This window comes from Neltuma alba, unplaced genomic scaffold (assembly GCF_004799145.2).
Source record: "Neltuma alba isolate B1F8T4 unplaced genomic scaffold, ASM479914v2 tig00013031_pilon, whole genome shotgun sequence".
In the NCBI taxonomy this organism is placed as follows: domain Eukaryota; kingdom Viridiplantae; phylum Streptophyta; class Magnoliopsida; order Fabales; family Fabaceae; genus Neltuma; species Neltuma alba.
In genome coordinates this window covers 370,104-427,289 of record NW_021637378.1, presented here as the reverse complement: position 1 = coordinate 427,289, position 57,186 = coordinate 370,104, and the positions used below count along the sequence as shown (strand labels likewise).

The 57,186-nt window shown below is 34.7% G+C and overlaps 5 protein-coding genes and 1 pseudogene across 5 annotated transcripts; 3 read left to right on the top strand and 3 right to left on the bottom strand.

The window, feature by feature from the left end:
- Positions 1-2,295: 2,295 nt before the first annotated feature.
- LOC114733780 (BURP domain-containing protein BNM2C-like) lies at positions 2,296-3,379 on the top strand. The gene has a single exon (XM_028921276.1). It carries the CDS (start codon positions 2,359-2,361, stop codon positions 3,193-3,195), a length of 837 nt encoding a protein of 278 aa, XP_028777109.1. The 5' UTR covers positions 2,296-2,358; the 3' UTR covers positions 3,196-3,379.
- A 440-nt stretch (positions 3,380-3,819) lies between these two features.
- LOC114733775 (mediator of RNA polymerase II transcription subunit 32-like) lies at positions 3,820-5,733 on the bottom strand. Its single transcript, XM_028921269.1, has 2 exons — positions 5,650-5,733; positions 3,820-4,679 (listed from the first exon to the last, which is right to left on the bottom strand). Exon 2 carries the CDS (start codon positions 4,640-4,642, stop codon positions 4,202-4,204), a length of 441 nt encoding a protein of 146 aa, XP_028777102.1. The 5' UTR covers positions 4,643-4,679; positions 5,650-5,733; the 3' UTR covers positions 3,820-4,201.
- A 5,671-nt stretch (positions 5,734-11,404) lies between these two features.
- LOC114733769 (uncharacterized) lies at positions 11,405-12,304 on the top strand. The gene has a single exon (XM_028921265.1). The coding sequence runs from the start codon at positions 11,405-11,407 to the stop codon at positions 12,302-12,304; it is 900 nt and encodes a 299-aa protein (XP_028777098.1).
- Positions 12,305-15,071: 2,767 nt separating this feature from the next.
- LOC114733733 (phosphatidylinositol 4-kinase alpha 1) lies at positions 15,072-34,530 on the top strand. Its single transcript, XM_028921226.1, has 26 exons — positions 15,072-16,352; positions 16,484-16,825; positions 16,929-17,090; positions 17,520-17,690; positions 17,816-17,974; positions 18,068-18,195; positions 18,366-18,675; positions 19,502-19,658; positions 20,638-20,855; positions 21,759-21,917; positions 22,032-22,214; positions 22,840-23,373; positions 23,465-23,824; positions 25,786-26,000; positions 27,245-27,425; positions 27,602-27,738; positions 27,843-27,993; positions 28,658-28,924; positions 29,469-29,546; positions 29,719-29,763; positions 30,535-30,707; positions 30,837-31,032; positions 32,466-32,606; positions 33,393-33,601; positions 33,763-33,924; positions 34,032-34,530. The coding sequence occupies exons 1-26, from the start codon at positions 15,366-15,368 to the stop codon at positions 34,288-34,290; spliced, it is 6,084 nt and encodes a 2,027-aa protein (XP_028777059.1). The 5' UTR covers positions 15,072-15,365; the 3' UTR covers positions 34,291-34,530.
- A 2,389-nt stretch (positions 34,531-36,919) lies between these two features.
- On the bottom strand, positions 36,920-39,911 carry LOC114733768 (polyol transporter 5-like; annotated as a pseudogene).
- Positions 39,912-52,160: 12,249 nt separating this feature from the next.
- On the bottom strand, positions 52,161-54,939 carry LOC114733734 (polyol transporter 5-like). Its single transcript, XM_028921227.1, has 3 exons — positions 54,751-54,939; positions 54,229-54,575; positions 52,161-53,496 (listed from the first exon to the last, which is right to left on the bottom strand). Exons 1-3 carry the CDS (start codon positions 54,875-54,877, stop codon positions 52,426-52,428), a joined length of 1,545 nt encoding a protein of 514 aa, XP_028777060.1. The 5' UTR covers positions 54,878-54,939; the 3' UTR covers positions 52,161-52,425.
- Positions 54,940-57,186: the final 2,247 nt, after the last annotated feature.

The window sequence follows — 57,186 nt, the reverse complement described above, 5'->3', positions numbered from 1 at the left end:
AATAACTTGTGAGTTCACATTTTTGGGCTCCCCCCCGGAATTTGTAAACAATCATCACTTTCAATTTATTTTAGTTTTGCTGATCCTGAGGTAAGTAGCTCTTGCAATGAAACCTTATCTTCTCATTACAAATCATTGACTTGTTAATTCATATGTATTTATTACCAAAAATATGCTCAAATAGGGCAAAGTCGGATTTTTATTATAATGTAATTGATAACGACAGCAATTTAAATAACTGATATCTTGTTAGTCCAATTTTTTAACGCACTCCTACCATAATTCTCAACCATTCACATCAAATTTTAATGGTACAGATTAATTTATACTATTAAAAAAAATTAAGTCTATATCATCAAATATAATTGAAAAATCAATCAAATAAGCTATTCGCAATTCTTCCTCAACCAGGGTAGGCACCAAAAAATAAAAAGAAGAAGCAGAAGAGTAAGAGGTGTTTGGTTTTGGATTCAAAATTGATTTTGGCGTGTACAAGAGTATTTGGATTTTTTTTTTTTAAGAAAACTTAATTTTAGCTCTCACAACCAAACCAGCCCTTAGTACATATTATCTCCGATCCTAAATATAAGAACTAGTTGACGAATTTGAATAAATTAAAAAAAGAAGTTAAGTTAGTTATTTGTAATAAATACGAGTTATTTTTCCTAAAATATCCTCGCTAATCAAGTGTATTAGCTAGAACTACCATTATTAGAAGGACTATTTGGGAAAAAAAAAGCATAAACATGATAGACAAAATGGATTGGGGTCTTTTATTTAGGACTAAACTAAAAGTCAAACAAGATCTTATATTAAGGACGGAGGTAGTACCAAAAATATAAAATAATAAGTAAAAAAAGAAAAAGAAAAGGCTTAGGAGGTTGTCTAGCGCTTATAAAAGGCCGGGTTTCTTCAAACTTGACACACACCTCCCATAGAGCTTTTCCTTGGCCACAGGAAGATGGCTCCTTCTCTGAATACCAAAACACTTTCACTTTGCTCCTTCTTTTCTCTCCTTCTCTTTTTGGTATGTAATATGTGCGCGCGCGCGCGTGCCCCACACCCGGCCACCCCATGCCTTTTAAGCATATTCTTTCTTTGCTAGTTTTTTTTTCTGCAGCATATATCCACTTTGTTCATTGCAGAAAGATTAAGCTTGTGGGAGCACGTCATATAAATATTGTCACATATCACTAAAATTTGCTTATAAGAAGTTACGCACTATTCATTAGACTAATATGAATAGTGCGAACCGTATCATCTTTTAGTACATAATAGTTAAACATTAAATAGTTTGTTATATATGTGAGCACCCAGTGATCTATTATGTTGTGTTATGTGTTGTGTATATGGTAAATTTTCTGTTTTTTAATTGAACTGCCTTTTGCAGCATGTGTGTGCAAGAGAGATGAAGGTAGAGGAAGAGCTTACAAAACAAACTGAAGCCTCAGCTGAAGCAGGTAACCCTTATATTACTGGATATATCAAACACAAAAAGGTGAATCAGCCTTATCTTGCTGGTTATATTCACTCTCAAAATGATAAAAAAGAAAAAAGCAAACCCTATATAACTGCCTATGGTGGGATTAAGGGGGACAACCAGCCTTACATAACTCAATATATTAATGGCAACAAGATAAATCAGCCTTACCCCACTGGTTACCGTCACTCCAGCAATGATAGGAGAGAAGAAAATGAACCTTATATAACTACTTACGGTGAGAGCAGAGCAAAAGGAAAATCGGCCTTATATAACTGGATATATCAAAGGCAAAAAAGTCGATCAGTCTTACCTTACTGGCTACCTTCACTCCGAAAAAGATCAAAAAGAAATGGGTGGATCTTATATAACTGGTTATGGTGAGAGTGAAAGAGAAAATAAGCCTTACATAACTGGATATATCAAAGGCAAAAAAAGCAGATCAGTCTTACCTTACTGGCTACCTTCACTCCGAAAAAGATCAAAAAGAAAAGGGTGGGATCTTATATAACTGGTTATGGTGAGAGTGAAAGAGAAAATAAGCCTTACATAACTGGATATATCAAAGGCAAAAAAGCAGATCAGTCTTACCTTACTGGCTACCTTCACTCCGAAAAAGATCAAAAAGAAAGGGGTGGATCTTATATAACTGGTTATGGTGAGAGTGAAAGAGAAAATAAGCCTTATATAACTGGATATATCAAAGGTAGAAAAGGAGATCAGTCTTACCTTACCGGCTACCGTCAATCTCAAAAAGATCAAAAAGAAAAAGGCAAACCTATAATAACTTCTTATGGTGGGAGCAAAAGAGAAAATCAAGCTTACATAACTGGCTACATCAAAGAGAAAAAAGGTGAATCAGCCTTACATAACTGCATATGGTGGTAGCAAGAAAGATTCACAAGGAGAGAATCCTACAGAGTCTTATGCAGCCACCTATGCAAGAGACTTCAAAGATTCTTATGCAGCTACATATAGAAAGGAAGAATCAGGGAGTAATGATGCAGCCATCAAACAAAGGAGATCATACGGAGGCATTCAAGACAGGCTTTTTCGCTATGGATGATCTTTACGTAGGCAGTAGGATGACCCTCCAATTCCCTATTGAAGAGTTTCCTCACTTCCTCACAAGGAAAGAAGCTGACTCCATTCCTTTCTCAACATCACAACTTCCAAGTGTCCTTCAACTTTTCTCAGTCCCTCAAGATTCACCAGAGGCTCAAGCAATGGGAGGCACACTCGAACAATGCGAGCTTCAACCCCTAACAGCAGAAACCAAGGTCTGTGTTTCTTCCTCAGAGTCCATGATTGACTTCGTTCGCTCCATCATCGGTTCTGATTCTCAACTAGACATCCTCACAACCACATTGCCTGCAACATCAAGTGTCCCTTTACAGAACTTCACTGTTCTGGAAATCTCTCCAGATATCTATGCTCCTAAATGGGTGGCTTGCCATCCATTGCCTTACCCTTATGCTGTTTTCTACTGTCACTTCATAAGCTCAGGGACCAAGGTCTTCAAGGTTAAATTGGGTTCTGAGAATGGAGAACAAATGGAGGCTTTAGGAGTTTGTCACTTGGACACATCTGAGTGGAGTCCTGATCATATTTTATTTGAGCAACTCGGATTCAGGCCAGGGGAAGCTCCCGTGTGTCATTTCTTCCCAATGAAGCATCTCATGTGGGTTCCTCTTCCCTCAAAAGCCACCATGTGAAAGTGAAGTTAATGTTGTGTCCTTGTTATGTGTGTGTCCAACAATAAATGAACAAGGCCGGCTAGCTGGACTCAGTGTTGTACAATACGCAGTAGATCTCAGTTGCCCTGCTTCTGTTGTTCATTATCCCCCGGTGATTTTTTGTGTTGTTTCTAAGTTATGATCCTGAAGCTTCTCTTGTTGACTCATCTGTTTTCACTTTTCGTTCGTGACATTAGCCTAGTTCAAATCAATAACTCACTTTATTTTTACCTTGCTCTGAACGATTGATTGAACATATAAACATTTAAGTGCATATAAAAAATTACATGCACACCAGGTAATAAACTGATTTAAAATTTTACTAGAATTAAAATATCAATTTAATCCTCAAATAATAATTTTCTAATATAACATTTGTTTTGGCTTCTCATCTAACTTAAAAACAAAAAGTTTACGTGATAAAGTGATTATCGATGAGAAGGGTAGCAACTAACAACGGAGCCTCTATGGCCTTTCTCAAGCTACAAACAGGATGTTCAGCGTTGCACTCGTCTATTTAGCTAGGAACACATGCAGTGATTATCCCCATAAACACCGAAGGACTATAAATTTATGAATTTATAAAGAAGGACCCGAGTTTCTAAAGGGAAAAAAATACGAGCAAGGGGATAATAAAAAATGGCTAATCCTATGAAGTATATGCTTTCTTCATTTAAAGCCTAATCCTATGAAGTAACTGCAGAAACCAGGGACATGCCAACATGTAAAGCCTAATCCTTTTGTTTGTTGTTCCTTCTAGGTTCCTCTCACTCCCCTCGTAACTTCGATGCTCAAATACATTCCACTTTGATTTGCAATTTAAAAGATCACAGTTCCTTTTGATTTGGGCGGAACTGAAATTCTAATTAAGGATTTTAACTTGGCTGATGCAAAGAGCTATACATACAAGTCACATCCGTCAATATATAACTCGTACGCAAATGGGAAAACAAAACGCTCAGAATAATTGGCAGTTGTATTTCAGTCACTGTGCGGGATCTTCAGTAAACCTAGCATCAAAAGGAGCCGAGGGATGAGAATGAGCTGAATTAGCAGCAGCAGATCCAGAACCATGCTGCAATTCAATCACAAGCCAGCGAACTGCTTTACTCATCTGTTCCAACCGAACTGCACTGATGGGTGGAAGTCCAGTTGTGGTAGATTGTCCAGACTTTCCTGCCACGGACCCTGTTGCCTCATCCACCAAACACTCTGATCCTATTCTCTGCTTCACAGACTCCACAAACTCTTCGGCTTGATCACATGCCACTCGAAACAATTCCCATTTCTGCTTAAAGTTTTCTAGAGCAGTGTCGGTTGCCATTGCTTTCTGGGCACCGGCATTTTCCTTAACTTCTAGCACATTTGCTGCTGCAGCAACAAAATCTTGATAGGCACTATTGAGCGAATCCACAAGGTTGTCCATTGAAATGCACTGGATAAAGATCTTGTGATTGCACAAACTGAGGCAAATTAGGATTCCAAAGTTAGGGCTCGAGAAAATCATATGCATTCAAGGCTCACCAACTAATTACCAAAGTTCCCAGACAATGACAAAGTAGAACATCTAAATAGTTTACATAAGCAGCCTTCAAATCAAGATAGAACAAACAAGCTTTAGAAACCATTTTTTTCTTCTTAATTCCCCCCCCCCCCCGGGGTTTTAGTTACTTCACCATTTCAGGCCCTACTAAATTCGCTCTTTCAACATAGAAACCTAGCAATCAAGATCAAACACAATCAAACAGAAATAATCTTGCTCCAAAGGTTCCTTCGCATAAGGAGAGGAATATTACGGCGCACTGTGGAATAATGAAAAACCAAAATTGCCAGGAATGTCCGGGATTAATAATGATGATAGGCCAAAATAAGAGGCGCCATGGGCCGGAAATACATAATATTTATCTCTGTCCGCCCTTGAATGTCAGAAGCTTTCGCTCAACATTATCTCTTGCCAATGCAACAATTATCCCAGTTAAGCGAAGAAAACTCCCTTCCCAACCACGAGAACGGAAGCGCATTTTTGGTAACGTAAGGAATTGCAGTTAATGAAAATTTATAGAAAATACGCAATTACACCAGCCGACCAATTATGCGCAAAATTTCTTTCTTCAAATAAGATACAAAAACGAGTCAATCTGCAAAAGTAATTGATGCTTGCTGCTATCGACATGGTGGGTGCTAATTCAAAACCAAGGAGAAAACTATTCAACCAACAGAATAGGAGGAACAAGGAGCCAAGCATGCGAAGTAGAAAGAGAGTAAGTAATGGACAAAAGCGAGATGCAGATGAAAAAAAAAACGCAAAAAAAAATGTGTGCATCAATATCCAAAAGCCAAGGAAGGGGAGAGAAGAGCTTTAAAGGCGAAAAGAAAAGGAAAGAAGGAAGGAAGCAACAAATTCGTCAAAATCCAAGATCCACAGAGCCTTACCGTATTCTGCAACAATCAAAACGGAACTCGAACTCGTGGATCTCCTCCTCGCCGCTGTTCTTGGTCCACTTCACGAAGTCACGTGTGTCGCTGTCGTCTCGTCGAGGGGCTTCGGAAGCACCTCCGTCGCGGATGGAAGGGAAGGAAAAGTGAATGAAAGCGGCGTACAAACATGGACTAAGGCCCATAATGTTGAAAGCGATCGGTTGCGTTGAATGGCCCAAGAGTGTGAGTTGTATATGGGACCGGCTTCAGGCCCAAGCGAGAGACCCGATTGTGGTGCTTTTTTTTTTGTTAACTTAATTGTGTTGCTTTTGATTTTTGGTAACTTAATTGTGTTGCTTTAATTTTTCGGGAAATTGCTTGTAAATGCCTATTTAAAAAATAAAAAAATAATTTCCCAATGCTACATGATATGTTTATACAAAGAAATTATCGGTACATACTCTAAATGATTTCATACACAAAAAGTACTCACGCAGTACCGAACAATTTAATTCCCCAAGCAATTATTTATAGGCAATTTTTCTTTGATTTTTCTAATTATTTTGTAAGAAATTGATTGATGATTGGTAATAATTAATTGAAAATAATTTCTTATAATAAAATGTAATAAGTCCACCTCTTAACATAAATTCTTTCAAAAAGATCGAATGCCAATTTTTGTGGCTATGTTTTTCATTTTGTAGGTTTACTTGTGTCGTTTTCACTATATTGGGTGTTATAATTGTTTTTTTTTAATCTTTACGTGATGTATGTCTAATGGAAGAGATGAAAAAGACTATTTTGGCGGAAAAAAAATTGATTCCCCATTGTCAAAGATGGATAAATAAGAGGGTATTATTGCCCCATTACCAAATTGTGCTTGGATGAAATTCTATGTTCAAACATGACGTTGATATGTTTTGTGTGTGTATGTTTAAATTTTATAAAATGAAAAAAAGAAAGAAAAGAAGAAAGGTATCAGATATGGATTTCCTATCACCTCTTTACATATCTCCTCAGAAATGTTATCAAAATTAATGAGTCAAAATAAGTACTATGATTCACTTCATCTATCATACCTACTCCTCCGATCCTTAGGGTGTGTTGGATGAAACAAACCATGGTTTGGAGAATAACTTCTGGAGAATAGATTCTGAAAAAAATAGATTTTGGGAAGAATAGATTTTGTGAAAAAGTGATTTTGAGAAGTGTGAGTGTTTGGATAGTTGTTATTAGAAGTATTTTATATATACAAATTGGCATAAATTAATATGATAATATAGAAAAAATATATTTTATGATATATTTTAATTTGAAGGAATAAAAATTGTTAAGATATATTTTTTATAAACATTATATTATAATATAAGATAATATAATTAATAAATAATTAATATGTATATTATATATATATTATAAGATATAAGATTAAATATATTTATAAAAAATATGTTTATAAAAAAAACAACAAGATACATATCCTATAGGCTCTCACATTCTCTCATTTTTCCTCCAAAGGTAAAAAATTCTGCTTTTCTCAAAACCATGGTTTTGGAGTCAAAACCATGGTTTTGAACCAAACCATGGTTTTGATTTTTTAAGGGTGTTTGACTAACATTTTCCCAAACCATGGTTTGGGGGGCTTGCCAAACACACCCTTATATAAGACATATTTAACTAATTTGATTAGATTAAGAAAGTAAGTAAGTTAGTTAATTATAAGAAAATTGACACATTTTTCCTAAAACACCATAATCATCTTTTTTAATACCCATACCTCTTCTACTTGATTATAGTTAAGTGAGTATTCACAGGGGTAATTTAGAGAAAATTGATAAATATGAGAATGGATATTATATTAGGACCAAAACCAATTCAAGAATTGAGTCCTATATTAAGGACCAGAAGAGTACAATTTTTTATCTAGAATAATATGTAACTAACTCATCAGCTAATCTAATGTTTTGGTGTAGATATATATATAATCTTGTATGGCTACATGACACAGTCAAATTCGAGCATATTGTCAAACAATATATAATCTAATATTTCACAAAAGTATTTCAAGAAAATCATGTTATGTTTGTGATTATTAACAAAGTTATTTAACTTATTTAATCTATTTAAATAAGTTAAATAGTTATTATACTAAAAGTCGAATTAAGTAATTCTCCTGGCAAAAGATATTGATTAATTCTTATTCTCATTGTTTGCAAGACTAGAAAGATTACCTAAACAATAATGGCCTATCGGGCCTTAATTTCTTGATTTTGAACTTATCAAAATTCAAACAGATCTTGTAACATATTATGATGGTAAGAAATAGGGCATTCATTAAATGATCAAGATTCAATAACTCGATTTTCTTCTGGTGCTGAGGTCTTATCACTAATAGCATCTTCTGCATTAAACTAATTGTCCATATTTAATTATCTCTTGGATACATATAATGAATGAGTCATGACTCTTCGATCTGTTGCCCATAGAAACGGTGTAAGAATAGTCTTGCTCTTCATACAATCTTATCTATAGGATATAATAGCATGTCATTAATGCAAAATGCCATACAAAGATCAGAATATAGCACTGATATAAAGAATATGAATGGCCTCCTCGATATTCTCCTACAACTTTAATAATATCTATTATCTCTCCCTTTTGATATATATATATATATATATATATATCTATATGTATCTCCACATCCTCATCTACCAAATAGTACATGCTTTGAGTCCAAGCTAAGAGACACCTGATTACGCTTGCTTAATTTCTCATCCTTACAAGAATTTGATTGACGATTGATAATATAATATGTCAAAAATATTTATTATAATAAAGAGTAATAATTCTAGTTGTAAAAAATCTTTTAAACATGGAATATATACCTCCGGTCCTAATTATAAGAGCCAGTTGACTAATTTGAGGAGAGTAAAGAAGTAAGTTGAGTTAGTATTTGTCCTAATAGTGTTGTCTTTCCTAAAATATCCTTGCTAATCAAGTATATTGATTAGAACTATCATGTTAGAAGGACTATATTAGAAAAAATTGAGGAAATATGAGAGACAAAATGGATTGGGATCTTATATTTAGGATCAAAATAAAAATCAAACAGGGTCTTATATTAAAAACCGGAGGCAGTATAACAAATTTGGTTGGCTATGTATATTGCTTCATGTCTTCACCACTTTAGCGCTTTTTTTTCCCCTTCTTTTGTTTTTCGCTGCAGATTATGATCATTGACGTTAAATTGACATATAGTATATCCAAGTGGAACTGCAATCATGCTTATCTAATCAACGTCTTCCACACTCCTCAAGAAGCAAAAGTAGCAAAGAACAGAGCACTGCAAAAAAACAAAAAAAGCTACAAATTAAATATTGAGCAGAAGAAGTTAAGCATCTGAACTAACTGGATATTTCTTTTGTGCTCCTTCCAGGAAGCAACTGAAATTGTCATTTACAGAAGGAGGACAAAAATAAAGTCTGGCGTTTGTCCCCCGGCCCCCCCGAACATATCTGTGATAACCCACATGCTGGGGATGTATAAAAGTTCATAATTTATATGACAAGATGAAATTTTACAGAGGGTGTGGTCAGAACTTTAAGGGATGTGGCAAAAGCTTGTTTCTGGCTTCCCTTGCAAGACTCAATCAATGAATTAAACATATGTACAATATGTTTACTACTACTTCCAGTCCTAAATATAAGAACTTGCATGTAGTGAAAATTACACTATATAACTTAGCTCTTATATTCAGGATTAAAAGTTACACTACACTAGTTTTTATATTTAGGATCGGTAGTAACATCTTCTGTGTGGACAATGAACATGATTATATAGTTCTTGCTCGTAATACATCAATACTATTGCATTTTTTATAACGCTATTTTGAAAAACATTATAGTATGTTCATACATATCTGGCAACAAATCTTATGTGTACCTCATACTCCCAATATAAGAAATAATAGAGCATGCGAAGAGCTATTTTGCAATTTGAGATGTCATTCCTACGCCATTTGAATTTATTTTCGTTGCAATTGTTTTTGAGCAAATATTTTCGTTGTAATTTAACCTGTTATCTGCATGTCAACAGGATTGGCTATTACTGTCTTATTATTATAATAATACCTCTGATTCTTAATATAAAAATTAGTTTGACATTCAATTTAGTTCTAAATATAAGACACAAATCTATTTTGTCTTTTATATTTATCAATTTTTTCTAAAGTAGTCTTTGTAGTAGTTACATATATTAAAGATTCTATCAAATAATAATTCTAATATGGCTAATGCACATAATTAGTTAAAATATTTTTAAAAAGACAACACCTATTTATTATAAATAATTAACTTAAAGATTTTCTTAATCTACTTAAATTAGTCAACTAGTTCTTATATTACTATCTCCGGTTATAATTATAAGACCAATGATATCTTATAATTAGGGCCAAGTGCAGTACTATTGGATAGGTTTTTATAAGGCAGAAATATAACATATTTCCATCCGCACATTGCGCAGGTACTCGACTACTCCATTGCAAAGTGTTCATCGAAAAAATATCGAAATATGATGGTTTTAGTGTTGACTACACACCATTATCCAGATGCTATTCATTTTAAATATCAGGCATTTTATTTGGAATTTCTAAATAATTAAAATTACAATTTTATAAAATGCTTTGCATTTTGAGACAAACATATAAAAAATGTCTTCATATTTGCTATAGAGATAATAATAAATACATGTAGTGTATGTTTTATTTGCTTACATCATTAATAAAAAAACTAAATAGCAAAGATGCAACAAAAAAGTGTATTCACTGAATAATTGAAGAAAACAATTCCTATTCTTATTCTTATTATTTAAATTTACAAAGCCCGATCGGATTTACATGTGGAAATAGTAGTTAATAATATAATGTTCTATAACAGTTACAGGTCTTCTTCCTTTTTGGTTTTTTTTTTTTAATTAAACCTGAACGATACTCTGAATATGAGGACAGAAAATTTAGCAAATTAAAATCATTAAATGATCAAAGAGATTCAAATAATACTAGTACGACTCCTTTCTCACTAAGTTCCTATCGCTTGATTAGTTATCTCATTTTCCGCACAATCATTAATGCAAATACTTTATACCTTTGACTTACCGGTCTGTCCATTATCATTCTCAAATCCCATTGGCTTCCCGTTGAGTTCAACTGGACACCCCGGTATGCAATTAGACATAATCCTAACCATCAAGCTTCGTGAAGATCCAAAAATCAGGGTTAGGGTTTTCTCATTTTTCTGCTTTTATCTTTTCCTTTTAGAATTTCATATCCACCTTTAATTTACATAAAAACACAGTACATGGTTTAGATTCAATATTTTATAAAATTATTATTTTAAATAAAATAAATAAATAACTTTAAGCGGTTGATATTTAACCAATACAGTTCAAAACTGTAGTATAAAAGAGTAAAAAAAAAATATTATAATAATAGTTTTATATATGCTATTAAATTTAAATTATCCATTTTTTGGGTAGATACTGAAAAGAAAATGAGGGGAAAGAGAGAGAGAGAGAGAGAATTTATTCCCAGAAAATCAGTGCTAATATCTGGAATTTGAATGGGCTCCTCTATATTCTCTTCAGACTTGAACTAATATCTTCCCTGTTATCTCTCCATCTGTTATATATACCCACACGTCTTCATGATCTACCGCTACTCAGCGAAAATATATATCCGTATCATTTCTTTGCCTTTCGCTTCCTTTCAACTATGAAGAGACATGAATTCAAAGGTGCAGAAGAAGAAGATCATGATTTGCTCGAACTTTCACTTTCTTCATCTTCATCGTCGAAACCTAATCTCTTACCATCACCTCCATTGTCATTATCATCACAATGCCCTTCGTTTCCTTCGTTACCCCATCCAAATTTTCCATCTGCTTCCTCTTCATCAAGCCCTAACCTTCAATATTCCTATTCAACACAAGACCTAGCATATCCTACGACACTCTTTCCTCCACCATTATCCACACATCCTTTGTTTTTTAATAATCCACAACTTATCACAGAACCGGCACCACTATTACCCACTACACAGCCCCGTTTAAGCCTAAGCGCAAACCCTGGCCAGAGAGCAGGCCTGTGCCTCCAGTCACGAATTTCTCGGAACCCAAATCGTAGGCCTCGTGGTGCAAAGAGTGAGACGATTCCTCCACCGTTTCCATGGGCAACAGATAGAAGAGCCATGGTTCACTCGTTGAGGTATCTAAGAGATAATCAAATGCTGACAATTACAGGAATCGTTCAGTGCAGGACATGTGAGAGTAGCTACGAGATGGGCTTCGATCTGGAAGCTAAGTTCGCAGAAGTTTCGACCTTTATCACGATTAACAAGTGCAACATGTACAATAGGGCTCCAAAAGTCTGGTTAAGTCCGATACTGCCGATTTGTAAGAACTGTGGGAACAGTGTACGACCCGTCGTTTCGGAGAAAAAGAGGTCGATTAACTGGCTGTTCTTGTTTTTGGGCCAAATGCTTGGCTGCTGTACGCTAGAACAATTGAAGTACTACTGCAAGCACACTGGGAATTTTCGAACAGGTGCTAAAGATCGGATCCTCTATATCACTTACCTCGGACTCCGTGAACAGCTCCAGCCTTCTGGCTTCTGATATTTGATCACATCCATGATCGATTCCGGACATGTCGTTTTTTTGTTTGCTTCCATTGACTAAATTCGTGTCCCAACAGTACGTAGTTTAATGACTCTTCTCTATCTACATATGACTGCTCATCTATATTTCATGAGATTTTCTTCATATAGTTGTGTCCCAAACATGTTGGTTAGGTTTAGAAACTAATGTGAAGTATGTAATTAATTTGAGTTTTCTTGTCCAGAGCGTGTCTCTATGTGGTCTCTCCTTGGACTCTAGTAAATTTTTCATTACCTCGAACTATTGCGCTAAAAATGTTATGTTACGTACATTATTTGTAGTTGTTTTGTTTTTTCGGTCAAATTCGTTTATGATGATTTTAATATCTTTAGTCTAAAAGATATACTCCTCCGGTCCTTAATATATCCTTAATATAGGACCCAATTGTTTAGTTGGTTTTCTTCCTAAATATAAGATCCATTTCTTATATTTATCAATTTTCTCTAAATTACTCCTATGGATACTCCTTTAACCATAATCAAGTAGAAGAGGGAGATTGGATATTAAGAAAGATGATTATGGTATTTTAAGAAAAATGTGTCACGTTTCTTATAATTAACTAACTTACCTAACTTCCTTAATCTAATCAAATTAGTTAAATGGGTCTTATATTAAGGACCGGAGGAGTATCAAATTAGATTGTGTTATTTATTGGGAGGAACTTCATATTCCTTAATTAGGGCTGCGTATTTAATTTGAACCTGTACATTGAAAACAAATCATATAATTAGCAGTAGTATCTTTAATCAGATTATAACCTCTCCTTATTAGTAGAACATGAAATTTTATGCCCACACAGTTACATACGTGTGTTCACGCACTGATAATAATGTGGTGCTGCACCGTTGAAAGATGAGGGAATTCCATAGTTTGACTAATGCACGAAATTTTAAGAGAGACAATGCAAGGCGGTTTTTAATACGCAAATTGATTTCAAAATGAAGAAAAAGTACATCGAGCATGTAAAAAGGTTGACAATGCTCATGCCTATACTTTTTTTCCCCCCAATGATCACGAGGGAGAGTGGAATGGTCTAGCCCGGTGGAAGCGAACTAGTAAGAGTAAGGTTTGAATTTTCATTAAGAGAAATATTTACATTTAGTGCTTAATAATATCTCAAACAAAATTGGTCAGGATGCCTGTGCCTAAGAAAATGCAGAAGTAGCCTTGGCATTTTGATTATCATAAAGCACGTCTGGGAATCACTCCTATATTTTAAAAAAGCAAAACCTCTTTCAGGTATTTACCTTATATGCTATAGTTGTACAAAGAAAATCCATGTGTAGTAGTTAATGTTGCTGTTGTGTGGCCGTTATGAGTCTGGTATTTGGCATAAATTCATACAAAAACGCAGCGGATTACAGACCTGTTTTGTAGTGAAACCAGGCGACAATGGAGCCCAAGAGGGTCCACCATATCATGACTTTGAAAACTTGCTGGCAGCGACAAACTCATAATACCAGATAGTGATATTTCAACGACACAATACACCAATTTATTATACATCTATCAAATTTTGAAGACGACCAATTGCACATATCAAATCTTGCTTGCCAGAAATAATCTTGTTGCATGCAATTCAATTTAGTCCCTTTCTGGCTTCACCTATCTATGTACTACCTCTTCTCTTTAATATAAGACCTTGTTTGACTTTTATTTTGATCTTAATTATAAGACCCTAATCCACTTTGTCTCTTGTATTTATACATTTTTTCTCAAGGTAGTCCTTCTAATAATGATAGTTCTAGCCAATAAATTTGATTAACAAGAAGATTTTAAAAAAGACAACAAGTGTTTATTACAAATAACTAACTTAACTTATTTTCTTAATTTCCTCAAATTAGTCAATTAACTCTTATAATTAAGACCAGAGGTAGTACTTCTTTTTTCTCTTGGATGAACCAAAATGCAAAACAAGTTCTTTCTATTGCCAAATATCTCATGTTTTAAGCTAATTAGACCTTACGGTAATCTTGAGATGTATCTTGCGATTCAGTTTAATTAGCCCCCTTTTGGCTTCACTTTTCTACTTTCTAATTAACGGGACAAAGCCAAAATATTGCAAAATAAGCTCCTTGTATTGTCAAAAACCTCATGTTGTAAGCTAGGTTCTTCTCTGTCCCCGCTAAGTGTAGCTAAAATAATATAAGATCTAGTTTGCACTTTGCAGTTTAATTTGAACCACAAACTAGATCTTATATTTTAAACTGAAGGCGGCATATGATAACCGTATAAGCTCCCAGGAGTTGCATATGTAAGAGTAGGGATGAAGAAGTCGCTTAACTACAAGATTCTAGGAGCAACTTTTGGAAACTACGTCGAAGTTCCCATCTCGTTTCAATTGGTAATATTTATAAGACTGTCTATGTGTTTATATTTTGAAATTAAATTACATAGTTAAATTTCATATGGACTGAAATTTGAATTAGGCTTATTATGACAAATTTTAATGCCAAATGACATGATTCATGTTACTAAGCACCACAAGTCAAATGTTCGTTAATGGGGGCGGTAATGTGTAAATATCACAAAATATCCGTCCTCGTAATAAAATATTATAGACCCGAGGACAGGACAAGGATCCCAGAGGCGCGAAAAGGCGTGCTTTGGCCATGGCCAAGGGTCGGGTCACGATCCGTAACCCAGACCTGTATCTAAAAAATGCATTTCAAACGAAAAGCAAAGGACCGAATGCGCAGAGAAAGCTTTGGCCAAAAAAAAAAAAAAAGGAATGCGCAGAGAAAGCGAAGCAATGGCATGGCATTAAACTGCATTGATGTAGCAGAGAGAGGTTTGGATTGTTTGGTTACTTCGTCAACACCAACGGTTTATCCCCTTTCTCTCTCTACACTCTTCGCTCCAAAGTCTCTCTCCTTCCCCCCTTCTTTGTCTCAGTGTGGGGCTGCGCCATGGACGGCTTTCCTGAGCTTCATAATTGGACAATTGTGAGACCCTCATTGTGAATTTTCCCTCCACATTTCGGCAATTTTGTGTTTGGATTTTTTTGGCCTCGATTGAAATGGAGGCTTTGATCGAGCTGTGCGACCTGATTGCGCAGAATCCAGCGCAATTCTCCGAGAAACTATCGTGGATATGCGGCAAATGCCCGCCCCCGGAATCCCTCTCGGGGGGATCTCCTAGGGTTTCCCGCTCTCAACTCAATGCCATCCTTGCTGTGGCTCGTTTTTTATCCAAGTGCTCCAATTGCAGCGATCTCCGGCCCAAGTCTGTCGTTCTTGAGTTCCTACGGTCGATTCCTTATTCTTTCCATCAATCATATTGGCCGCAATCGTTTAATGGTAATTCCATTTCAAGTTTCTTTGTGGATTTCTTAAGTTACACGGTGAAAGCGACTGAATTGTCGCCAGAGTTTGCTGACGAGGTCGCTGAGTTCTCAGGGGAAGTAATCATATCGGCGATTGGCAAGGGGGGTGAACTATCGGGTATTGCTAAGGCTTTTTTGGTCGCTTTGTCGCAAAACTTTATTCCCATTTCAGCTGCGGATGCCAATAAACTGGTTACTTGTCTTATGGATCAGTTTGCGTTCACGATCCCCGTTAATGGGGCGCCGATGGAACATAATGGGGTGAACTCGGAGAGTTCTTCGTCTCAGAGCTCTCCCCTCAATGTAAACCACCATTCTCAACCCAATTCTATCGCAAGCCCGGGAAATTCTACCAGCAGTGCGGCTGCTAAAGCTGCAGACGATGCTAGCACTGCCTCGTCAAGAGGGTCGGTGATGAACGGAGACCGCAATTTGTGGTTAAGTGGTGCCGATCAGTTGACCGTGAACTTGGGTTTAAACGATGGTGGTGTTAGTGGTACTTCGTCTGGACTGCAAGTTGCCTCCTTCGAGGAAGAGTCTGTGGGGAGCTTGGAGAAGCAAGAAATAGCCTTCAAATTGATCGCGCACATATTGAATAAGGTCCAAATTGATCCAGGACTTTTGGAGCAGGTTGGCTTAGTTGCAAAGAAGCAGATTCAGTCCATGTCTGTCTTTCTAAGGGTAATTTCTTTTCGATCACGCTCACATTCATATTTATTTTTCTGTTCTACGCGTTGATATGCATATGATCATAAATTGTATTTTTAATCTAGCGGAGGATTGAAGTATATTCATGATGGCTGTATCTGCAGATAAGGAAGAGGGAATGGAATGAGCAAGGGTCACTTCTAAAAGCGAGAATCAATACCAAACTGTCAGTTTATCAGGCTGCTGTGAAACTGAAAACCAAGAGTCTCTCATCACTGGATTCTGATGGGAAATCTGTGAAGAGGTTAGTTTATGGGGCAGTTGCATTATTAATTGATGCTGCTGAGGCATGCTTACTCTCTGTGTGGCGGAAATTGAAAACTTGTGAAGAGCTTTTTAGTTCCTTGCTTCTTGGAGTAGCAGAAATTGCTATTGCCAGAGGAGGCCAGCCGTTGCGAATTTTGCTCATTCGATTGAAACCAATTGTTCTGACTGTTTGTGCACAGGTGCAAGTTTTTCAGCTTTTAAATATCCCGTTTTATTTGGCATTTGATATTATGAAGTTTTGTTATTTATTTATCTTTTAACTTTAAAATGTTAGTTTTACAGGCTGATACATTGAGAAGCAACCAAGGGGCGATGTTTGAGAGCGTCACCAAGGCAAGTTGTCAAATAATTGAATCTTGCTGGTCTAAGGAGCGAGCTCCTGTAGACACATATATCATGGGATTAGCTGCAAGCATCCGTGAACGAAATGATTATGAGGAACAGGTTCGTATAATAAATGATGATTACATAACCAAGGATACTTATGCATATAATTGTGTCTTTGTTGAGGTGTTCATGATTATAAGGAATTAATTGTTATAAAACTTTCATGTTGGCATATGTACAATGCGTATTCGGTGTTTAATACATTCCTATATATCTAAACCTTATAATGTTCAATATTTACTTGTTTCATTATTCTTTCATATTTATTTCCTTTACACTTGTGCATGCACTTGTGGCCTTTTGTTACTCTGATTTGAGACAGATTGTAATCCTAATTGGTGGTTACATCCATGTGCAGGTATGACCTGTTTAATTAGCACCATATGTTGTGCTTATTAATTAATGTCCGCGTCCAACCATGCCAACTTTATCTATTCATCACAATTTATGTCATCTGCATGCTTATAGTGTCTTGTTGGCTGTTAGGAAAACAAGGAGAAGCCTGCAATTCCTGCCGTACAGCTTAATGGCATACGCCTACTTGCTGATCTAACTGTTGCAGCCAAGAAGTCCGAATTGGTAGATATGATATTGCCTCTTTTTATTGAAAACTTAGAAGAGGGTGATGCTTCAACTCCCAGTTTATTGAGACTTCAGGTATGGATTCTGATACTCATACAAAATTCTATCAGTTTACTGTTATCATCCCTTATGATCCATTACCTGTTTTTCTCAAGCTTTGATGGTGCGAATTAAAATTGTTTTTGCTGTAATCCTTCCAGCTTCTTGATGCTGTATCCCGAATGGCAAGCTTAGGCTTTGAGAAGTCTTACCGAGAAACAGTTGTTCTGATGACTAGAAGTTATTTAAGTAAACTTTCTAGTGTTGGATCGGCTGAGAGCAGAACAGAGGCATCTGAGGCCACAACCGAGCGTGTTGAAGTATGTAGTATAATATCAATCAAACAGTAAACATTGAGTTGCTTGATGTAACACTTGATCAAATGGATGCTCACTAGTTCAATCACATTCTAGATCCTTCCTGCAGGATTTCTTCTCATTGCTAGTGGTCTCAGTGATACTAGGTTGCGTTCTGATTATCGCCATCGATTGCTCTCCTTGTGTTCAGATGTTGGTTTGGCTGCGGAGTCCAAAAGTGGAAGGTAGACCTATTTTTCTGCTGATTACATGACACATGTTTCTTGCGATTTATTGTTAATATTTGAAATGAAGTATGAGTTGAGAATTTGGTTAGATCGTTTATTTAAACTGTGTTAATTTATACTTTTTGAAGATTTCGCATCTTATGCGGTTATGCCTTTGTGAAATACAGGAGTGGAGCAGATTTCCTGGGTCCCCTGCTCCCAGCAGTTGCTGAGATATGTTCTGATTTTGATCCTACTTTAAATGTGGAACCATCACTTCTGAAGTTGTTTAGAAATCTATGGTTCTATGTTGCTCTTTTTGGCTTAGCACCTCCGATACAGAAAATTCAGCTACCTTCTACGAAGACTGTTTCCAGTACCTTGAACAGTTTGGGAAGCATGGGTGCTATTGCTCTGCAGGCCGTGGGTGGGCCGTATATGTGGGATATGCAGTGGTCTTCTGCTGTTCAGCGTATCGCACAAGGGACTCCTCCACTTGTAAGTTGATACTAAGACATCATCATTAACATTTTTAAGTGAACAGCTTTTCCTTCTCTGAGTATGTTAAATTATAATGTTTCATTATTTTGTCAAATGGTTTTGTCACAGTATTTTTATCCTTTCATCTAGTGAGGCTGTCTTCTCATTGGGTTATCCTGAACTTGTCACCAATACTATGTTTTATTGGGAGTTGATTTGAGCAATGTTATCTTTGTTGGTGACTTATGCTTTTCTTAGTCTTTTACTTGTCATGTAGTTTGCATGTTTGAAGCAGTGTAAGAATCTGCCTTTCTGTGACTTTGTGTTTCTTTTGTGGTTATCCTCAGAAAGATAAAGGATATACAACTGACTGCTTTGGAGATTCATTCAATTGAATGCATGCGTACTTTCACTGGTTGGACCTATAGAGGGATCAGAAGTTGGAACTGTGTTAATGGATCATTAATGTCTTATTTTCAAAGCATGACACTCAAGCTTTGAAATTAACCGCTTGATACTTCATAATTAATCACCTTGTAGGGTTAAAAGTTTAATTTATGTAACTGGAAGGTTGTTTTTTAAGCATTGCTAGAGTCTTAATCTTTGAAGTTGATGTGCGATTAATGAGACTGGGTATAGCCATTGTGCACCCCTGGGATCACGTTTTTTGGGGTGCATGGTACTGACTCCTTCTTTCTTGACCTGTAGTAAGTTATAAAAATATAACTTCTTAGCAATTATGTATATGAGCTTAAATGCAGTAGCATTCTTATTGTCTCTCCTTGTTTAAGATCATTTAAATTAGCCTGAAGCTTTCCTTCAACATTTCTGTGTTCTTGTCAAGGTTGTTAGCACAGTGAAATGGCTCGAGGATGAATTTGAACTAAATGCTCTGCACAACCCCGGAAGTGGCAATGAAAAAGCTGCTCTTGCTCAGAGAGCTGCTCTTTCAGGAGCTTTAGGAGGGCGGGTTGATGTTGCAGCAATGACCACAATCTCAGGTTGATAACATTAACTTCTCATTTATTGTGTTCAAAAATCGATGAATCTTAGGGATTCCATAGAGTTTTGCTTTGTGTGAAGCATGTACCAGATCCTGCATTTATACAACACTTTTATGGCCCATTTCAGACACATTTCAACGTTGAACATTACAATTTAATACTAAGATGATAGTTCTTGTGCCTTGGACATTTTGGTAACATTTTTGGTCATGTTCTGAGTATATCGTTGGATAACTTGTTTACAGCCTTTTGCTTTTGGCAAGGATTTGTTGAATAATTATTTATTACATGATGTCCTCCTTTGATGAACTTAGAACTATTTAGATTTGAAGATATCATAACTTATCTATGTTTTTTTAATAAAGGGAAAACCATATTGGAGGTACCTATACTTTCTTTCAATTTTCAATTTGGTACCTATGTGTTTTTTGTTCTTAACTAAATCTTTAATTTTGCTCTATTAACATCATTAATCCTTATGTAGAGACTAAAAATATCAATAGAACAAAGTTATAAGAGCTAATATTGCTAAAAAGATAAAATTAAATGTTTAATTAAAGGGAAAAAAACACATAGGTACCAAATTAAAAATTGAGAGAAAGTATAGGTACCTCCAATATGGTTTTCCCTTTAATAAAAGAATTTCAAATATGAGTTCCTGAATGAAGTGATTATGATCATCATCATCATCATCATTTATGCTCCCAGATCGTAGTCTGGTCTTTTGGGTGACTGTTTTGTTTTGTTAGTGTCCTCTTTGTAACGTATTCCTCCACTATACATGAGGGTATGTTAATAAAAAATTAGATGTGCTGTGCTCATTTATTTAAAAAAGAAGCATTATCATCCTCAATTTTACATGTTGGTTAAAATTCCATAATTCTGTATGATACATGTACACACCATTTCTGAACTGCTATGTTCATTTTTTAACCTGATGTTACATATAATGATCTTTTGCTCTTTCACTGAGCAGGTGTGAAGGCTACTTATCTTCTTGCTGTAGCTTTTCTGGAGATCATACGCTTCAGTAGCAATGGTGGTATCCTTAATGGTGGCAGTACCATGACTGCTTCTAGAAGTGCCTTTACATGTGTCTTTGAATATCTTAAGACTCCAAATCTAATGCCTGCAGTCTTCCAGTGTTTGACAGCAATTGTCCATAGGGCTTTTGAGACTGCTGTTGCATGGCTGGTAGGTATTGGTTTGGCTACAATTTGCTGTAAAGCTTAAGCTGGCTGATTGGAGTTTCAACTAATTCAAGTAAAATGAGTTCGATTTACCAACATTTCTCTTTATGTGCACTGATTTGGATCACTGAACCTCAACTCGACATGTTTTTATGAAACTTTGATCTGAAGAGTTATATTTATACTCTGCTTACCAACTTTTAAATCTCATGCCAATGTGATCACTCACCCCAATAGCTTCTTGTAGAAAAACAATGCTTGAGTACTTTTTGTAATTTTTTCCCTTCTTTTGCTTCTCATGTAATATGCACAGAAGTTACTGTAAATGTGTTCCAGGAACAACAATTTTTCACTGCTATGAATAATATAGCCATCATTCCTGCAAACTGGTCATTGAGATCTATGCTTATGTTCCTAGTCATGTTAGATTTTTAATCTGATCCTCCACTTGGCTCACCCAATATCATAATTTTTAATCTGAGTACTCTTTCTTTCTTTTCTATTTTCGCTGTCTTACTTTTTCTATGGAAGAATAGTAAGCTTGTTAGCAAAATTGATAAAGCCGTGATGAACGTTGTGTCAAGCATTGCACATTTGAAACATATCAATCGAACGTGACAAAATAGCATGTTGGATGAAAGGATTAGGTATTTCTATGTTGATAAATGCAACAAATTAGGTCTTTGTAGCAATCACATCATCATTAGATGGTTTCTTAATCTAGACCATGCATATGTAATCCAATGATTGTGGTGTGCTCCTTTTGCTAATGTTTAGAGTCTGGTCCCATTTGGGCGCATCTGTTTCTATTAGAGGAAGGTCACCTTGTATAATTTGCTGTTTATCCATCATCTTTATCTTTACTTCATATGGCACAAACATTACTTCTGCTTTGATTTGGCTTCAGGAAGATCGAGTATCTGAAACAGGCCATGAGGCTGATGCCAGGGACTCAGCCCTCACTGTGCATACTAGTTTTCTAATCAAAAGTCTGTCCCTGAGGGAAGAGCATATTCGAGATATTGCTGTGAACTTGTTGACTCAACTTAGGGATAAGTTTCCACAGGTAAATCTTTGAGGTATTATCTTATGTGTTTGTGTGTGCATCTATTTAATGCCACCTTCAAATTCTTTTCTTAAAGTCTCCTCCGTATTTCAGTGTGAAACTATATTCTTGCAGGTCTTATGGGATTCTTCCTGTGTAGATTCATTGCTGTTTTCATTTCATAATGACTCTTCCTCTGCTGTCATCAATGATCCTGCTTGGACAATAACAGTCCGTTCCTTGTATCAAAGAATTGTTCGGGAGTGGATCATTAAATCACTTTCAAGTGCTCCTTGCACTAGCCAGGGCCTTCTTCAGGTTGACATGAGCTCTTTCATTTGTCAAATATTTTAAGTTACCTAATTTTCTTTGGCACCAGTATATCAACGTTTTGGGCAAGCATTTTCCTCTAGAGGGACTAATTTAAAGCATTTACTTCAAAGGGAGCAACTTACCTTCTCTCTTTTACAGCATGAATAACTATTCATTTAGAATTGAAATTTGCTGTCTTCTTTCTTTTTTAATGGCATGTCAAACGTAGATATGTTAACTGATATTCTTTTCCTCAGAGGGCGGGTATTTGCCTCTCAAAATAGAATGAATTCTACATAAAACTTTAGTTGATATATTTCATTATCTTATAAATCTGTCTGCATCTAACCTCTGATTGGTTGCCCTTGTCTGCACTTCTATTTTCTTCACTTTTTGTGATCCTGAACAGTATGATCCAGAAAGGCTGTTCCATTGCTACTTAAATCTAATCCTGAAATCAATCCTAAGATAGCATGTTGTGTTTTTGTGGTGCTGTAACATCTTTCCAATTAGATTGTTGCCACCAATTGCTTTCCATTTAAATTTTTAATAGGAGATGTTTTCAAACTTAACGAGTCAATTCCTTAAAAGGGTTTTGTATTTTAATCTCCATTGACATGTTTCATTTCAGGATAAACTTTGTAAGGCAAACAACTGGCAAAGGGCACAGCCCACAACTGATGTTGTTTCACTTTTGTCTGAGATACGGATTGGCACTGGGAAGAATGACTGTTGGACAGGCATTCAAACAGCAAATATACCCGCAGTCATGGCTGCTGCAGCTGCAGCTTCAGGAGCAAACTTAAAACTGTCAGAAGCCTTTAATTTAGAAATTCTCAGTACTGGTGTAGTGAGTGCAACAGCTAAGTGCAACCATGCTGGAGAAATTGCTGGCATGAGAAGGTTGTATAACAGCATTGGTGGTTTTCAAGGAAGTACTGCACCAACTGGTTTTGGGCTCGGTGCTGGGCTTCAGAGAATTATATCTGGAGCTTTTCCTCAACAGCCACAGGCTGAAGATGATGCGTTTAATGCAATGCTGCTTAATAAATTTGTGCGATTGCTTCAACAGTTTGTCAACACAGCAGAAAAAGGAGGGGAGATCGATAAGTCTCAATTTCGTGAGACTTGTTCTCAGGCTACTGCACTTCTTTTGTCAAATTTGGTAAGCATACTTATGGGAGTTGCTTTATGTCAAAATTGGTAATCAGTCATTTACCTTTGTCTTAGCTGTAATTTTTTGCCTTTTGGACAAGGGTTCTGAATCCAAATCAAATGTAGAGGGCTTCTCACAACTTCTGCGCCTTCTTTGTTGGTGTCCTGCTTACATTTCTACTTCTGACGCAATGGAAACTGGTGTTTTCATATGGACATGGTTGGTTTCTGCTGCGCCTCAGCTTGGGGCTCTTGTCCTTGCCGAGCTTGTTGATGCTTGGTTATGGACAATTGACACCAAGCGGGGTCTTTTTGCATCTGAAGCAAGGTTTGCTGGGCCGGCTGCAAAACTGAGGCCTCATCTTTACCCTGGGGATCCTGAAGTGCAGCCTGAGATCAATCCTGTTGAGCAGATAATTGCTCATCGACTATGGCTTGGATTTCTTATTGATCGTTTTGAGGTTAGAAGTTCTGACTCATGTTATGTTCTCACCTTTGTTAACTTACCCTCTTTTGCACCATCACTTATTATTGAAACCTTACCATTGTTGATGTGCTTTTTTATGGATGTTTATCTTCAGATCTAGAACAGCTTGACCAAGGCAGAGAATGTTAGATAATTATTTTTGAAAATTTGTTATTATAAGGTTGCTAACTTTTGTTGCATTCCTTTCCGGTTCATTTGTGAATTCAAACCAAATTGGCAATTTTAAGCTATGGATGTTTGAATTATCATTTTGGGTATTGAACTCAGGTTTTCTTTAAAACATGACTCCTTGCTAAGTGGATATGCTTTGTTGACCCTACTTGTTCAAACATCATTTCGAGCCAAAATCTCTTTTTCTTTAAGAATGACATATATTGCCAAAATTTATTGAAAATTTCCATCTAATATATGATAGGACTCCTACTAGTGCTTGCAGCCGTAGGAAGAAGAAACAGAAAGCAGAAAGGGCTTAACATGTAAAAAGGGGAGTTATCCTTGAAGAATAACTCCCTTCGATGTGCTGTCATTTGCTTAGACTGTTAGTTTCAATGAAAAAAAAACCGGACCGGACTGGCCGGTTCAACCGGAAAACCGATGAACCGGTCCTTGGTCCGGTCTGGTTGAAGGAAAAAACCGGCCTATGATAAAACCGAAAAAAACCAGGTTCAACCGGTGAAAACCGTGCAACCCGCCGGTTGGATGGGTTGTCCGGTTTAATAATTTTAGTCCTCCTGTTGTTCACGAAGGCATTCGTCGCTCTTGAGGCCATCTGCGTCTCTACCATTATAAGAGCAAGAGGTGATGACCAAAAATCCAGAGAATCTGGCAAAAGAAAGGGGCAGTAATTGAGGAGGGAAAAAATAATTGGAGGAGACGAAGAGTAGAGAATGAAGAAGATACCTCAGGGTGTTGAGGAGGCGGTGGGAGGGTTGAAATAAGAAGGATAGAGGTGGCGATGGGGGCAAGTGAAAAGAGGAAGAAGAGCAAAATGAGAAGCTGAGGATGAGGACGGAGAGGTGAGCGGAGTGAGAAAGTAATCCAAGGAAAGGAAGTGAAGGGACGATGGGCAATTATTTTATTATTAAAAGAAGGAATACACAGCCTGTAATTTCAGAGCAAGCACGGTAGTCCAAGTCTTCCAAGTCTTTTCTTTGGATTGGTTGCTTTTTTACTATGGTACTTGATGGAGTGATTGAGGGGTAAGCCGTATGGAGATAAAAAAGGGATGACTGCAGAACAATGATTCAGAGGTGGCCCACACAAAAAGCAAAAGAAAGTTCCCAAAAAATAGAAGAGTAAAATTTTTTTAGAGATTATTATTTTATTTTGTTATTATTAATTAAATTATATTATTTTAATATGACCGGTCCGACCCCGGTTAGATCATTAACCCTTAACCCACTATCTTGACCGGTTAATTGTCCGGTCCGGTTTTTTGTTCCTTGGTTAGTTTACATGTTTAGGATGTGTCACCATTGTTTTAAGCGTTCAGTGTTTTGCATTTTACCAGTTCATATGGATGTCATTAGCTGTTAGTGTCCGTTACTGAACAACACTATATGTATTTTTCCAATTTTGGGAATTATAAGTCTAGAGTTTCAGATTCTGGCTCTAAATATTTTTATCCTCCTCAATTCAAGCCTTGACAATATATCGTCATCCAATTATCCTTTTTCTTTTTTTTGGACAAACATACAATTATCATTTTGATCCTGCTTGTTCAAGAAGCATCTTGTCCTGAATCTTCTAATGAGTTCTGCAGTGGTTCTTTATATTAAAATTTGTTATTTTAAATATATGGGAAACAAGTGATTGCATCATTATTCTCCTGTGATAAAATTGTGTTAGCATAACTAAATCAAACTTTAAATTTCTATTCATTAATTCTATGTTTAGTTGTCTGGTGCATCCCATATCTTCGTTTTTCTTGTTTAGGTAATTCGGCACCAAAGTGTGGAGCAACTCCTGCTTCTGGGTCGGATGTTACAGGGGACAATAAAAAATTGCTCAATCTTTTCTCGCCACCCTGCAGCCACTGGTACCTTTTTTACTTTCATGCTCCTAGGCCTCAAGTTTTGCTCTTGCAAGTTCCAGGGAAATCTACATAACTTTCAACTAGGGCTTCAGCTGCTGGAAGACCGGGTTTATCGGTGAACACGAGTGGCTCTTACTGTTTATCTTTTGCACTTACTCTGTATTATTTTATTTCTGTTGTAATATAGTTCTGGTACTGTGATAGGTTTTACTTCATTAAGTTCTATTGAGTTGTCTGCTTCTTGTTCCAAATGAAGCATGCATGCCGCTAACACATCTACAATTCATAAAGTGTTATGATCATGAGCAATATTTTAGTTCATCTCATCACTCCCATGCAAGGCTTTAATTCATTTACCTTCAATAGTTTGAAAGAATCTGTGAAATTGGGCAACTGAGGTCTACTTCAATTTTAGATTGTCAAATTTTCCATGCATGTTAATGTGCTCATTAGAACTTGGGTCTGATCTATGAAGCGTGGGCACAGCAGAAGTGTGCTCTGCATAAGCCTGGTACATGAGGTACGGAATTGTTTGCCTATGGTAATATATGCATCCCATACACTTCCAATATTCTACCTGCTCAAGTTCCATCATGCTCTAGGGCTCTATGCATGACATACCTCTTAGGTAACGGTATGACTGTGCTGTCATGTCTGGAGTCGTCGTCTTCATCTGTGTTTCAGAGCTTTCTTGTGTTATCTTAAAAGTCCATTTGAGGGTTGGCACTTCCCTTCATGTTGGGTGGTGGTAAAAGTGTATTGACCTTTCAAAATGTAGGGAAACACGGGCATGGTAGGCCAACAATTTGGTTTTGTCGATTACTCATCTCTAAATGCCTTTTTTTTAATTAATATTATTGACAAAAAAGGCTTCTATGTGTTTTTTCCTTTAAATGTTATTTCGTTTTAGTTTAAAACTATTCAAGTGTTTGTTTTGGGATATTTTTGTTATAAAATAAGCACTTAAATGTTGTTTAATTTATTAACTTCTTCTTTTTTTTTGGAGAGAAATTAGATAAATATTTAATTCATTTTAATGGCTTTAATGCTTTGTTTAGATTAGATGAGGAGAGAAAACAGAGGGAAGAGAAAAGTGGATGAACAAGAGAAAATGGATAAATTCTTTGTTGTGTCCATTTGAAAATTACTAGGAACCCATCAATATAATCAGGATAAACAGTGGGTTAGTTTATCTCTCTTTTTTTTTTTTTTTGGGAATCTTTGAGTAACATCTACATATTTCATGATGTCAAATTCTTTATTGGCTGACATTTGAGTTGCATTTTTGGTAGTCATTAGTTGCTGAATGTGTGGTTGCTAATGTTCTTTCTTGATAATCTGTCTTGGTGCGTGTTGCAGAGCTTCTTTGGGCTGGTTTGCAAATGAACCTGAATGGTATGACTCAAATTATGCAAATTTTGCACAGAGCGAGGCTCAATCTGTTTCTCTATTTGTTCACTGCCTTTCAAATGAGAGAGATGTTGTCCAGAATGGTTCAAAAGGAAGTGCACAGGAAAATGGGAACAATTTGTTAGATGCGGTAATGATTATATATGCAGCATTGAAATCCCGGCACTGGGATTTGTAACATCTTTTTGTCCACTTTAAATTATTGTCTTTTATACTGCTGAACTTCCTATTTAGAGTTAGCACTGTTTTTTGCTGTTTATTTCCTAAATATCTTTGGTATCTATCTAAAGATTTACTTATCCACAGAATAATCAAGATCATCCTGTTTGGGGTCAAATGGAAAACTATGTTGTAGGAAGAGAAAAACGCAGACAGCTTCTTTTAATGCTTTGTCAACAAGAGGCAGATAGGCTTGAGGTCTGGGCACAGCCGACAAACACAAAGTATATAAATATATACATATATATCTTTTCCCATTGTAGAATGAATAAAATATTTTTTAATTCTTTTCTTGAACTATCTCGTACATGTACCTGATCAATTTCAGGGATACTGGTGTGCGGCCCAAGATTAGCTCAGACAAATGGATAGAATATGCTAGGACTGCCTTTTCTGTGGATCCTAGAATTGCCTTGTCCATGGCCTCAAGGTTTCCGACCAATGCTTCGCTGAAGGCTGAAGTAACTCAGCTGATTCAGGTATATTCCTTCCATATGATGAATCTTGTAAACAAGAAATCCTAATCAGTTGAGTCATTGATTATTATTGGGATTGACAAAAACGAAGACAGCTGGTTAGGAGAAAGCATAAAATGAACAGCTTTGTTCTCTGGACAATATTTTGAAAACTGTATCTGGGGGCTTTCCCTTTTCTTATGGGAAATGGATTTGTTTATGGCTTCCTTTTGGTGCTCCGCACACAGCTGTAATGAGAGTGTCTCTTCAATAACTGTTACATGTTTACTTCTGTTTTTCTCCTCAAGTCCTATTCATCATCTCTTTTTCTGATTTTTTTCCAATCAAGGGAGAAAAGAACACTGATTTTGAGACACTGGTCATATAAATTATGGACGTGATGTAACTGAATGGGTGTTTTGAAATGTCAGCTAAGGTTTCCTAACATTTTTATCCTAATAGGATTCGCATCTTCCTTTCATAGTTTGAAATCAATCTGCTTAGAATATGAGGATGATGTATCATCAGCCTTGGCTTATATTTGCTGTCAGATTTTTTGTAATTAGGCCTTCACTTTTGCTGTCAGCTGAGGGCTTACATCACCTTTTGTCTTCTTCACCTAGTTGGCTTTCTTCATTTTCTAATTTGTTAGTTTGCAATATATGATAAAGAGCCTTTTTCTTTCCAGGCACGTATATTGGATATGCGCAACATACCAGAAGCGTTACCTTACTTTATCACCCCCAAGGCTGTTGATGAAAATTCAGTGCTTCTGCAACAATTGCCTCATTGGGCTGCTTGTTCAATCACTCAAGCACTAGAATTCCTTACTCCTGCGTACAAGGGGCATCCTCGTGTCATGGCATATGTTCTTAGGGTTCTAGAGTCCTACCCACCTGAACGAGTGACCTTTTTCATGCCACAGCTGGTTCAGTCATTGCGATTTGATGACGGGGTTAGTTATCTACTGGAGTTTAACTTCATCATTTACCAATTTATGAATTGTTTCCTTCTACATTTGAGTTTCTTAAATCCTCAACCCTCATTTATTATTCTTTGTCCATCTACATCTACAGCATAGGTAGACCATGTTGGTTCAAAGGGAAAGATTAGGGAGATGAGCTGAATTGGATCAAGTATCCATGAATTTCTCATGTTGAATCTCATTCGCTTCATTAGGGAATGAGTTTTCTCCTGTGGCAGGATTCAATTTTTTTGATTAATTAAATTGATTTTTTTTGTCATTTGCTTTTACTATGCATTTCAAACTCACTCAGCATTCCGGTATCATTCAAATGGGTCTTGTGCTTCTTTCCCCCGCTGAAAAGAGCAGGTTTTGAGTCTTTTACATAACATGATTAAGCTGCTGGGCTTACAATTGGAAAACCAATATTTAGTTGTACATCTTGTAGTCACGTGGCTCATACTATTTTTTATTAAGTTAATTTGCTTATGAGTTTTACATTTATTCTTGTGCTGACTGGCTACTATACTTGCAGAAATTAGTAGAGGGATATCTCCTTAGAGCTGCTCAAAGAAGTGACATATTCGCCCATATTCTTATCTGGCATCTACAGGTATAACGTGCTTTTTAATTTGTATCTAATTATATTATACAGTTTTTTCACCCATCCTTTTTGCCTACTCATTATGTCAAACTTTTTGATCACTGTCTACTTCTTTGACTGAATTCTATGTTTATTATTTAATATTTAATATGCTGTCTTAGAATGAGTTTATTCTGCACAGGGTGAGACTGTTCCTGAGCCAGCGAAAGATCCTAACATGGCAAAGGTATACTACCAGCAAATATCTCTACTTTTTTTTAGTTATTGCTATCATAGACTGAAAATGCCATGCATTAAAAAACATTCATTTCTAAGTGCTTAAAATTTAGGCAAACTGTATAGCGTTGTTTAAGGGAACGCGATAACAAAGCATATGATAATATTTAATTTTTACTGAGCCTTGAAACCAACTGATTTAAGTGATTATTATGGTGCCCAAGTATTGATTCTTAGCATGGTTGGCATTTTATGAGTGTTTCTGAATGTAACACATCCATATGAATTAGTATAAGAAAGGTGATTGCATCCCTGTCAATTTTTGGCTTCAGATATCTTTTACTTTTAAAGTCAGCCTCCTGGTCTATAAATATCTGACCATCCAACTGCTTCTGACTTCACAGTTACATTATAGGTGCAATATGCATAATACAATTAAAGATACAGGCTTACTCATCCAACATTTGCAAATTAGTTAGGCGAGCAATTATATTATCAGGGATAATATTTCATGGTGTCTTAACAGTCAAAACGATGCTGTGATGAAACAATGTAGTCCATGATCCTCCGTAGCTACATATTACATTTTCATCCGTTTTCATACCGCCCATTCTTATTCCCAAAAAGCACATTCTGGCACCATTGGCACCACTTAATGCTGCTACACTATTTGTAGTTTGTATAAGTAATGACATATCCAGAGGGTCAATTTATGTTGTAATTTTGGTCTGTTTCTAGCTATTTGCTGAAAAGTCTGTACTTTTTTGTCCATGTGTTTCAGAATGCTTCATTTCAAGCACTACTGCCAGTTGTAAGGCAGCGGATAGTTGATGATTTTAGTCCAAAGGCACGTGACATATTTAACAGAGAATTTGATTTTTTTGACAAAGTTACATCCATCTCTGGGGTACTCTTTCCACTGCCCAAGGATGAACGCCGTGCTGGTATCCGAAAGTATGTTCATGTTTATTTACGTTTATATTTTGTGCATATTCAAAGATTTTGGTTTTACTTTTTAGTTCCTAAACTAAATATTTGGTGCTCTTTAGATAGGAGTTAACGTTTTTGTACCATCTCTGGTAGGGAGTTGGAGAAAATTGAAGTAAACGGTGAAGATCTTTATTTACCAACAGCTCCTAACAAGCTTGTTAGGGGTATTCAAGTAGATAGTGGAATTCCCTTACAGTCAGCTGCAAAGGTCCCTATTATGATCACATTTAATGTAGTAGACCGAGATGGGGACAAGAATGATATAAAACCACAAGCTTGCATTTTCAAGGTTAACTTCATCCTTTTTAATAAAATCCTCCCTCGATTAAAAACATGTCTGATTTTTAATTTCAATTATATACTTTTCTTTTTGGCGTCTAATCAGTTCTGAGAAATCCTGGATTATTAATCGATATTGCATTTATTTTGATGAATTAATAATAATAATAATAATTTGTTAATTTACTGCTTTTCTTTTCTTACTACGTCAGGTGGGATGTCTGCATTAGGTTGGTATTAGAGCCTAACCTCAATATGCTTTCAATGTGGTTGTACCTTGAAACTGTGATTTTGTAACCTTGTTTCTAAGCAGCACAGGATACCATTGAAAGCAGAACAACTTGGTCTTTTGAAATTTGATGTTCACATTGCTAAATAACACCCAAAACCATCAATACTGACCAGAGACACAGCCTCCACCAGTGTTAAAGTTATTATTTTCTGACTTGAGCATTTGCATCAATAGATTAACCTTATGAGGACATTTAGCGGGACAAAGAGTCTGGCACCAATGTTTGCCTTTAATTTTCACCAGGCATGAATTATGCATTAGCATGGTTTCCTGCGCATTTCCCACTCCCCTAATCTGCAAGCATAGTTCCTGCACAGTTGAGTTTGATGTTGCCTGTGTTTGTTACTTCTTCATTCCCAGCTTGAAGGAATTTTTCTCCAAACAATGGAGTACAGTGAAGTACAAGGAAAAAATGGTTACTTGAGATGAGGTTGTAACTAGGAATTTTCAGTAAGTTAGGATTGATAAGTAATTTTAGGTTACCAGCGAAGGTATTTAAGTCTGGATATATTTTATCCTGTGGGAAAGTTTGTTTAGGACTCGTATCAGGATCGCATGATTAGGCCTCTAGTCTGTAGTGGTAAATGACTCTTGATTATTTTGATGAATTGAAATTGAGTAGATTATCATTACCCTACTTCAAAGTGTTTTCCAAACAATGACACACGTTTTAGTTTTGTTTTAAAAAAAAAAAATTTGATTCCCTCTTCCTTTCTTTTTTGACTTGCTTATAGGCTCTACTGCTTATGTGCGTCTTTTGATGTATGTATGCCAGTAGGCATCATCAAACTCCAAATTTACTTAGCCTCGGCCAAAGCTACTTCGTTATGTCAAAAAACTAGAGCTACTTCATAAGATATTATATAAACCCTCTCAATGACTCTTCAGGATGAAAAATTGCTGTAATTATTACTGGCCTCCTAGAATAATTATTTGATTATCTTGGAGCTGTTTATGATAAGTTACCCCATTTAATATGGAATGCTGATTGGGCATAAGAGAAATGTACATTATAAGTGGTGACAGACTTTGAACTGGAGATGCCAATTCTTTGGGCCTCTATCTTATCATCTCTAGAGGAATGTGCTTCCTTCAAGATCTGATCGTTCTTGATTTTTCTTGGACATGGACTGACAGAATCTTATTTTAAGGTGGGAGATGACTGTCGACAAGATGTTCTTGCCCTTCAAGTAATATCACTTCTTAGAGATATATTTGGAGCTGTTGGGCTAAATCTATATTTATTTCCTTACGGTGTTCTTCCTACAGGTCCTGGGAGAGGTATAATTGAGGTGAGTTTATTCTTATTATTATTCTGAAATACTGAAGTCCATATCTTTTTTTTTTTTGCACGTTTGGTGCAATATCTTGATGCTTTTCTATCTTATGAAATTTGAAAACTCTGCTTTTGACTATAGTCTGTATATTGTTAAACGTAAAAACGATCTGGTGTCCTCATCAGGTATTTGGTTGATATTTCATGAAATAGAAAACAGCGTAGTGTGAACTGGCTGGGAGTTCAGGCATGGGAGTTGAAAGTGAAGCTAAGTAAGGCGAGTTAGCTGATGGGCACCTCAAAATGATTGCTACCTCAGGTCCTATATATAAGCAACAACCAACCAAATCATATAGATCAAAATGTTAGTTAAAAACTTAAAATTAGTTAAAAGCAATAAATGTGTAGGAGATGCAATTTTTTTCCAAATATGCCCTTATAAAGATGATGAGTGAGAGAGAATGAGTAGAAAAAGAGATGAGAGTGACTTACTATGTAAATGTGTAAGGTACCTTTTTTCCCCAGATATACTCTTATTTAAGAAGTTTGAGGTGGTTATAAATTTTTGTAAATTTTGAAGCTTATGGAGTTTCATTGAAGGCAGTGTAGCAAATAAGCTAATGATGCCCCTCTTTAGGTCTCTTCATCGACTTTATGTTATTTTGGTACCTAATGTTTTTATAATTATTCTAATGATGTGATTCCGTTTATCTCACTAATAACAATACATTTTTGGTTCACTTTTTCTTTAGTTATGACCCAACATTTTTCATGAATCTGTAATTTGTAATGCTCATTCCAGGTTGTGCCGAATACCCGTAGTAGAAGTCAGATGGGGGAAACAACTGATGGTGGTTTGTATGAGATATTTCAACAAGATTATGGGCCTGTTGGCTCTCCCAGTTTTGAGGCTGCACGTGAGAACTTCATCATTAGCAGTGCAGGTTATGCTGTTGCCAGTCTTCTGCTTCAACCAAAGGATAGGCACAATGGGAACCTGCTCTTTGACAAGTATGATCTTCCTGTCATGACTTAGCCAATTTGGGTTGAAATGGCTGATGGATTTTAAGTCGGCTGTTGGCTCTCAAGGACTGAACATCCTCTTGCTTGGTCTTCCTGATATATTTCTCAGCAGCATTCAGTTTTTGATATTTTCACTTGTGTGTTTGCAGCGTGGGGAGGCTTGTTCATATTGACTTTGGTTTCATTCTGGAAACTTCTCCTGGTGGTAATATGCGGTTTGAAAGTGCACATTTTAAGTTGAGCCACGAGATGACACAATTACTAGATCCATCTGGGGTTATGAAGAGTGATACATGGAACCAATTTTTAAGGTTGTTATCTTGTTCACAACTTATTGTCCTCCTCATCTGTCTAGAATACATCTGATATATCAGAATGACAAAACCTGATTCACCTTCCTCTCCATTTGCATATGCAGTCTCTGTGTAAAGGGGTACCTAGCCGCTCGGCGTCATATGGATGGAATCATCACTACAGTGGCATTAATGCTTGACAGCGGACTACCTTGCTTCAGCCGGGGTGACCCGATCGGCAATCTTCGGAAAAGATTTCATCCTGAGATGAGCGAACGTGAGGCAGCCAACTTCATGATCCGTGTGTGTTCGGATGCTTACAATAAGTGGACCACTGCTGGCTATGACTTGATACAGTTTCTGCAGCAAGGCATTGAGAAGTAAGGGAACGTACGATAGAGTTGCTCTAACATGTACATGGTTTCTTGTAATTTAACCGTCATTGTTTATCCATAGCTGTGATTTTTTTCGGGGAATTTCCACGGCTATAGTAATTTAAGAGGAAATGGTGAAGGCAGACGCAAGACTTGAAAGTTTTGTAATTTAGTGGGTGTTCCTCGTGATGTAAAGATAGTTTTGTGATCTTGTTTAATGGTATATACAGTTTTATTGCATTGATGAGTACAATTTTGTAGCAAAACGTTAAATTTCTGCCAACGTTCACTTTCCCCGTCACACAATTGTGCTGGAAGAGCTCCTTTCAGCACTCTTATTCAATGTTTGGTTTTGCTCACTACTGTGAATGCAAATCTTGTTTACTGTTGCTTTCTTTTTTGACTCTGGTTTGCTCAGTTACAAACAAGTGAGTAACTGGTGTAATTGATCAACCAGAACCAGAAAAGAAAGCAAAAGTGACTTGCTTTCATCTTGGGGTCATTCAAACCTGACGGGAAAGAAAAATCCTAGTATAAATTTAAACTAAGACCAATCATAATTAGATTAACATTCACGGGCTCTTAGGAACTGTGTTAAACTAATATATGAGGACATGTATCACGTGCTTTCATCTCCGCCATCACCTTTGCTTGCTCTCATCCCCAGTTACAATGGAATCTATTTTACAGCTAATATAATGTATAAATAGGATTAATATAAATTTTGGTCCTTTAAATTCACTCTCATTTTGATTTTGATCCTTCAAATTTTAAATCATAAGTTTTAGTCTTCAAGTTTTTTTTCTATTTAAAATATTGGTCCCTATAATTTAATAAAAATTTGGACCATGTTGCCTCTTAATAAACCAAAACTTATGATTTCAAACTTGAGGGACTAGAATCAAAATAAGGACAAATTTGAAAGATAAAAAATTATATTAATCACATCTAAATGTTTATAACAGATATTTTATTGCTAATAAACATCTCTGACACCTTGCTTGTGCGAGAGTGAGACAAGGAATGGAACCTCGCTTGTTTAGTTAGTTAATGGTCCTATTTTATCATTGAGGTGTTTTTTGTCCTGTTGGGTTGCTTTTGATAATGTTGATGATAAATGTATAGTTTTGCAGCTCAACAGCCTCAGATATTTTTTCTTATCGGCAGGTCAACACCTCATATAGGTGTCTCAAAACAATTATTTTTCTTGGATGAAATTTCCTTGGCAAATTCCCATATTAATTTAACCATGCAAGATGCCAAATCTTTCCCTTTTAAAATTAGTTTTCATTTTATACTCATGGTTGGTGGTGTTTCTCACAAGTTTCGAGGCCTTTAGGGTCCATGTCGGCCAATTTGCACGGAAGAATCCAGCTGTTGGACTTGATATAAATTTGTTTTAAAAAATCAATTTGTTCAAGTAATCACTAATTAATTAAGTTATAAAAAAGCTAATTGATTAAGATTAATATAATTGATAAGAGTTCGAGACTCACATACCCATGAGAGTATGAGTTCGAATGTTACCATAGATGTGAGGATATCATTATCCACTAGTTTATGAGTGTTTGTATAACTTCAATGTAACTGTGCCTGCGTGCTATCAAATAGTAAAGTTCATTAGAAAATAGCTTCTTCTTCTTTTTTTGGAAAAAACAACATTTCTTACCACAATAAATAGGAAAAAAAATACATCCATTATATAAGTAAATAGGTAAACAAAAATAGTCGCTGGATTTTCGATAATCGTTAATATAAAACAAAATACTGAAATTATAATAGTCAATATGTAAATAAGAGTAGTCATCAGATCTATAAAAATAAAAGTAGTCAGTAACTGAGCAAAAGTAATTATCAGTAGTCTAGACAAAAATAATCAATAATTAATTAAGATTAGTTATCAAAACTCCTATGGCCAACCATCAGAGCTTTCGTGACTAGTCTTTGGAGGTGGCGCGTTGTCCAACAGGGTGGATTAGGCTTTTTCTTTTAAAGTGAGGGGTAAAATTGTAAAAGCACCAACATTTTAAAATCATTATTTGGCCATAGTAAGGATTTGGGATTTTGAAAATTAGTACTCCTCCGGTCCTAATTATAAGACCCAATTGACTTATTTGAGGAGATTAAGGAAGTAAGTTAAGTTGGTTATTTATAATAAATAAGTGTTGTCATTCCTAAAATATCCTTGCTAATTAAGTATATTGGCTAAAACTATCATTATTATAAGGATTATCTTGGAAAAAAATCACTAAATATAAGAGATAAAATGGATTGGGTCTTATAATTAGGACCAAATAAAAAGTCAACTTGGGTCTTATAATAAGGACCGGAGAGTATCATTTTTTTGAAATTTAGAAATTAGAAATTCACAAAAAAATTTAATAGAAAATTTCTCTTTCCTTTATATGAACTACAACCTTTGTCACTTTAATTATCGAGTGAATAAAAACACATCATTTTACAGTTAGATTGACTTTCGTGCATTTGCATAAAATTCTAGTACATTTTAGAAGCCGTAGCTTCATTACTTGTAAAAGATACAACTTCTTTCGTTGGCCAAAAAAAAAAAAGACTTCTTTCCTATAATTTTAAACATATTATTGATCTGATCCTCCTACGACGCCTTCATCCAATTCAACTTAATTGGATTTGGCCATACCGTTAACCCGGTGGTTACCGTTGACTCCTTCATCAGCGCTGGAATTTTTCCTGAATTTACCAAAGACCCTTCCATTTCTTCAAGGGTCTTGCCCTGTGTTTCCGGGAGCATGATGTAGAAGAAGATCCATCCAACGGTTGCGATTCCCCCAAACAGAAAGAAGGCCCCGCCTATAGTAACGGCCTTCTCTAAGGACAAAAAGGTCATTGAGATCACCCCGCTCGTGACCCGATTCACCACCACTCCCGCAGCCGCACCCTGAGCCCGTAGCTTCAACGGAAATACTCAGAGCTATAAACCCCGTGATGGGGCCCGCACCAATGGAAAACGTAGCCACGTACGACAAAACTGTCGCTATGCTTAATACTACGGCCCACATTAACTTGGTCTTCGAATGATCAATGATCGTGAGGCTCACCGCCAGGGTGAGGAGTGAGAGTATCATACCCCCAACACTGCTCAACAATAACGGGCGTCGCCCGACCCGATCCAACATAAACGTGGCCACTAGGATGAAAATGGTCTTCACGAATCCGACGGCTACGGTGGCGAGAAGCTTATCGGTGTCGGAAGTGATGCCGGCCTTTCCGAAGATGGTTGGGCTGTGCAAAACGAGGGCGTCGACGCCGGAGGCTTGCTGGAAGAAATGAATTCCGAGGGCGGCGATCACGATGTGACGGACAGCCGGAGTTGGGTGGAGGAAAAGTTCTTTCCAAACTCCTTCGCCGATGTTTTTCTTGGCGTTCACCTGAACGACGTCGTCGTTGCAGCTTTGGGGGATACCTGCGGCTTCCTTGATGTCGGCTAGCCTGAGCTGAGCCTCTTCCTTGGAGTTTGAGGTCTTTTCCAGAACTCGTTTGGCGTCGCCGAGCCGACCACGCATGACGAGCCAGCGAGGCGACTCGGGCATGGCTAAGACCCCGATGGCTAAGAGCACCGAAGGAATGGCGCCGACTCCCAACATGAGCCGCCAGCCCAAGCGAAGTGGCAGCTTCGAAAATGCGTAGTTTGAAATGTATCCAAGTAATATTCCGCCATTGATGAAGACCTGAGTGTAGTAAAGCCAAGGAGATGTCAGATCGACGGGGAGTGGCACTTAGGAAGTGATTCGTAAGAGCATGAATAACCGATATTAATCAGGGGGGATTAAATGTAAAAAAATCTCTTAAAATCATAAAATTATTCAGAAGTCCAAAAGACCTTTTTTAAATAAATTTTATTTGTCTAATTATCAAATTATCTTTTTTTTTTTTAACTTTGTATTGACAACTGAAAGAGCAGTGGTTGACAACTCGAGATGTAAAGATTAACAACTATCGCAGGTAGTTTGACAACACATTTTCTCAGCATATCACACCATAAGTTGTCAAACCAGCCGCGATAGTTGTCAATCCTTGCACCCTGAGTTGTCAACCACTGTTTTTTCACTTGTCAATACAAACTTTTTTAAAAAAAAAGAAGAAGAAGAAGAAGAAGAAGGGTAATTTGATAAATAAACAAATAAAATTTAATGTAAAAAAAGTTTTGGGACTTTAAAATAATTTCATGATTTCAAGAGATTTTTTTGTATTTAATTCCTTTAAGTGAGACCTAATTGCCATTTTCCCTATTAATTATTAACTGCAATATGAGTTGTTTTCACACAGGAACAATTTCCAAAGGAAAAATCGCAAAATAACAGCCGTCAAAATAAAAAAAAATTATAAATTGAGACCCATGACAATATTAATATGTATATAGGTTTTGACAATAATTTTTTAATTTTTGTGAACAGATCCTTCTACGCAATTTTTTATTTCAGCAATTTTTTTTGTGATTTTTCTATTTTTAAATGTTTATATTTATTTTTGTTTTCTAAAATCAGTAAGAACTTGTCTTTTATGATAATAAAATATATGAAAGATAAAAATGATAATTATTAGTCCAAATGATTCAAGATGTGCCTTTTTTTCAAGCTAGATCTTTTTTTGTCTTGTGTGAGAAAAAATTGTCAATGGCAAAGTTTTTATATAATTGTTTCAGTGATCTAAATTAGTTAGCATCTAACAGTTTGATTTTTAACAAGTGGTTAGTATTACAAAATATGTAAGAGTTTGAAAATATGTCTCATGCATTAAGAACCTTAAAAATAAATTTAAAAAATATGGTAGGATAAGTCTCTCAATAACGAGTTACTTGTGCACGAGCATATGCCTTAGAACATGCATATATAACTTGTGAAAATGTGAACTTTGAGATTGGATGAGATTTAGAGAGAGAAAGAGACCTCAGGGAAGGAAGTGAGGAAGCCACGAGACGACGCCGGCGAGACCTCGGCGGTGTAGACTGGGGCGATCATGAGGGCGTAACCGATGCCAATGCCGGCGACGAAGCGACCGCACATGAGGAAGGTGTAGTTACTAGAGAATCCCATGAGAATGGCTCCGGCGAAGAAGATCCCCCCGGCGAGCACGATGGTGTATCGGCGGCCAATCCAGTCGGAGGTTCTTCCGGCGAGACAAGAGCCTATAAGAGAGTAGAGATTGATAATCCCCAACAAGATCTCGATCTGGACGTCCGACACCTTGAGGTCCCTCTGTATATATATCGCCACCCCACTCATCACCCCTATATCTGCAACCACGAAATTAAACGTCGTTCAAAGCACACAGTATCATAATATGGCCGTGATTGTTACGTCTATAATGAACGTATAATCGTGTAAAAGACTGTGCACATGTGTGTGTGTGTCTGTGTGTGTAGATAAGGGCCAAATTGAAGAAGATTTAAGTATGCATGAGAAAAGGGGACTGACCATAACCAAGTAAGATGGAACTCATGGAGGCCAAAATGGCACATGCAAAAGGATATTTGTTCCTTTTGGGTTTCTTTTGAGGTTCAAAATCCTCAAGCCTCTTCTCTGCTGTTGCTTCAGCTGCCATCTTAGAGAGAGAGAGAGAGAAGATTGAAGGAGAAGGATGGTGGGAGGGAGTGATGTGGGGAAGCGTGTGAGGTTGAGAGAGTGCTTAAATAGGCCAAACCAGAAGGCTCACCTCACCTTGACACTGAGCTGTGACATGAACGTCATTCTCAATTCTCAGCGTTCTCCAATTGGTTTCACACTGTCTTTTATTTGGAAAAAAAAATATTTTTTAGTCTAGAAATATAATTATAAAAAATATATAATCTAAATTACAAATTCTAATACAAAGAATGACATAAAATCCGTGGTCCTCCCTTGTGATTAGTATTATTTTCTTAGCATCTCGTGATAATTCTTTTTTATTTTAGGATTTAGGAGTTACTGCAAATATAAGCTAATCTGCTTTTTGCTTTTTTAATTTATGCAACTATCATATTCGCGTCACGTAAAATCAAGCTCATAATTCACATTTGAGAAAAAATTGAGGTCTTTGAATTAGCTTTTCAGATGTGCTGTTACAGTCTATAAAATAAATATATGAGAGGAACTTTATTTTAATTTGTATGAAAATTAGGAGGTTACCAAACCCTCCCTTGAAAAAAGGTTTTATTTTAATTGGAGGCCGGGCTGCTTTCATTACTTTAAATACTCCTCCAGTCCTTAATATGAGACCCATTTAATTAATTTGATTAGATTAAAGAAGTTAGGTGTGACAACCGTTCCTTTAAAACTCATTTAGATCAAAATTTTCAATTTATTCGAACGATTAACCATGATAGAAAAGAAGAAACCTTAAAATTTTAAAATCACTATCATGGTTAAAAGAAATAAACTTATAATAAGAGTAACATTGATCGTTACCTTGGGCCTTGGACTTCCAAAGTCCAAAAATATCATTCAACCATTAGCCAAAACCAAACTGATATTTTCAAACATACGAACTGATAAATCAGTTTAATATAAACTATAGAGCTCATTAGTCAAAAGTCAACACGTTCGAATGAGTGTAATATGCAAAGTCGTAAATATATCTGGCCTTCCAATGATCTCCCATATCAGATAGTAGTAATTAAAAGTATTAGTTTACAGCACTAGAGTATATGGGCCCTATGTGGCAATATATAACAAGTCAACACATAAAACAAAAGCAGAGAGGCTATACAAGCTATAACAGTACACTATGCCTCCGGAGCCTTCCCTGATGGGCCACCGCCTGAACTATCACCTGAAAATGTTAAACCACGGGGTGAGACAAACGCCTCAGTAACCAACTTTCCAACTCATCATACATACTAACATATGCTCGTGAGGTGTCAAGTGGGATGATTATTAAATCTCAATATATATATCACTGAAAATACCAATATGTATATTCAAATAATCTCAATCATCCAAATCCTCATTACGGGAGCTAACACACAAACCACATAAGTCTATCCCTTACTATAGGGGATCAAACCGACCTATAGGCCTATCCCACACTTTGGGGGACGATGAAATAGTCACAAAGATCTATCCCTTATTACAGGCCTATCCCACATTTTGGGGGACGAATAAAAAGCCACAAGGGTCTATCCCTTACTCTAGGGACGAAGGAAGAAGCCAACCAATGTGCACCAATGGTGGCCTTACCACGTGGTAGGATAGCGCTCAATTCAAAATCCAAATAACAACCAACCATTCACAATATAATAAAAAAATGTCTCAATCTTTGCTCAGTAATCCATAGATATAAATCATATATCTTTTCCAAACTTCTCAATCACCATTCCAAAAATCCCACAAGACAATTTTCATAGCTTAAAAGATATAACATATCTACTCAAGTTCCAAATATCAAATATTATTCTAAAAATAGCTAAATACTCACAAACAACATATTAGCACATATAACCAAATGGAAAGTAGTTACCACTCGCCAAGGCAATACTAAGGATTACCACAAGGTCAATCCTTTGCTCAACCAATAATTAATACACACAATTAATATAACCACATATTAATATAAACTAATTAATTAATTAATTAATTCTCTATTATTTAAATTTCTAATTTAATTAAATTTTTACTCTAAATTCCCGCAATTCTCATAACTAAAAAATTACAGTATTTCAGAAACAACTTAAATTTCTAACAAGCCAAATTAATTATTTACCACCTCCAAATTATTTACCTTAATAAAACGGATTTTCAACAATTTCCAAATATAAAATTATTATGTTATAAATTCTAAAAACTCTTTTTCAGTTTAAAACTCAAAATCAAACTCTCAAAAATTTAATAATATTTTAAATATTTATAACTAAATAATATGGTCAAAACTTTAATGGTACAACTACCATATATATATATATTTTTCCATAAATAATAGACTTTTTCGAGACAATAATTATTTTAAAACCTCCAGTCACCCAATAAATAAAACTAAACCGATTAAAATCTCAATAATATATCAAACAATCCAAATAAATTACTTAACTTGAATTTAATCGGTAAAAATATAATATAAATCATATTTAACAGACTTTTCAACTAGAAAAATTAATTTAAATACTAAAAACCAACAAATGGACAAATCTAACCGATTAAAATTAACAACTCATTCACTTTTAAATTTCTATAGTCGTCTTTTGCTAAAATTCAACACTTAGATCATATATAAGTCTCAAAATTTTCTCCAATCACTATAATAATAACGTAAATAGGAAGCTCAAAATATATAGGAAATATTCATAAAGAAAGTTTGATAAAAAGAAGTAATTTTATATACCTAAAATATCTTCAAAACTCGTTCTTTCCTTCACCGGTATGCTCCTGTCGCCCTTGCACGCACACACTAAACTCTCTTTTCTTCTTTCTCTCCTGCGTAATGCGCACTCTCATTTTTAGCCTCCCTCTCTCTCTTTTATCCTTCATTCCCCCAACTACCTTTCATTTTTTTCTTCCCTCATTAATGCCTCTCCCCCATTTTCTTCCTTTCCTTTTCAAGGCTCAGCTTTCCGCCGAAATTATTTACCTTAATAAAATGGATTTTCAACAATTTCCAAATATAAAATTAATATGTTATACATTCTAAAAACTCTCTTTTTCAGTTTAAAACTCAAAATCATATTCTCAAAAATTTAATAATACTTTAAATATTTATAACTAAATAATATGGTCAAAACTTTAATGGTACAACTACCATATATATATATATTTCCATAAAAATAGACTTTTTAGTACAATAATTATTTTAAAACCTCCAGTCACCCAATAATAAAACTAAACCGATTAAAATCTCAATAATATATCAAACAATCCAAATAAATTACTTAACTTGAATTTAATCGGTAAAAATAATATAAATCATATTTAACAGATTTTTCAACTAGAAAAATTAATTTAAATACTAAAAACCAACAAATGGACAAATCTAACCGATTAAAATCAACAACTCATTCACTTCTAAATTTCTATAGTCGTCTTTTGTTAAAACTCAATACTTAGATCATATATAAGTCTCAAAATTTTCTCCAATCACTATAATAATAACGTAAATAGGAAGCTCAAAATATATAGGAAATATTCATAAAGAAAGTTTGATAAAAAGAAGTAATTTTATATACCTAAAATATCTTCAAAACTCGTTCTTTCCTTCACCGGTATGCTCCTGTCGCCCTAGCACGCACACACTAAACTCTCTTTTCTTCTTTCTCTCCTGCGTAATGCGCACTCTCATTTTTAGCCTCCCTCTCTCTCTTTTATCCTTTATTCCCCCAACTACCTTTCATTTTTTTCTTCCCTCATTAATGCCTCTCCCCCATTTTCTTCCTTTCCTTTTCAACGCTCAGTTTCCCGCCGAAATTATTTACCTTAATAAAACGGATTTTCAACAATTTCCAAATATAAAATTATTATGTTATACATTCTAAAAACTCTCTTTTTCAGTTTAAAACTCAAAATCAAACTCTCAAAAATTTAATAATACTTTAAATATTTATAACTAAATAATATGGTCAAAACTTTAATGGTACAACTACCATATATATATATTTTTCCATAAATAATAGACTTTTTAGAGACAATAATTATTTTAAAACCTCCAGTCACCCAATAAATAAAACTAAACCGATTAAAATCTCAATAATATATCAAACAATCCAAATAAATTACTTAACTTGAATTTAATCGGCAAAAATATAATATAAATCATATTTAACAGATTTTTCAACTAGAAAAATTAATTTAAATACTAAAAACCAACAAACGGACAAATCTAACTGATTAAAATTAACAACTCATTCACTTCTAAATTTCTATAGTCGTCTTTTGTTAAAACTCAATACTTAGATCATATATAAGTCTCAAAATTTTCTCCAATCACTATAATTATAACGTAAATAGGAAGCTCAAAATATATAGGAAATATTCATAAAGAAAGTTTGATAAAAAGAAGTAATTTTTATACCTAAAATATCTTCAAAACTCGTTCTTTCCTTCACCGGTATGCTCCTGTCGCCCTTGCACGCACACCACTAAACACTCTTTGCTTCTTTCTCTCCTGCGTAACGCGCACTCTCATTTTTAGCCTCCCTCTCTCTCTTTTATCCTTCATTCCCCCAACTACCTTTCATTTTTTTCTTCCCATTAATGCCTCTCCCCCATTTTCTTCCTTTCCTTTTCAACGCTCAGCTTTCTGCCAAAATTATTTACCTTAATAAACAGATTTTCAACAATTTCCAAATATAAAATTATTATGTTATACATTCTAAAAACTCTCTTTTTCAGTTTAAAACTCAAAATCATACTCTCAAAAATTTAATAATACTTTAAATATTTATAACTAAATAATATGGTCAAAACTTTAATGGTACAACTACCATATATATATATATATATATTTCCATAAAAAATAGACTTTTTAGTTACAATAATTATTTTAAAACCTCCAGTCACCCAATAAATAAAACTAAACCGATTAAAATCTCAATAATATATCAAACAATCCAAATAAATTACTTAACTTGAATTTAATCGGTAAAAATATAATATAAATCATATATAACAGATTTTTCAACTAGAAAAATTAATTTAAATACTAAAAACCAACAAATGGACAAATCTAACCGATTAAAATTAACAACTCATTCACTTCTAAATTTCTATAGTCGTCTTTTGTTAAAACTCAATACTTAGATCATATATAAGTCTCAAAATTTTCTCCAATCACTATAATAATAACGTAAATAGGAAGCTCAAAATATATAGGAAATATTCATAAAGAAAGTTTGATAAAAAGAAGTAATTTTATATACCTAAAATATCTTCAAAACTCGTTCTTTCCTTCACCGGTATGCTCCTGTCGCCCTTGCACGCACACACTAAACTCTCTTTTCTTCTTTCTCTCCTGCGTAATGCGCACTCTCATTTTTAGCCTCCTCTCTCTCTTTTATCCTTCATTCCCCCAACTACCTTTCATTTTTTTCTTCCCTCATTAATGCCTCTCCCCCATTTTCTTCCTTTCCTTTTCAATGCTCAGCTTTCTGCCGAAATTATTTACCTTAATAAAACAGATTTTCAACAATTTCCAAATATAAAATTATTATGTTATACATTCTAAAAACTCTCTTTTTCAGTTTAAAACTCAAAATCATACTCTCAAAAATTTAATAATACTTTAAATATTTATAACTAAATAATATGGTCAAAACTTTAATGGTACAACTACCATATATATATATATATATATATATCCATAAAAAATAGACTTTTTAGTTACAATAATTATTTTAAAACCTCCAGTCACCCAATAAATAAAACTAAACCGATTAAAATCTCAATAATATATCAAACAATCCAAATAAATTACTTAACTTGAATTTAATCGGTAAAAATATAATATAAATCATATTTAACAGATTTTTCAACTAGAAAAATTAATTTAAATACTAAAACCAACAAATGGACAAATCTAACCGATTAAAATCAACAACTCATTCACTTCTAAATTTTATAATCGTCTTTTGTTAAAACTCAATACTTAGATCATATATAAGTCTCAAAATTTTCTCCAATCACTATAATAATAACGTAAATAGGAAGCTCAAAATATATAGGAAATATTCATAAAGAAAGTTTGATAAAAAGAAGTAATTTTATATACTAAAATATCTTCAAAACTCGTTCTTTCCTTCACCGGTATGCCTGTCGCCCTTGCACGCACACACTAAACTCTCTTTTCTTCTTTCTCTCCTGCGTAACGCGCACTCTCATTTTTAGCCTCCCTCTCTCTCTTTTATCCTTCATTCCCCAACTACCTTTCATTTTTTTCTTCGCTCATTAATGCCTCTCCCCCATTTTCTTCCTTTCCTTTTCAACGCTCAGCTTTCTGCCGAAATTATTTACCTTAATAAAACAGATTTTCAACAAAATTTCCAAATATAAAATTATTATGTTATACATTCTAAAAACTCTCTTTTTCAGTTTAAAACTCAAAATCATACTCTCAAAAATTTAATAATACTTTAAATATTTATAACTAAATAATATGGTCAAAACTTTAATGGTACAACTACCATATATATATATATATTTCCATAAAAAATAGACTTTTTAGTTACAATAATTATTTTAAAACCTCCAGTCACCCAATAAATAAAACTAAACCGATTAAAATCTCAATATATATCAAACAATCCAAATAAATTACTTAACTTGAATTTAATCGGTAAAAATATAATATAAATCATATATAACAGATTTTTCAACTAGAAAAATTAATTTAAATACTAAAAACCAACAAATGGACAAATCTAACCGATTAAAATTAAACAACTCATTCACTTCTAAATTTCTATAGTCGTCTTTTGTTAAAACTCAATACTTAGATCATATATAAGTCTCAAAATTTTCTCCAATCACTATAATAATAACGTAAATAGGAAGCTCAAAAATATATAGGAAATATTCATAAAGAAAGTTTGATAAAAAGAAGTAATTTTATATACCTAAAATATCTTCAAAACTCGTTCTTTCCTCACCGGTATGCTCCTGTCGCCCTTGCACGCACACACTAAACTCTCTTTTCTTCTTTCTCTCCTGCGTAACGCGCACTCTCATTTTTAGCCTCCTCTCTCTCTTTATCCTTCATTCCCCCAACTACCTTTCATTTTTTCTTCCCTCATTAATGCCTCTCCCCCATTTTCTTCCTTTCCTTTTCAATGCTCAGCTTTCTGCCGAAATTATTTACCTTAATAAAACAGATTTTCAACAATTTCCAAATATAAAATTATTATGTTATACATTCTAAAAACTCTCTTTTTCAGTTTAAAACTCAAAATCATACTCTCAAAATTTAATAATACTTTAAATATTTATAACTAAATAATATGGTCAAAACTTTAATGGTACAACTACCAATATATATATATATATATATATATCCATGAAAAATAGACTTTTAGTTACAATAATTATTTTAAAACCTCCAGTCACCCAATAAATAAAACTAAACCGATTAAAATCTCAATAATATATCAAACAATCCAAATAAATTACTTAACTTGAATTTAATCGGTAAAAATATAATATAAATCATATTTAACAGATTTTTCAACTAGAAAAATTAATTTAAATACTAAAAACCAACAAATGGACAAATCTAACCGATTAAAATCAACAACTCATTCACTTCTAAATTTCTATAATCGTCTTTTGTTAAAACTCAATACTTAGATCATATATAAGTCTCAAAATTTTCTCCAATCACTATAATAATAACGTAAATAGGAAGCTCAAAATATATAGGAAATATTCATAAAGAAAGTTTGATAAAAAGAAGTAATTTTATATACCTAAAATATCTTCAAAACTCGTTCTTTCCTTCACCGGTATGCTCCTGTCGCCCTTGCACGCACACACTAAACTCTCTTTTCTTCTTTCTCTCCTGCGTAACGCGCACTCTCATTTTTAGCCTCCCTCTCTCTCTTTTATCCTTCATTCCCCCAACTACCTTTCATTTTTTTCTTCGCTCATTAATGCCTCTCCCCCATTTTCTTCCTTTCCTTTTCAACGCTCAGCTTTCTGCCGAAATTATTTACCTTAATAAAACAGATTTTCAACAATTTCCAAATATAAAATTATTATGTTATACATTCTAAAAACTCTCTTTTTCAGTTTAAAACTCAAAATCATACTCTCAAAAATTAAATAATACTTTAAATATTTATAACTAAATAATATGGTCAAAACTTTAATGGTACAACTACCATATATATATATATATATTTCCATAAAAAATAGACTTTTTAGTTACAATAATTATTTTAAAACCTCCAGTCACCCAATAAATAAAAAACTAAACCGATTAAAATCTCAATAATATATCAAACAATCCAAATAAATTACTTAACTTGAATTTAATCGGTAAAAATATATATAAATCATATATAACAGATTTTTCAACTAGAAAAATTAATTTAAATACTAAAAACCAACAAATGGACAAATCTAACAATTAAAATTAACAACTCATTCACTCTAAATTTCTATAGTCGTCTTTTGATAAAACTCAATACTTAGATCATATATAAGTCTCAAAATTTTCTCCAATCACTGTAATATAACGTAAATAGGAAGCTCAAAATATATAGGAAATATTCAAAAGAAAGTTTGATAAAAAGAAGTAATTTTATATACCTAAAATATCTTCAAACTCGTTCTTTCCTTCACCGGTATGCTCCTGTCGCCTTGCACCCACACACTAAACTCTCTTTTCTTCTTTCTCACCGCGTAATGCGCACTCTCATTTTAGCCTCCCTCTCTCTCTTTATCCTTCATTCCCCAACTAACCTTTCATTTTTTTCTTCCCTCATAATGCCTCTCCCCCATTTTTTCCTTTCCTTTTCAATGCTCAGCTTTCTGCCGAAATTATTTACCTTAATAAAACGGATTTTCAACAATTTCCAAATATAAAATTATTATGTTATAAATTCTAAAAACTCTCTTTTTCAGTTTAAAACTCAAATCATACTCTCAAAATTTAATAATACTTTAAATATTTATAACTAAATAATATAGCCAAAACTTTAATGGTACAACTACCATATATATATATTTCCATAAATAATAGACTTTTTAGCTGCAATAATTATTTTAAAACCTCCAGTCACCCAATAAATAAAACTAAACCGATTAAAATCTCAATAATATATCAAACAATCCAAATAAATTACTTAACTTGAATTTAATCGGTAAAAAATAATATAAATCATATATAACAGATTTTCAACTAGAAAAATTAATTTAAATACGAAAAACCAACAAATGGACAAATCTAACCGATTAAAATTAACAACTCATTCACTTCTAAATTTCTATAGTCGTCTTTTGTTAAAACTCAATACTTAGATCATATATAAGTCTCAAAATTTTCTCCAATCACTATAATAATAATGTAAATAGGAAGCTCAAAATATATAGGAAATATTCATAAAGAAAGTTTGATAAAAAGAAGTAATTTTATATACCTAAAATATCTTCAAAACTCGTTTTTTCCTTCACCGGTATGCTCCTGTCGCCCTTGCACGCACACACTAAACTCTCTTTTCTTCTTTCTCTCCTGCGTAATGCGCACTCCTCATTTTTAGCCTCCCTCTCTCTCTTTTATCCTTCATTCCCCCAACTACCCTTTATTTTTTTCTTCCCTCATTAATGCCTCTCCCCCATTTTCTTCATTTCCTTTTTTAGCGCTCAGCTTTCTGCCGAAATTATTTACCTTATAAAACGGATTTCAACAATTTTCAAATATAAAATTATTATGTTATAAATTCTAAAATCTCTGTTTCAGTTTAAAACTCAAAATCATATTCTCAAAAATTTAATAATACTTTAAATATTTATAACTAAATAATATGGTCAAATTTTAATGGTACAACTATCTATATATATATTTCCATAAATAATAGACTTTTTAGTTACAATAATTATTTTAAAACCTCCAGTCACCCAATAATAAAAACTAACCCGATTAAAATCTCAATAATATATCAAACAATCCAAATAAATTACTTAACTTGAATTTAATCGGTTAAAAATATAATATAAATCATATATAACATATTTTTCAACTAGAAAAATTAATTTAAATACTAAAAATCAACAAATGGACAAATCTAACCGATTAAAATTAACAACTCATTTACTTCTAAATTTCTATAGTCGTCTTTTGTTAAAACTCAATACTTAGATCATATATAAGTCTCAAAATTTTCTCCAATCACTATAATAATAACGTAAATAGGAAGCTCAAAATATATAGGAAATATTCATAAAGAAAGTTTGATAAAAAGAAGTAATTTTATATACCTAAAATATCTTCAAAACTCGTTCTTTCCTTTACGGTATGCTCCTGTCGCCCTTGCACGCACACACTAAACTCTCTTTCTTCTTTCTCTCCTGCGTAATGCGCACTCTCATTTTATCCTCCCTCCCTCTCTCTTTTATCCTTCATTTCCCCAACTACCTTTCATTTTTTTCTTCCCTCATTAATGCCTCTCCCCCATTTTCTTCTTCCCTTTTCAACGCTCACCTTTCTTTTTTTTTTTATAATATATAATAAAATATTATTATTTTATTATAATAATAAAATATATTTTTTGAATTTTTTAAATAAAATATTATTATATATATTTTTATATAAATCCTAAAAATTAATTTAGGATATTACATTAGGTAAGTTAGTAATTATAAAAAATGTGGCACGTTTTTCAAAAATATCATAATCATCTTTCTTAATACCTCCTCTTCTCCTACTTAATTATGATTAAGGGAGTATCCATAGGGGTAATTTAGAGAAAATTGATAAATATGATAAATGAGTCTTATATTTACGACCAAAACTAACTCAACAATTGGATCCTATATTAAGAACCGGAGGAGTATTACACATGTGATGATTTTTTTAATATGGGGAAGATACTCGATCTGTGTTAGAGATTTAATTTAGTTCTAAATATAAAATTTTTATTTACTTTGTTTTTCATATTTATTTATTTTACCCCTTGAGTAATACCTATAAATATAACGATTGCACATGTTAAAAAGTTTTTATGAATGTAATTTCAATGCGCATAATGACATAATTGATAAGGATATTTTAGGGAAAAAAAAATCTGTGTAGTACAAATAATTAACTTACTTTTTTTTTGTGATAACTTTGCCTAATTTTTTTAATATCTACAGATTAGATACCTAACCCTTATGTTAAGCACCAGGTGTGTAGTATTTTTCTTTTTTTTACGTACATTATTTGTGCATTTATTCACGAGATTTCACAATTTTTTTCAAATTTTTCATTTACTGTGTTGTGATTTTTAGCAGCACTAAAAGACAAAAGTCCCCCCTAATTGCATAAAAAATAAACTTTTTTTATTATTTCCTGCAGATGAAAATGACCTGCCGGGGAAAGGAATGAATGACCCAATGTGCATAGAGAGGTAGCATCTTTCTCTAACAAGTTCAATATATTCTAATCATGTAGTGTGATTTTTGTTTTGGTTGAATACATGAAGTTTGACTTTTTCCGATTTGAGCTATGAAATTTCAAACAAATAATTTTTATTCCTAAAATTTGATCTAAACATTTTCTGTCCCTAGGATAGTATTTTCTGTCTTTAAAACAATATTTCAATGATTAAAATTATTAGTTTCGAATTTTAAGAATTAAAGATAGAATTAACTCAACATCAAGTAATAAAATGTTTCTGTGGGGATATGCACACATATGGACATAGACAAATAAGGCACGGTGGTTTAAATATAGTCGCCACCGAAAGTTTGAAACAAGTGAGGAGGAATGGGGTGGATCAGATGTATCGAGTTTCAATTACCTTATTTTGTGTGGTCCAAAAAGTAAATATTAATATATCTATTTATTTATTTACTTACATCTTCATGTGTCAACATTGACGGGCTGATCAATGTGATCGGACGATTGGGCCCACCTGAGATTCTTCAAAGTTCAGAGTCTTGTAAGTGGACTCCTCCGGCTCCCAAGCTGGTTGGAATTTTCAATTCTCGAGCATGCCCTGCCTCTGTCTCAATCATTGTTTTTATTTTATTTTGGAAGAATTGTTATGAAATCTTGCAACAACAAAAAATTATTATTGATGCAACAAAGAAAATTATTATGAGGATTAGGTTTTTTCTTGTAAAATAAGGATTTTAAAAGCACCAGCTTTTAAAATCCTTATTTGGCCATAGTAAGGATTTAGGATTTTGAAAATTAGTATAATTTTTTTTTGATATTTGGAAATTAGAAATTCAAATATCTTTTTAGTAGAAAATTTCCCTTTCCTTTAAATGAAACTACAACCTTTGTCGCTTGAATAATCGAGTGACATAAAAACACATCATTTTACAGTGAGCTTGACTTTTTTGCATTTGCATAAAATTCTAGTACATTTTCTAGAAGTCGCAGTGTTCATTACTTGTCAAAAAAAACAACTTCTTTTGTTGGCCCAAAAAAAAAAAACAACTTCTTTCCTATGATTTTAAACGCATTATTGATTTGATACCCATAAGACGCCTTCATCCAATTCAACTTAATTGGATTTGGCCATTACCGTTAGCCTTGTGGTTACCGTTGACTCCTTCATCAGCGCTGGAATTTTTCCTGAATTTACCAAAAGACCCTTCCATTTCTTCAAGGGTCTTCCCTGTGTTTCCGGGAGCATCATATAGAAGAAGATCCATCCAATGGTTGCGATTCCCCCAAACAGAAAGAAGGCCCCGCCTATAGTAACGGCCTTCTCTAAGGACAAAAAGGTCATTGAGATCACCCCGCTCGTGACCCGATTCACCACCACTCCCGCAGCCGCACCCTGAGCGCGTAGCTTCAACGGAAATATCTCAGAGCTATAAACCCACGTGATGGGACCCGCACCAATAGAAAACGTAGCGACGTACGACAAAACTGTTGCTATGCTTAACACGACGGCCCACATTAACTTGGTCTTCGAATGATCAATGATCGTGAGGCTCACAGCCAGGGTGAGGAGCGACAGTATCATGCCCCCCACACTGCTCAACAATAACGGGCGTCGCCCGACCCGATCCAACATAAACGTAGCCACCAGGATGAAAATGGTCTTCACGAATCCGACGGCAACGGTGGCGAGAAGCTTATCGGTGTCGGAAGTGATGCCGGCCTTTCCGAAGATGGTTGGGCTGTACAAAACGACGGCGTCGACGCCGGAGGCTTGCTGAAAGAAATGAATTCCGAGGGCGGCGATCACGATGTGACGGACAGCCGGAGTTGGGTGGAGGAAAAGTTCTTTCCAAACTCCTTCGCCGATATTTTTCTTGGCGTTCACCTGAAAGACGTCGTCGTTGCAGCTTTCGGGGATGCCGGCGGCTTCCTTGATGTCGGCTAGCCTGAGCCGAGCCTCTTCCTTGGAGTTTGAGGTCTTTTCCAGAACTCGTTTGGCGTCGCCGAGCCGACCACGCATGACGAGCCAGCGAGGCGACTCGGGCATGGCTAAGACCCCGATGGCTAAGAGCACCGACGGAATGGCGCCGACTCCCAACATGACCCGCCAGCCCAAGCGAAGTGGCAGCTTCGAAAATGCGTAGTTTGAAATGTATCCAAGTAATATTCCGCCATTGATGAAGACCTGAGTGTAGTAAAGCCAAGGACATGTCAGGTCGACGGGGAGTGGCACTTAGGAAGTGACTCGTAAGAGCATGAATAACCGATATTAATTATTAACTACAATATGAGTTGTTTTCACACAGGAACAATTTCCAAAGGAAAAATGGCAAAATAACACCCGTCAAAATAAAAAAAATTATAAATTGAGACCCATGACAATATTAGTATGTATATTTGATAATAATTTTTATGAACAGATTCTTATATGCAATTTTTCTATTTCAATAGTCTTTTTTTTGTGATTTTCCTATTTTTAAATGTTTATATTTATTTTTGTTTTCTAAAATCAGTAAGAACTTGTCTTTTATGATAATAAAATATATGAAAGATAAAAATGATAGTCATTAGTCCAAATGATTCAAGATGTGCCTTTTTTTTTTAAGCAAGATCTTGTTTTTTCTTGTGTGAGAAAAAATTGTCAATGGCAAAGTTTTTATATAATGGTTTCAGTGATCTAAATTAGTTAGCATCTAACAGTTTGATTTTTAACAAGTGGTTAGTATTACAAAATATGTAAGAGTTTGAAAATATGTCTCATGCATTAAGAACCTTAAAAATGAAATAAAAAAAATGTGGTAGGATAAGTGTCTCAATAAACAAGTTACTTGTGCACGAGCATATGTCTTAAAACATGCATATAACTTGTAAAAATGTGAACTTTGAGATTGGATGAGATTTAGAGAGAGAAAGAGACTTCAGGGAAGGAAGTGAGGAAGCCACGAGAGGAAGCCGGCGAGACCTCGGCGGTGTAGACGGGAGCGATCATGAGGGCGTAACCGATGCCAACGCCGGCGACGAAGCGACCGCACATGAGGAAGGTGTAGTTAGTAGAGAATCCCATGAGAATGGCTCCGGCGAAGAAGATCCCCCCGGCGAGCACAATGGTGTATCGGCGGCCAATCCAGTCGGAGGTTCTTCCGGCGAGACAAGAGCCTATAAGAGAGTAGAGATTGATAATCCCCATCAAGATCTCGATCTGGACGTCCGACACCTTGAGGTCCCTCTGTATATATATCGCCGCCCCACTCATCACCCCTATATCTGCAACCACGAAATTAAACGTCGTCCAAACCACACAGTATCATAATATGGCCGTGATTGTTACGTCTATAATGAACGTATAATCGTGTAGAAGACTGTGCACATGTGTGTGTGTGTGTGTAGATTAGAGCCAAATTGAAGAAGATTTAAGTATGCATGAGACAAGGGGACCGACCATAACCAAGTAAGATGGAAGTCATGGAGGCCAAAATGGCACAGGCAAAAGCATACTTGTTCCTTTTGGGTTTCTTTTGAGGTTCAAAATCCCCAAGCCTCTTCTCTGCCGTTGCTTCAGCTGCCATCTTAGAGAGAGAGAGAGAGAAGATTGAAGGAGAAGGATGGTGGGAGGGAGTGATGTGGGGAAGAGTGTTAATTGATCTTGAATAAGGTGTCCCTGTGTTTGCTGTTAAGTAGAGGAGATGGATGCAAATTGGCCCTCGTGGTGGGGCCCATCCCACATAATGACAAATTAGTGCCGGAGACCCGGCGGATTATTAAGAAGCAAAGTCATTTCCTAATTTCCCCCTATGTTATGGTCAGTGGCGCAGAATATCTTATCCCTTTCCCGATCCTTATTTTTTGGGAAAAAAAAATTCATTTTCATACGAAATTTGTAAGTTAACCTTCATGAAACAATTATAAGTTATGACAAAACCGTTAGCAAATTCACTCTTTTACTGAGTACACACACACACATACCAGGAAACAAACAAAGGTTATCTCCCCAAGATGTTGGGAGGGTATCTCGTATTTATTTGCTTTACTTTTTTTGTCAAAACATATTTATTACTTAGGATAAATCATTCATATGTGGCTAACGGATAAGATACCTGACACCTCCTTTCATTATATGAGAAAAATTTAAGATGTCCTGCATTATTAAGTAATTAAAACCTATATGTTCGCATTTAAAATTTAATCATCACATTAAATATATACGCTCACGTTATCACATAGTAAATTTTTATCATTCGACGCCACAATCAACGCTTTCTTCTTTTTTAGAACAAAAATAAGGGAGCAAAAACTGAGACTATCTCTGTTCTTTAATATAAAAACTGGATAACTAATATACAGATATTAAAAATTAATTAAATTAGTTATTTATAGTAAATATTTATTATTTTTTTAAAATATCCTTATTAATAATGTGCATTAGAGTAAAAATCCTCTCACACGTGTGATTATTATGAAAACTATTTTGGAAAAAGATGAATAAATGTTAAAGATAAAATGAATTAGGATTTTATACTTAAGATCAAATTGAATCTTTAACTAGCTTTTTTATTTAAAATCGGAGATAGTAATTTAAAAGAAAGTGATGAAAAAAAAAATATAGAACTGGGTGAAAACTCACTAACTCACATACAAATTGTCTCTTTTGTACAACTCCTCTGCCTTTTAACATAAGAATCAGTTAGAGATTTAATTTAATTCTAAATATAAAATTTTTATCTATTCTGTCTTCTATATTTATTTATTTTGCCCCTAAGTAATACCTAAAATATAATGATTGCACATGTTAAAGAGTTTTTATGAAAGTAATTTCAATGCACATAATGACATAATTGATATGGATATTTTAGGAAAAAAACATATATGTATTACAAATAATTAACTTGCCTAATTTTTTTTTATAACCTTGCCTAATTTTTTTAATATCTACAGATTAGATACCTAACCATTATATTACACACCAGATGTGTAGTACCTTTTTTTTTGTACGTACATTATGTGTACATTTATTCAAAAGATTTCACAATTTTTTTCAATTTTTTTCATTTATTGTATTGTGATTTTTAGCAGCACTAAAAGTCCTCCCTACTTGCATCAAAAATAAAATTTTTTTTTTATTTTCCTGCAGATGAAAATGACCTGCCGGGGAAAGAAATGAATGACCCAATGTGCGTAGAGAGGTAGCATCTTTGTCTAGTAAGTTCAATATATTCTAACCATATAGTGTGATTTTTTTTTTGGTTGAATACGTACAGTGTCATTTTCAAGAGATTCTTTAAGAAATATTTCGATTTTAAAATTGAGGTACTAATTTTAAAATTAAAAACACAATACTTCTTCAAATTCGGACTAAAATGGGAATAATAAATTTCACGCCAAATTAATGGCAAATGTCATATGATTTTGATTGCGCATTGCATATGTAATTAAAGCTTGGTTTATGAGGTATGTATGAGTATATTATCAATATAAATCTTATCCCTATTCTTTAATATCAAAATAATGAATATCAAAAGGTCAATACTGTTTTTAATTCCTGAAGTTTGGCTTTTTTCGATTTTGATCTATGAAATTTCAAACAAGTAATTTTTATTCCTAAAATTTGATCTAATTATAGTTTATCTAAATATTTTTTGTCTCTGGGATAGTATTTTCTGTTTTTAAAACAATGTTTCAGCAAGTAAAATTATTAGTTTCGAATTTTAAGAATTAAAGATAGAATTAACTCAGCATTAAGTAATAAAATGTTTCTGTGGGGATATGCACACATATGGACAAAGACAAATAAGGCACGGTGGTTTAAATATAGTTGTCACCGAAAGTTTGAAACAAGTGAGGAGGAATGGGGTGGATGCATCTAGTTTCAATTGTCTTA

Excerpts from the sequence above, each read along its gene's own strand:
- LOC114733780 (XM_028921276.1), top strand. The coding sequence starts at position 2,359 with ATGGTGGTAGCAAGAAAGATTCACAAGGAGAGAATCCTACAGAGTCTT.
- LOC114733775 (XM_028921269.1), bottom strand. The coding sequence starts at position 4,642 with ATGGACAACCTTGTGGATTCGCTCAATAGTGCCTATCAAGATTTTGTT.
- LOC114733769 (XM_028921265.1), top strand. The coding sequence starts at position 11,405 with ATGAAGAGACATGAATTCAAAGGTGCAGAAGAAGAAGATCATGATTTG.
- LOC114733733 (XM_028921226.1), top strand. The coding sequence starts at position 15,366 with ATGGAGGCTTTGATCGAGCTGTGCGACCTGATTGCGCAGAATCCAGCG. Across the intron at positions 16,826-16,928 it reads TTCTGACTGTTTGTGCACAG|GCTGATACATTGAGAAGCAA; the intron begins GTGCAAGTTTTT and ends TTAGTTTTACAG. Across the intron at positions 19,659-20,637 it reads AGCAATGACCACAATCTCAG|GTGTGAAGGCTACTTATCTT; the intron begins GTTGATAACATT and ends TTCACTGAGCAG.
- LOC114733734 (XM_028921227.1), bottom strand. The coding sequence starts at position 54,877 with ATGGCAGCTGAAGCAACGGCAGAGAAGAGGCTTGGGGATTTTGAACCT. Across the intron at positions 54,576-54,750 it reads TTCCATCTTACTTGGTTATG|ATATAGGGGTGATGAGTGGG; the intron begins GTCGGTCCCCTT and ends TCGTGGTTGCAG. Across the intron at positions 53,497-54,228 it reads TCCTCACTTCCTTCCCTGAA|GTCTTCATCAATGGCGGAAT; the intron begins GTCTCTTTCTCT and ends TACTACACTCAG.